Source organism: Lathyrus oleraceus, chromosome 1 (genome assembly GCF_024323335.1).
Source record: "Lathyrus oleraceus cultivar Zhongwan6 chromosome 1, CAAS_Psat_ZW6_1.0, whole genome shotgun sequence".
Classification (NCBI taxonomy): Eukaryota; Viridiplantae; Streptophyta; class Magnoliopsida; order Fabales; family Fabaceae; genus Lathyrus; species Lathyrus oleraceus.
Window position 1 is genome coordinate 278,184,134 of NC_066579.1, and position 72,089 is coordinate 278,256,222.

General features: G+C 34.9%; 1 protein-coding gene across 1 annotated transcript; it reads right to left on the reverse strand.

Moving 5' to 3' along the window:
* Positions 1–33,669: 33,669 nt before the first annotated feature.
* On the reverse strand, positions 33,670–42,082 carry LOC127130463 (truncated transcription factor CAULIFLOWER D). The gene is made up of 8 exons (XM_051059470.1): positions 41,826–42,082; positions 41,483–41,567; positions 41,292–41,353; positions 35,647–35,746; positions 35,469–35,510; positions 35,223–35,264; positions 34,693–34,793; positions 33,670–33,908 (listed from the first exon to the last, which is right to left on the reverse strand). Exons 1-7 carry the CDS (start codon positions 42,005–42,007, stop codon positions 34,710–34,712), a joined length of 597 nt encoding a protein of 198 aa, XP_050915427.1. The 5' UTR covers positions 42,008–42,082; the 3' UTR covers positions 33,670–33,908; positions 34,693–34,709.
* Positions 42,083–72,089: the final 30,007 nt, after the last annotated feature.

A 72,089-nucleotide genomic window follows, 5' to 3' on the forward strand; every position in this document is an offset into this window, starting at 1 on the left:
TGGTACCTGGTACTAGGCCGATATCGATGGCTCCGTACCGTATGTCTGCTGTTGAGTTAACTGAATTGAAGAGTCAGTTGGAAGATCTGTTGGATAAGAAATTTATTCGTCCGAGTGTGTCACCGTGGGGTGCACCAGTGCTATTGGTTAAGAAGAAAGAAGGTACTATGAGGTTGTGTGTGGACTACAGGCAACTGAATAAAGTGACGATCAAGAATCGGTATCCTTTGCCGAGGATTGATGATTTGATGGATCAGTTGGTTGGTGCAAGTGTGTTCAGCAAAATAGATTTGAGATCTGGGTATCATCAAATCCGTGTGAAAACTGAGGATATTCAGAAGACTGCTTTCAGAACAAGGTATGGACATTATGAGTATTCTGTGATGCCTTTTGGTGTGACTAATGCGCCTGGAGTATTTATGGAGTATATGAATAGGATTTTCCATCCGTACCTAGACAAGTTTGTTGTGGTGTTTATTGATGATATTTTGGTGTATTCGAAATCTGAAGAAGAGCATGTCGAACATTTGAGAGTGGTTTTGGAAATTCTACGAGAAAAGAAGTTATTTGCTAAACTATCCAAGTGTGAATTTTGGTTAGAAGAGGTTAGTTTTCTTGGTCATGTGATTTCAAGAGGTGGTGTTGCTGTTGATCCTTCTAAGATAGAAGCGGTGTCTAAGTGGGAAGCTCCGAAGTCTGTTGCTGAGATTCGAAGTTTCCTTGGATTGGCTGGTTATTATAGGAAGTTCATTGAGGGATTTTCGAAGTTGGCGTTACCGTTGACGATGTTGACTAGAAAGGGGCAAGCATTTGTTTGGGACTCAAAATGTGAAGGAGGTTTCCAAGAGTTAAAGAGAAGGTTAACTACTGCTCCTATTCTGATATTACCGAGTTCGTCGGAACCATTTGAAGTTTACTGTGATGCTTCATTGTTGGGTTTGGGATGCGTGTTGATGCAGAATAAGCAGGTTATAGCTTATGCTTCAAGACAGCTGAGGGTTCATGAGAGGAACTACCCGACGCACGATTTAGAGTTGGCGACTGTGGTGTTTGTTCTGAAGTTATGGAGGCATTACTTGTACGGGTCAAGATTTGAGGTTTTCAGTGACCATAAAAGTTTAAAGTATTTGTTTGATCAGAAAGAGTTGAATATGAGACAGAGAAGATGGTTAGAGTTTCTGAAGGATTATGACTTTAGTTTGAATTACCATCCGGGTAAAGCAAACGTAGTGGCTGATGCATTGAGTCGGAAATCATTACATATGTCTATGCTAATGGTTAAGGAATTGGATTTAATTGAGCAGTTTAGAGACTTGAGTTTGGTGTGTGAGAGTACTCACAATAGTGTTAAATTGGGAATGTTGAAGTTAACAAGTGGTATTCTGGATGAGATCAGAGAGGGTCAGAAATCCGATGTGCTTTTGGTTGATAAGTTGACTCTAGTGAATCAAGGTCAAGGTGGCGAATTCAGAGTTGATGAGAATGGTGTTTTGAAATTTGGTAATCGGGTGTGTATTCCGGATGTTGTCGAACTTAAGAAGAGTATTCTTGAAGAAGGACATCGTAGTGGCCTGAGTATTCATCCTGGAGCTACGAAGATGTATCATGATTTGAAAAAGTTATTTTGGTGGCCGGGAATGACGAAAGAAATTGCGAGTTTTGTTTATTCCTGTTTGACTTGTCAGAAGTCAAAGATTGAGCATCAGAAGCCGTCTGGGCTAATGCAACCGTTGGCTATTCAAGAGTGGAAGTGGGATAGTATCAGTATGGATTTTGTTTCTGGTTTACCGAGGACAAGTAAGAATTTTGAAGCTATTTGGGTGATTGTTGACAGGTTGACAAAATCGGCTCATTTTATTCCGATCAGAATGGATTATCCGTTAGAGAGATTAGCCGAGTTGTATATTGAGAAGGTTGTAAGTTTGCATGGTATTCCGTCGAGTATTGTTTCGGACAGAGATCCTAGATTTACATCGAAATTCTGGGAAGGTTTGCAGAAGGCTTTGGGAACTAAACTGAGATTGAGTTCTGCATATCATCCGCAGACTGATGGTCAGACTAAGAGGACGATTCAGTCATTAGAGGATCTTTTGAGAGCTTGCGTTTTGGAAAAGGGAGGTGCTTGGGATTTTTATTTACCTTTGATTGAGTTTACCTACAACAATAGTTTTCATTCTAGTATTGGCATGGCGCCGTTTGAAGCTTTGTATGGTAGGAGATGTCGGACACCTTTATGTTGGTATGAGTCCGGTGAGAGTGCTGTGGTTGGACCGGAAATTGTTCAACAAACTACGGAAAAGATTAAGATGATTCAGGAGAAGATGAGAATTGCTCAGAGTCGTCAGAAGAGTTATCATGACAAGAGGAGGAAATCACTTGAGTTCCGAGAGGGAGATCACGTGTTTCTTCGTGTTACTCCGATAACTGGGGTTGGTCGAGCTTTGAAGTCAAAGAAGTTGACACCTCGATTTATTGGTCCTTATCAGATTTTGGAGAGGATAGGAGAGGTAGCCTATCGTATCGCGTTACCGCCGTCACTTGCGAATTTGCATGAGGTTTTTCATGTGTCTCAGTTGAGGAGGTACATTCATGATCCGTCGCATGTGATCCAAGTAGATGATGTACAGGTGAGAGATAACCTGACTGTTGAAATATCGCCTATGAGGATTGAGGATCGAGAGTTGAAGCAGTTGCGGGGTAAAGAGATTGCCTTAGTGAAAGTAGCTTGGGGAGGACCAGCAGGTGGCAATGTGACTTGGGAACTGGAGAGTCAGATGAAAGAGTCTTATCCAGAGTTATTTGCTTGAGGTATGTTTTCGAGGACGAAAACTCTTTTAGTGGGGGAGAGTTGTAACACCCCGAATAAAATAAGAGAATTATTTAAATTAAGTTAATAATATATTTATTAATTTAATTAAATAAATTGAATTTATTGGATTATTATTATTATTATTATTTGGAATAATAATTATTGGAAAATATATAAGTTGGAATAAGGAAAAAGGGTTTTCAGTATTGGTAAAGAATTTTCACGTGAAACAGAGAAGCGGCTGAAAGGTGAAAGGTGGAGAAAAGGCAAAGAGGAAGAGCTAGAGAGCAAAGGTTGAAGAACGGAAAAGCTCGAAGCTTAGAGATTGCCGGATTATCTCAGGTAAGGGGGGTTTATCGTCGTTTAATGGGTATTATAGATTAACATGTCATGGGTAGTGATAAACGTTGAATTGACCCTAATTGGGATTTGTTGAATGCTGAATAATTGTGTTGATAAGTTGTGTTGAAAACTGAAATTGAGTCCGTAGTCATGTGAGTCGTGTTCCCCCGAACGTATAGCTTTTTACGGAAATTGAATCGGAGGTCCGGAAGTCCTCCAACGGCGGAAAATGCGGAAACTCTGCATTCTGCCTTGTGTTAGCGCAGGAACTGCTGTTTTGCCTGCGTTAACCGGTTAACCCAGGGCGTTAACCGGTTAACACTGTTATATTTTGTGGAAATGTGCTGTTTTGCCTGCGTTAACCGGTTAACCCAGGGCGTTAACCGGTTAACACTGTTGCGTTTTGCCAGAAAGTGTGTTTTGTCCTGCGTTAACCGGTTAACCCAGGGCGTTAACCGGTTAACACTGTTGGAAATTGGAAAAATTGATATTTTAATGTTGTGAACATAATTGGTTATTGGCCTATTATCGTTAATTTTGATGAGTAACCTTGTTGAATTTATGTTATGAAGTGTTGATACAAATATGTTGATAAGTTGTGTTAAAGTTGTTGAAAATACTGAGTTGTAGGCTTGGTGAGCCAAAGTTGATTATAAGTTGATTATAAGTTGATTTTGTTGAAAACATTGTTGTATTGCTATTCTTATTATGTTGTCGGCAGTTTAAGTCGTGTATGCCATGTACATTCATATGCATTAAGTCGGAGCTTTGCTCACACCACGTTGGCCTGGATTGGCAAAATTTTAAGTTGAAAGTTGAAGGCTTATGCCTTGATGCCCACTAAAATGGCAATGATTTTAAGTTGGGAGTTTTACTCCGATTGGTACCACATGCATGACGAGTCGAGTCTCATTTGAGTTGCATTTTATTGTGTTATTGAGCATGATATTGGAGTTGATGTGCCGTTACTGAATGTGTAAAATCTGATTTGGGTGATGAAACGTGTTAAATTACTTAGCATTACATGATGATTTATAATGCTTATAATATCGATTGAAGAACTCACCCTTACAACTATTTTTCAGGTAACGAGCAGTGATTGAGTAGAAGCTAGTGCTTGGAGTCTAGTGTAGTCTCCGTAGTGGGTCGTGCTCTGATAGATGTAACATCGGGACGGGATGTTTTTCATTGTTGAATAATTTTACATGTAATCTGTTATATGTTTTGAATGGTTGATTTGATTTCTATCCGCTGCGAATTATGCAAAAATGTTGTTTTGATTAAATAAAGAGCATGACAGTTATTATGGTGTGAAATGTTGTGTGACACCCTTGATTGCATATTTACTCTGATTGATATGTGTTATTTTTATCTAATATTTGGGGTATTTTAGAAGGGTGTTACAGTGTGTTGATGCAGAATAAGCAGGTTATAGCTTATGCTTCGAGACAACTGAGGGTTCATGAGAGGAACTATCCGACGCACGATTTAGAGTTGGCAGCTGTGGTATTTGTTCTGAAGTTGTGGAGGCATTACTTGTACGGGTCAAGATTTGAGGTTTTCAGCGACCATAAGAGTTTAAAGTATTTGTTTGATCAGAAAGAGCTGAATATGACACAGAGAAGATGGTTAGAGTTTCTGAAGGATTATGACTTTGGTTTGAATTACCATCCGGGTAGAGCAAACGTGGTGGCTGATGCATTGAGTCGGAAATCATTGCATATGTCTATGTTAATGGTTAAGGAATTGGATTTAATTGAGCAGTTTAGAGACTTGAGTTTGGTGTGTGAGAGTACTCACAATAGTGTTAAATTGGGAATGTTGAAGTTAACGAGTGGTATTCTGGATGAGATTAGAGAGGGTCAGAAATCCGATGTGCTTTTGGTTTATAAGTTGACTCTAGTGAATCAAGGTCAAGGTGGTGAATTCAGAGTTGATGAGAATGGTGTTTTGAAATTTGGTAATCGGGTGTGTATTCCGGATGTTACCGAACTTAAGAAGAGTATTCTGGAGGAAGGACATCGTAGTGGCCTGAGTATTCATCCTGGAGCTACGAAGATGTATCATGATTTGAAAAGGTTATTTTGGTGGCCGGGAATGAAAAGAGAAATTGCGAGTTTTGTTTATTCTTGTTTGACTTGTCAGAAGTCAAAGATTGAGCATCAGAAGCCGTCTGGGCTAATGCACATGTTGGCTATTCCAGAGTGGAAGTGGGATAGTATCAGTATGGATTTTGTTTCTGGTTTACCGAGGACAAGTAAGAATTTTGAAGCCATTTGGGTGATTGTTGACAGATTGACGAAATCGGCTCATTTCATTCCGATCAGAATGGATTATCCGTTAGAGAGATTAGCCGAGCTGTATATTGAGAAGATTGTAAGTTTGCATGGTATTCCGTCGAGTATTGTTTCGGACAGAGATCCTAGATTTACATCGAAATTTTGGGAAAGTTTGCAGAAGGCTTTAGGAACTAAACTGAGATTGAGTTCTGCATATCATCCGCAGACTGATGGTCAGACTGAGAGGACGATTCAGTCATTGGAAGATCTTTTGAGGGCTTGTGTTTTGGAAAAAGGAGGTGCTTGGGATTGTTATTTACCTTTGATTGAGTTCACCTACAACAATAGTTTTCATTCGAGCATTGGTATGGCACCGTTTGAAGCTTTGTATGGTAGGAGATGTCGGACGCCTTTATGTTGGTATGAGTCCGGTGAGAGTGCGGTGGTTGGACCGGAGATTGTTCAACAAACTACGGAAAAGATTAAGATGATTCAGGAGAAGATGAGAATTGCTCAGAGTCGTCAGAAGAGTTATCACGACAAGAGGAGGAAGTCACTTGAGTTCCAAGAGGGAGATCATGTGTTTCTTCGAGTTACTCCGATAACTGGGGTTGGTCGAGCTTTGAAGTCGAAGAAGTTGACACCTCGATTTATTGGTCCTTATCAGATTTTGGAAAGGATAGGGGAAGTAGCCTATCGTATCGCTTTACCGCCGTCACTTGCGAATTTGCATAAGGTTTTCCATGTGTCTCAGTTGAGGAGGTACATTCATGATCCGTCGCATGTGGTCCAAGTAGATGATGTCCAGGTGCGAGATAACCTGACTGTTGAAACATCACCTATGAGGATTGAGGATCGAGAGTTGAAGCAGTTGCGGGGTAAAGGGATTGCTTTGGTAAAGGTAGCTTGGGGAGGACCAGCAGGTGGCAATGTGACTTGGGAACAGGAGAGTCAGATGAAGGAGTCTTATCCAGAGTTATTCGCTTGAGGTATGTTTTCGAGGACGAAAACTCTTTTAGTGGGGGAGAGTTGTAACACTCCGATAAAATAAGATAATTATTTAAATTGAGTTAATAACATATTTATTAATTTAATTAAATAATTGGAATTATTATTATTATTGGAATTACTATTATTGGGTTATTATTTTATTGGGATAAAAGTTGGAATTTAGAAAAGGTCCCATTTAGTAAAAAGGTTCATTTTCACGTGAAAAGGGAAAAGAGACAGAAAGTGGAAAAGGGCAAAGAGAGCCAGAGAACAAGGGTTGAAGGGAGGAAGAGCTTGAAGCTTAAAGATTCGCCGGATTAACTCAGGTAAGGGGGGGTTTATCATCGTTTAATGGGTATTATGGGATAATATGTACTGGGTAGTGATAAACCATTGATTTACCTCTGAATTGGATAATTATGATGAAATTGTGAACTCTTTGGATGAACGAAATTGGGTTACAATTGAGAGGAAATTCGTAGGAATTAGATGCAATAGTGTTAGGATTTGTGAGATCGAATAGGTTATAATTCGTGTTAGATGATATGAACGATTATTGTGTAAAATTGGACTGTAGAAGGTTGAATTGGATAGATCTCGTAGCAGAGAAAGCCATAGCAGATATGGAATTCTGGTTTCTGGTCATACGCGTATGGCACTAGGCAATACGCGTATGAGATGGCATGGTACGCGTATGGCACTAGGCAATACGCGTATGGATGAGGAAGATGATGTTTTGAACGTAGATTCGTCTCTGTTGGTACGCGTATGGGGAAGTGGTACGCGTAGCATACGCGTATGAGATGGTGTTACGCGTATGGGATTTGGTCAGGAGATGGGCCATACGCGTATGGGGCTAGGCAATACGCGTATGGACAGGATTGTGATTTTCCAGAGCTGTTGTTGTGCAGTTTTTAACTGTTCAGCTGAGTAACGTAATTCAGATGATGTATGGTATATTAGGGATCATTTCCCGTTGTTTTGAGTAGTATAGGTATTAGTAGAGTGTGCTAATACTTTGGTTGTTATTTGGCATGATATGATATGCTTATGTGATAAAATACTGATGATGTGTGATGGTATGCATGATGCTGTGAATGTATCAGTTATGTGTGCATTTGTGAATAGACTGTTTTATGGCTTAGAGTGTGAGCATATATCTATTCTTGAATTGTTGTTGATGATGTAGCATTGCTAGGTGATTAGCATGCATGTTGTGGCCTTTATGGTGGTAGCTAATTCCCATGGTGAGGAATTAGTGATGAGTTATTGTGGATTGTTGTTGATGTTTGCATGCTAGGTGATTTAGCGTGCATAGCATAGCCCTTGGGGTGGTAGCTAATTCCCATGGTGAGGAATTAGTGATGTGAGTCACTAGGTCTCAGATGAGTGGGACTAGTGAGCTTGGTAGTCGTACCTGGATTTGGTCGGTGAGGTTGAACTATATGTTCACGAGTAGTCGGTACCGCATGCATGGAGTCTCATTGCATAATATATGAATGTATGGCGTATAATATGAATGGATGTATTCCAATATTATACGTGTGTTTTATGGTTGTTTTGAGTTTGAGTATGATGATGGTGATGATTATGAGTTGATATTGCCGTTGCTGAATATGTGTAATCTGATTAGGGTGATGATATGTTTATATTACTTAGCATTACATGATATTTTATAATGCTTATTATATCGATTGAGGAACTCACCCTTACAACTATGTTTTCAGGTAACGAGCAGTGATTGAATAGAAGCTAGTCCTGGGAGTCTAGTGTAGTCCTTAGTGGGTCATGCTCTGGTAGATGTAACATCGGGATGGGATGTTTTACTATGTTTTCTTTTGGTTGTTGAACAACTTTACATGTAATGTAGTACATGATTTGAATGTTGTTATTTTGTATCCGCTGCGATTTATGCAAAAATGTCTTATTTTGATTAAATAAATGAGCATGACAGGATATTTTGATGATTGGTGTGAAATGATTGTGTGACACCCTTCAGGGCATAATTACTCTGATTGATATTTTTATTATTTTAATTAAATATTTGGGGTATTTTAGAAGGGTGTTACAGTTGGAACTTCCAACCGTCTTGCAAACTGGAGCCTAGTCATGAGTTCGAATCCTAGCACCTTTAATTTAATTTTATTTTTATTTATTTATTAAAAGAAATACAAGAACGGTTGTTTAAAGTAACCATTGTGATAGGTTGAGACATACAACAACAATTATTTAAAATAACTATTGTGATAGGTACCGTTTTTATTTTATTTTATTAAAGTAAGCGAGTTTATTGAGTTTCTTCACCATTCTTAAACAAATATTGTCGTCCATTTAGTGAGTATCAACGCTCAAGACACTACCATTAGTGATCCGCGTGAAATCTAAGACTTAGATGAACTTCCAACTTAGACGAACTTCATCTTCTACCTCCAAACATCTTCATCCATTTATGACTCTCTATTTATCCACTAAACCAAACTCGAAAACATCATTTCTTCCATAAACAAATCTCAAAAACATCATGTCTTTCATTAACAAATTTCAGAACTCCATCACCTCTTCGTTACCTTGAATGAGACAAGGAAACATGAATTCAAGTTAGCAATGTTAGTTGTTTTTGTTATTGTTGTTGTTGTTGTAGTTCTTTTTATTTTTTATTTGTTCTTGTTCTTGTTCTTGTTCTGGTTGTTCTTGTTCTTGTTCTAGTTGTTCTTGTTGTTCTTATTATTCTCTTTATTACTCTTGTTTTTCTCGTTGTTGTTCTTATTGTTGTTGTTATTGGTGTTCTTGTTGTTGTTATCATTGTTATCGTTGTTCTTGTTATTATTGTTGTTGTTGTTATTGTTTTTCTTGTTGTTGTTATTTTTATTTTTTTTCTTGTTGTTCTTTTTCTTGTTGTTCTTGCTGTAGTTCTTATGGTTCTTGTTTTTGTTCTTGTTGTTGTTGTTGTTGTTCTACTGTTGCATTTTTATTTTATTTTATTAAAAGACATACAAAAATTGTTGTTTAAAGTAACCATTATGATAGGGTGAGACATACAACAATAGTTGTTTAAATTAACCATTGTGGTAGGTAGCATGCTAATTGACTTATAATCACAATCGCACAGTCATGGTGGAAAGCGTCATACATACAATCACACCTTACCTCACAATGCTGGGTCCAGCGTGGTGGTATCCCTTTTCCAACCGTTGTGATAGGTGTTTTGCATAGTAGTGGCTCCTCCTGAAGCCGGAGCTGCTCATAAATGAGGTCATAATTATTCTTCAATGACTTATTCTCTGGATAAGGTTTGTTTGGTGCCAATCCAAAAAGACTTTCCATTTTACACATCACAACATGTCTTGTGGGGCAACTGTTATACATCGGGAAAAGGCCTAATAAAGAAGGCTCATTTATTATTCAAAATAAAGTCAAATGGTTATCTTATCTAGATGTATATACGTTTCTACACGCATAAGACTCAAGGTACACAGACTTTTCATACTTTACTGTATCCGTTTTTGGAATCATTCATTGATTTACACACTTTAGTGCTAACTTTGTAGGTCCACCCACGTATTCCACCACACCAGAGGCTTGCAACATTGCATCAGGAGTCCATCACCGCAATTCACACATAATCCTGGTTCTGATCTGGAACAACTTTATTTTGTGGTTCTAAAGTAAAAGTTTTATGACAAATATTTTTTACATGTAAAGTAAATGTTTTTTAGAAATGTGAACTACTCCAATTTTATTTTTAAAAATATGATAAGTTTTTTTCACTGTTTACTTTTTTTTTTGTTAAAGATATCAGTTGAGAAGTAAATAATATGATCATGTGTTAGGATTGGCAATCAGAACTTGTCTTGGCTGTAATCTTTGGAAGTAGTAAGTGGTTGCAATTTAGGTTATTCGAAATTCTTTTAAGTTTGAATTATATTTATAAGTAGTGGTTGGTTTTTTAGGAAAAAATATGATTTCTAGGTTGAAACTACAACTCTAGGCAAATGATAATATGTTCAATGGGAACAAGATATGGAAAATATATTTGAGGTAATCAATTGTCTGATGGGAGCAAAGTGAACTATGCTACCTATTTTTTGTTTGGAGAGGTTGAGTACCGATGATTGAGTACGTGATTAATTATAAAAGATTCTTACGAAGAGGTAAATTAGAAATAATTCAATTAGACAAGTATTTCTCACAATTTTTCTAGATGAAAGATAAATGAGGAATTTCTGAAGCCTCGATGAAGGAATATGGCCATAGAAGAGTAGATGTCCAAATTTGAATCTCTATCAAGATATTTCCAATTTTTAGAAGATGGTATTGATAAGGTGACACATTTGGAAACACTGCAGATTAGCTATCACTAAACCTACAATGAAAATATGGGTTTGCAAGTGACAACCTTATTAGATAGAACTCTGAAATCCACCTGAAAGAGAAAAGAAACTCTTGAATTTTATGATGATCAAAGATAACCATGACGGCCACACCTAAAGGTGTTTACATATAGAAAAAGAAACCCTAAGGGGTTTTTAATCCAAAACATAAATAAAATATAAAAAAGAAACCCTAACGGGCTTTTAATAAAAAAAGAAATAAAATAGAAGATTGCAGAAAATATTAAACTGTTGTTTTTGGGCCTGAAACAAATTTTGATGGCTTAAAAAGCCAGCTTACATCAGTCTCCTCCAACTCTAAAGAATTCAACCCCATGTTCTCTTCTTGATAAAGTTCCTCATCTGTTTGATATTCATGAATGTCAGTGACATTGGAAGTATTTGATATATTCATAAAGTTCAAGAGAGCTACCACATAAGCATTATCATTGATCTTTCAGGTCACTTTGAACAAGCTATACTTGCATGCCTGCAACTTGTTGTCATTACCAACTGGAAACCTCTCCATACGCAGAAACACAATCACATTGTCTCCCATATTGGAAGCTTTAACTTGCAGGCACTTATCTCACATAGGAGGAAAATCGTTTGGTAGCTCATATGTGGTCAATTCCCTTACGTCCTCTATAATCACTAACACTTATTCTAGAATTTTTGTTTCCTCCTTTACATCACTCATCATCCCTTTACTCACCACTTGATGTAAAAATTAGGTTTCTTTAACATCCTTATCAAGCTCCTTTTCATTTGTGTCATCATTAAAAAATTAGACTTCTTTCCTCCATAGTTCTTATCAAAGTGCAAAATAGGAGCCATAGAAAATTTATGTGTGCCCCATGTAAACATCGTTGTGTTATCCTATTCTCGATAAGTGATATCATTATAAAACTTCCAAGGTCTACCAAGTAAAATATGACAAACATTTATATCAAGAACATCACAAAGTACCTCTTTTCTATAATGACTTCAGATGGAGATATGAACTTTACATGTTAGTGTTACTCAAATTTTAAATCCCTTACTTACCCAACCGAGGGTGCATGGATTCTCATGGGGTTCTATGGACAAATTCAAATGATCTACCAATTTAAGTGAAACCCAATTCTCCATGTCGCCACTATCCACAATCATATAACACACCTTGTTCTTGATAGAACAATGTGTTTTAAACAAATTCTTGTGCTGCCCTTTATCTTTGGATACTAGTAAAACTCTCTACAACATAAAATTTACCCTCTCATCAAATTCTTCCTCTGCAAACTCAACCCCTGCATATTCCTCATTCTCAAATGCATGTCCCACTATTTCCTCTTCTTCTTCCTTTTCTTCCGCAATAGCAACGAATCTCCTTGTTGGACAAACGTTTGATATGTGACCTCATCCATTACAATGATAACACATGTCTTTAATGGGTTTAGCATATGGGGTGTTCTTCCTCTGGGCTGATGTTTTACTCTGCAGGATCCCGCTAGGGCTGCTAGTCCCATAACTCTCAAGGTTGGAATCCCTGATTGTTGAACTCTTTCCTTGTGGCTTATTGATGCAAAGTTATTCTAGGGAGAATACCTAAAAGGTAGTATTTTTTAGGGGATTTCCCCATCAATTCTGCCTTCAAAGCTAGACTGGATGCCTCAGCCACTGTCCGTACAATCTCCAAACCCATTTTCTCTTGCAAAAATCCCTTTATGCCACTGATGAATCGAGCTACTTTTTGGATCTCTGATTTTCCCAGTTCATTACGCTCAGAAAAATGCATGAACTAAAATATGTATTCTCTTACAATTCTCTTTCTCTGAACACACTAAATATACACCTTATAATGAATTCTCTCATAATCCTCCGGTAAAAACCACTTCAACATCAATTATTTCATTCTTTTCCTATATCTGACTGATCACCACCGTCTTAACCCATCAGACAAGAACAATACTCTTCAGCCTGATCACCACCGTCTTAACTGGATTATTCTCAGGGATGCCCATGACATCGAAAAATCTGTCAATGCCTATCGGTGAATCCAAAATCTCCTTCACTCCTATCATTCCATAGAACAATAGAATATCAACCTTCACTCGATAGTCATGGATATTCTGTTGATTCTCATTATCAACCTTTTCCTCGTAATGTTCTTCTTCTCCATAACTCAAATTTTCAGCAATAGTAGTACGATTGTTTCCACCCCGCAAAACCCTAATTGGTTCCCTTCTAATATCTCTTTGATGGTTCCTGTTGTTATTGGCGTTGTTCACGTGAGTCATTATAGTCACCACCTGCTTAGTAAAAGTAGTTAGGACTGTGGTAAAAGCCATAGTAATACCCTTAAGATCTGCTCTGGTCAATGATTGATCTCCCACGACTAATCAAGCTACAAAAAGAAACAAGAGAAAACCTACTTTGATTCCACTTGACATAGTCAAAAACACTATGAATTAGCAAGTTCTAAACCTCGAATGAAAATACAGATTTCCAAGTGACAACCCTATCAGATAGAACTCTAGAATCCACCAGAAACAGAAAAGAAACTCTTGAATTTTATTATTATCAAATATAACCTTGACGGCCACATACAAAGGTGTTTAAATAAAAGAAAATCCTAATGGGCTTTTAATCCAAAACAGAAACAAGATAGAAAAAGAAATCCTAATAGGCTTTCAATCCAAAAAAATAGAAAATTATGAAAAATTATAAAATGATGTTCTTGCGCCTGAAAAAATAGAAAGTGATTAAAAAGCCTTCCTACATCATAAGGTGTACATGTGTTGTTGTTTTTATGAAGATTTGAAATATGAGACACAAGATACATTGGAGTTGTTGATATTCTTACACTTCCACATATTAGTTGAGAAGTGTATAAAAGTTGAGGATATAACGAACATGAGATTGAATCATGGGGGTAACTTCAATTTAGGCGGGCCTAGTCATCAAGGTAACCATAATAGAATCGTAGAAAATAATTGTTAAAGTTTATAATTACCCTTAGAATAACGGTGGATCCTTTTTTTATAAGAAAAGAATATTATATATTAAGTAGAGTACAAGGGGTACTCTTGCCCACAAACAAAGATCAAGCAAGGTTAAGGTAGTCAAGAGGGGAATGCAACCAATCATACATGATTGTGCAACAATTACCTCTGATACCTAAGCCATTCCAAATCCAAGACAACACTTTAATGTTCATAATAAGATCATCTAAAACACAAAATTCACCATTAAATAAGATGTTATTTCTCATATGCCAAATTGCCCAAATTGTGGTTAACCAACATAAACTCAACTTCTTCTTCTTGACCTTCCACTTAAGTGCTTGTGTGAAAGAATTAAAGTGGTTCATCACATCATACACCCTTAATGTATTCATGCCCAACCAATTGTAAATATCCTCCCAAGCTCTTTGGCTAACCTTACATTTGAAAAAAAGGTGCTCTAAATCTTCCTCGTTTTCAAAACACATAACACATACATTTTCATGTACACTTTGGATAATCCCCTTCTTAGTTAGTTGATCTTTTGTTTGTAATCTATTTAATATCGCCTGTAAGACCCCAATTTTGTCCCTAAGATCCCTCATGGCATCATAACATTGCATTGCATAGCCTCAAGGATCATTGAGCATCTTGGCTCCCTTTCCCTTTGGGTAGGGATCTCTTGTGAGTGGTTTGAGATCACCAAGCAAGCTTGAATTGTATATCATTTCTTTTCTCATTTTTGTTTACTAACCAAAAGCACAAAAATATGTCACTAACATCTTTTGTTTGTAGCTTAAGCAATCACCAAGTCAAGAGCTTCAAGAAGATCCTTTGTGCAAGAGATGAGGTATTTTCTTGGGATGAGGATCACATGATTATTATAAGGAGCTTACATGAGATAGGGTTTCATTTTGAAGCAATTTCACCAAGTGGTAGAGGCTCAAGTTAATCAAGACATTTCAAGGTCATCTGAGGACCAAAAGTCAACTGTGCAGTCAACTGAGGGCTATGAGGTGGGGGAAATGAGTTGAGACACCTCAATCATGTTCAAATGGGGTATATTCATCATTATAAACATTCATCTTGAAGATTCAAAGGTCATGGCAAAAGTTACTAAAAATGGAAAATGACCTATAATTCAAAGTTTCCAAATTTGGCAAGTTTTTGGTCCACTTTCAACTTGACTTTGCAATATCAAAGAAGTTTCAAATGGATGTTTGGTGAACATGACAGTTGTAGATCTTTGTCTCCCCTTTCCAAAAAGTCCTAATTCATGTCCATATGATGAATGGTTGAGGAGTTATGGTCATTTGATCACAAGGTGTGCATGGAAATTCAAAATGGCATAACTTTTGATACAATGCTTCAAATTGGTTCATTCTTTTGGCAAAATGATTCTCATGTTCAAGACATCTCAAAATGAGCTTTGCCATGCATGAGAGAGGCTTGAATGTTCATTATTCCACACATGTGCAAATTGAAGAAAATTTTCACCATTCATTTTTGGCTTAAGATGCAAGCTAACAAATACTCAAAGCATGACCATTGGATGTTCTTAAGTGGATTTAAGCCTTAACATGGAGCTGATCACGTGTATTATGGGCATGTGACCTCATTTTGAATTTTTGCAAATTGCTTCATATCTCACTAATCATGATTAACCAATGGAAAATATGATTAGCATTGTCATTATCATGGAGTATATAAACAGAAACCCTAATCATAACTGAAAAAAACCACCATTTGAGATCAAAATTCAAGAACTCTCTCAAAATTCTCTCTCTTCGAATCTTCATTTTTCTCACACAAACCTCAAAGATCCTTGCATAATCTTGATCCTCATGCTTCACTGAGCAAGATTCATCCATCATTTGGTGCAATTCAGTAAGAATTCGAGCAGTTCAAGAGAAATGTCATGTTGATGGAATTTGGAAATTGAAGTAGATTCAAGAAGATTCAACCGTTCATTTTTGCTTAAAGCTTCATAGGAAGATCATAGTAGAAGATCTGGAGCTGTAGAGCTTGAGAGAACACGACTTCAGAGAGCTGCACTTCAAGGTGACTCAAAATTCGATCTCTCCTTTTGCTGTTTTTTTATCATAGACTTGTAGATCTTATTGAGTAGAGCATGGAGATGTGTTTAGATTTAAAAATGAGTGAGAATTGAGGAAGTTAGGTTGAACGGAAGTTTGGATCTAGAATCTTATTCACTTCGATCTGCAAAACCTAGAGAGAATTAGGAGAAACCAGTAGCATATTTAGAACCTACGATGAAAACTGAATCGAACGGTATGGGCCTTGTGGAATTCAGGAATTTTTTTGGGCGGCACTGCCACGTGAGTCGTCGGAGAAGACGACCGGAGCTGTAGCTCCGGCGTCTGTGTATTGCTAGGGTTTAGATGACGTGTGAGCCATGTATGCCTTGCGTGTGAGAACGATTGGTTGAGATTGCTTTGACTAGGCCACGCGTGTGTTTGAATGTTGATTGTGTATGCTGACTCAATTAATGAAACGCATCGTTTCATATGTTTGAACTTGAGCCGTTGATTTGATGAGCGCGCTAGATCCTGCGGTTGATGTTTTTTCTGATTTGTTTCAAATATATTCATTTCCCTCCATTTCTATTTGATTATTCAATTATTTTGATTGTTTTGTTAAATTCATAAAAAATGCAAAAATGATCCAAATGAGTCCCAATTTTTTTTCATAGATTTGTATTGATGTCTACTTTTTTATGGTGTTGATTTCATGAATTGTTGATGTATGGATTTTTATTTGTAAATTTTTGAATTGATGTTGTGTTAAATTGATCTATTGCATTCAATGCATTGTGAAATCCTCATTTTTGAGCCATTTGATCCAATCTTTTGCATGCTTGACATTCATACATAATATGAATTTTTGGTCACTGGTTTGGATTTTTTCTCACATGTTATCATCATTTTTGACACATAGAGAATAATGTGACAATTTGTGTCACATTTTTGACATTGAATTGGTGCATTTTTGTTCACATAGCATTTGCATCATTCTGCATTTGATTTTTTGCATGTTGATTATTCATGACATGAGGAACTTGTACAAAAAATCTCAAAGTCATTGCATGCATTTCTGATTTGATATGAATTTTCTAAGTTGGAAGCTCATTTTGTGCATATTTTTTAGGCTTTTTGAAGCATTTGAATGATATTTGGAGTATGGTGGATCTTTGGCCATGGTGATTGGTGTTTAGGGGTTCATATGGTTCTGTTTGGGACTTGTGATTTAATTCATCTCATGCCATTGGTTGTTTATGCTTTGTTGTGTTGATTGGATGTACATAAGCTAACTTTGTTGTTTTGTTTCAGGATTGGATACTTAGCATTGGTAATTGGGTTTGTTCTCACTTTGTGAGATGTCAATGCATTGAATACTAACCTTATTTTGTTTTGTAGGTTTTTTATTGATGTGGTGAACTCATGAGCTTGTTTGAGTGCTAGGGCACTAATGCACTGAATTGTGTAACTGTTAGAGGGTTTCACTGCTTGTTTTTTGGTTTTATGACTGAAGTACTGACTGTTTAGTCTTTGTACAGGTACCTTAGTTGCTTGCTTGCTTTAGCTCTTGCTTAAGATTTGGATTGTGGTTGACACACCACTCAGGTAGTTAGCTTCTTACTTCATGTTGTCTGAAGTCCTGTCACCTTTTTGGCAGGCGTTTTGCTGGCAAGTCCTCCTTCAGAGGCTCTGTTTGTGTTTGTTTAAAATTGTGCCCAAAGACCTCCAAGAAGAGACATGTGTTATTTGATAAGACCTCCAAGAGTAGAGGCAATTGACGGATAGAAGGGATTAGTAGTCAATCCCCTGTTATTCAGTGTGTCGTTCTTTATGCTCGCACTACGTGCGGATGCTTCTGAACATGTGCCCCAGATCTTTGTCCAGAGTCTGTCAAGTGGAAAAGGATCCCACTTTCTGGATCCCCACGCTTTCTTTGTCATGAGCTCACCCTGGCCAGGGTTAAGAGCATGAGGTCTCATCCTCATTACCATTTTGATCAGCTTCACCTTAACGTTCAATGTTAGTGGTTAAGAGCTACAGATTACCCTTTACAGTTTGGCTTGTTTGTCGAGGTTGACATGACCCCTCTTGACTAAAGTCCACCCATTGTTTGAGCCTCTTGTATGTATATAGTGTGTGATGTTTGTTTACTTGTGAGTTAAGTTCTTGTTAGAGATCTCAACTTAGGGATGTTGATTGCATGACAACTATTAGGCTCGAGTCTTAATCTCCCTATTAGTTTGTTGTTTCCCTGGTCTCTGGTTAGGAGAGTGTTTTACCCCATGGAACTTTTGATGTGTGTGCTCTTGAACTAGGAGTTTCTATTTGAGTTTAATTGGAGGATCATTACCATGTTCATCCAAGTGGAAGATACAAGATACATTGAGGATCTCTTATGAGACTTGTTTGATGGCTTATACTTTGTGCTTGCTTATTCCAAAGGATGGGAGCTACTTGGATCACCTATATGATCTCAAGAGAGGAACTCCTAGTGTGGTTTCATTTCTTATCCCTCATCTTTTTGTTTTCCTTAGGACTTACCCCTTCTTCTTCATTTCTCCACCCTAACCCAAGCCAAAACCCTTTTTGTGCAAACATTTAACCTTTGTTTTCAACATTAGAAACCTAAGCCTTATGCTTTTGATTTTCAAATTTTATTTTCATAACACTCATTTTGAATTGAATATTTAAGTCAACTTTGACTACTTTTGTATATACTTCTAATTGGTAAATATAACCCATTCAAATTCCCTTTTGTGGTTTCAATGTCCACTTTCTTAATCAAAAATTTTCATAACCTTTAGCTATTAGGTTTGAGTTATCCTTGTGGTAGATGTAATACTCACCTATATCCTTAGTGATGGACAATGAGTCTTCCATGCTTATTATAGGGTTAACCCCTCACTAGCATGTTGAAGTTATCCTCACATGGTGGATTTGTGGTTTGGTTGAGTTTTCTCCCTTCGATAACAAAAGACCTTAAGGCTTTTGGACCAATCAATTCACCAATTTGTTTTGAGATTTTTACCCCGAACTACGAGGTTTTGATCCTAATCTTTTTATAAGATGGTACGTAGGCAATGGGTTTATCCATCCAAACACAAAATGTAAATAACTTGTACATTCTCTTCTCATCTCTTCAATCATGTTTGCACAAATAAATTTTCACAAAACAACAACCTTCACAAGTGTGAAAAGGGCTCCCTAGGAGTACCTAAGATGTTTTGGGTGCCTAACACCTTCCCATTGCATAACCAACCCCCTTACCCAGATCTCTGTTTCTTTTACTAGTTTTTTGTTAAAACTTTTAGGTTTTTGTTCGCTTTCTAACCATTCTTTTGGATAAATAGAAGTGCGGTGGCGACTCGACTTTGTATGATTTACCTTGGATTTAGTCAATATCTCCAATGGTAACGAATATCCCGCTACATCACCCTCCAGCGAAAACCTTCACCTTTAATGGTATGTTTTTCTTCCAAATTATCCTCAAAGCATTTTGAGTATTTTCCCCCCGCATGTCTTCTAGATCCTTATCACGTAAGCACCCATAGCAGCTTTTCACAGTGAAGTTACCATCTTGATTTGGCTACCATTTAACCATTAGTAATTGGGAATGGGTTATCTCCCATGACATACGTGTGTAGTGGAATCTCAATCGCATGTTCGAAAGTTAAAAATATATAAAATATTAAAGGATGAAATTTTAAGGGTGTAGATGCACTCCTCCCGTCAAATTCACACTAGAATTAATCCTTTCCCATTAGTAACTAGTATGGAATAAAGATTAAATGTTTTTGTTGTGGTGAATAACGGAATTATTTTACCAATTATACATATAAATGTAATAAATGTTACAACATCAAGAAAGCGGGTCACATATGAAATGATTGCAAAGCTATAAAGGTTGAGTTAGGCGTGGATACTACGAAGGCCGATTGCTAAATAACAAAAGGAAATGTCTATTGTATGATTGAAAAAGTAGCTACTTAGTCTAACACTTTATTTAGAGGGATTTTCGAATTAAAATTAACGTCTTAATGACGATATTTGATTAAGTTAAAACCCATTATTTCATATCTTTGGATTATTTGATTCGTTCGAATGTGAATATATCATGACTACCATTAGATTAAAATGTTTCTAAACATGTAAAATGTTTCTAAACATGTAAAATGTTTCTAAACATGTAAAATGTTTCATTCTCAAGAAGACACATCTACAAGGTCATGTGTTTATTTAGAATATAAACTTTCTGGTCAATCTCATATCTCTACCTATTGACTCCCTCAAGATCACCCTAGAGTATGTAACTCTTCCATGCCATGAATAATATCGGCACCTTCAACGGGTAATAAGTAAAAGGGTAGGGTGATTGGTTAATTTTGTAGTGTAATTTTAATATAATAATAGATTCAGTGACATTATAAATGAGATATATTACCAACCATTAATAAAAGTTGGAGAATTTGTGAAGTTGTAAGGTCTAGATTTCGTGCAACATGCAGCTGCAATATATTGTGAGTGTGTTTACATAGAAAATTGGTAAATAAGTGCTAGTCTCTGAATTAAAGGTTACTTGCAGGATCTACTAGTGAATCCTAGGACATTGTGCCAAAAAACCTCGCTTTATAGTTTTCTTTTGGTAAACAACCTACTTCTGACTTGGTCGAAATGGTGATTTAAAGAGTGTGAAAGATGCAGACTTCGATAGTATTGAAAATGTAAATAAAGTAACAAGAATTGAAAGTATAAAAGCAATGAAATTGAATGAAACTAAAAAACTGGTAAGACAAAATAAAGTGAATTTTAATGACTTTGCATTGAAGGTAAAATATGGTGTTTCATTGTTCATATATTCTCTCAGCCATGACACTTTTCTCTAGATGTTGGTACTTTCAGTTTTAAGTGAGATTTTTGTAGTAAAATGAACACACCGAATTCTACAAATGAACTCCTATATATACTAGTACGAAAATAACTGCTCCTAACGTTATTATCTTCAGTGTTTGCCACGTAAAGACTTGCATGCAACACGCTTCTTCACCATCTTCATGTGTCCTTCAGAAAAAAACTCACAAGTAGTTATTCATATTTGAACTTAACCTCTGCGTGCCCAAATAACAGCTTCTTCGATGCTTCCAACGTTGTCGAAACTCCACACGGTCGAAATGTTCCTACAATATCTCAAAAATACTAAGTCCCAAATACTTTGGACCCAAGACTCCTCTTAGATACACATCATCAGTGTACTTGTAGCTTTGCCCTTTGTTGAGATTTTTTCCCTTGTCGAAAATCCCAGCTAATAGAGTGATGCATGTGTCCACAAGGAACATCACAAGGAGTTCTCTAATGATTCCCTAGAATTTAAGAGTTTGGAGATAAAATTGACCAGTCAAATATTAAGAAGATAGTTGGAAAAATGTATCACTATGGTCCACCTCAACAACTTCTTCATCGCTAAACTATTCTAATTGTTATCATTTTTGTGTGTCTTCTTAAACCAGGAGTAGGAGAAACCTACTAGAAGCACACTTCTGTCCAACAACGAACTTTTCATCCTAGTTATAGCAAAAACCATGTGCATGTCGTTCTTGTAGATGGATGGTGGGGATATGGGTGAAGGTTTAGGATTTGGAGTATGTTTTGGAAATGACAGGTTTTGTAGTTTTGTAATAGTTGAGCTTTTAAGGGAGGGTATGTGCTATTAAAAGGGCTTAAGAATAGTTTTTTGAGTTTGGTTTCAATGAGTTTTACAAGGCCAATAGTTTCGGAAGTTGACATTGATCTATGAATGTCCATTCCATTTCTAATTTCAGATGTTAAACATGGAATAAAATAATTAGAGTAGCTTCTTAAGGTAATCCTACAACCTAATTTCCTAACTTCTCAAATTTGGCTTGATAATCAATAACATGACCCTCTTATTTCAGCTTAAATAGTCCAAATTGGTGATTAGCATAAGTTGAAGGGACAAATCTTAATTCTAAAGATTTTGTTAAGGAAAATCAATCTAAAAACAAAGGAATATGGGGTTGTTGTACCCCAAAATTTGCCCTCCCTTTTTCATCTTTTCATTCAATCCTTGATTCAGGAATCATATGTATACATTCATGCCTCATTAATATGCATCATTCATCCATTAGTTGATCACTATTGATTCAAATCTCTTGGCTTGCAAAGCTAGGGTTTATGTTTGGATTAGACCTTCAAAGCATGGCTTGGCTATTCCTTAGGGCTTAGGGGATGTAAAACCCTAATTGTCTGATTTTGGTGGTGTGGATTCAGCAAGGTTTCATCAAGGCACTCCTTAGGGTGTTCAAACTCTAATTCTTGATGATATGATGATGGAGTCTTATAGAGTTACTCTGGGCCTTGTCTTGGCTATCAAAACCCTAATTGGGGAGGTTCATTCATTTAAGACTTGCTTGTGAAGCATCATGCTTGATTCGAAGACCATGGTTGAAGGGCATGCTTCATGTAACTGTAATCAAGGAGGATTTGATCCTAAGGCTTGACTTTCATCTAAAAAGCCCCAAACCCTAGTTTCATCCACTTCTTCATCCTTAGTGTGTTTGATGCCCTTGCTTGATCATTGTCCCCCATAACCTCTTGTTCTTAGTTCATTCTTGATGATTACTTGGATGGTTCCATTCATTTAGGATTAAGGCCATTGGTCTTAGCACAAGTCTATGATCCTATAACTTCCATTATTTGCTCCATCCATGGCACTTCATCTGATCACCCTCATTCCTAGTGCCTAGCCCATGGCTTGATCATGCCTTACTTGGGCCCATTTCATCTGATCATCTCAAGTACATGGTTCACTCTTAGTTTGTTTTCATCTATTCATTGGTCATGAATCCACTTCATCCTATTTTTAATGCCTTGGTGTTTTGACCATGGATTGTTGGTGCATTCATGGGATTGTCTATTCAAGTCACTAAAACCCAGTGTGATTCAATTCAAGTGGTGGTCATGTCCTTTGATTCATGATTAGTGCTTCATTCAAGTCATAGTCTTCTTCATCAAGTCATAGCCTTGTTCATCAACCATGTTAATATGACCAATCCAAGGCATGTCTATAGTTCATCTCAATCCATTGTAATTCATTTACAAGTCAACATATTCAATGTTCATGTTAATTCAAACGATAAATTCAAGTCATTAAAGTTCATATAAGATTTCATTTATAAACACCAATTTCTATTCAAATAACCATTTACCATTCATTACAGTGATCATTACATGAAAAATTACAAATTTTTGGCAACTTTGACCAAGTGTTGACTTTGGTCAACAATTGGCTTTTCGGTCAACTTTGACCAAAGTCAACTCATCCCTTTTGACCACCTAAGACCTAATCCCATCCATCTTGCCTTGATTCATCATCCAAAATTCATGTTGGTTTGCTTTTACCATGTTTCTTCATTTACAAGTAACATTGCCCATGTTCAAGGTCATGTCCACCAAACCTACAAAACCAACCAAGTCATAACCATACATTAGCACATTACCAAAAAATTCAAGCAAAAGCAAGTCACATGTTCAAACAAGGTAATTAACAATGGACTTAGAAACCTATTACTGCTCTAGCATAAGTGTTCATCAAACCATTCATCCAAACATGATCTTGTGGCATACCATTTACAAGCAATCATGTTACATGTTATGCAACACATGTAACAAACTCAGTTATAAAAAACAGAGCAAAACCAAGGCATTCTAACCAAGGAAATGAAACAGTTCATGGCAAAGCATTAAGACAAACCAGTCTGCAAACCAAACAAATGCCAACTCGGGCCTGTAGCTTACACAACCTAAACGGGCCAAATGATTAACCTGCAGCAAGACACACTCCAACCTTGCAGGCCATACCATATAAACCAATGCCATCAATCTAACTGGCATTCTTTCATCCAAACACACCAAGCATCAAACCTTGTATCATACCATACAAATACCATGCCCTGACATGCGCCAAATATTCTACAACCCATACAAACCACCAACACTACAACAATTCCAACCTGCAAAACCCTGCAAAGCATAACAAACCATACATCATTCAGTCAACAAAGACAAATCTTAGCTCACCATTATCTATCCACGAGCACACCCTGCAAAACTTGAGCCAACAGCATCCTGCGTCACCAATCCAACATCAATGATCAAGCCAAGCAAGGCAGTCTTGCAGCAAATTCTTCATTGCTTCCAGACATCAAGCTCAGTTAACAGTATTTTTATCACTACATAGAAAACAAGGCATAAGCATCATAGCAGCCATGATATTCATTTCAGCAGGCCATGACAGAAGCTTAAACTGCACCAACAAGAAAATGATTGCATCAATACATTTCAAAAAAGACTACCAATAGGCCACATTTTTCTAAATACTCCAAACTTTCTGCAATTACTGCATCACCACCAAGATTCCAAGGCCTTGAAATAATTTCATTGTGCAATATTCTGCAACAATTCCAAGCCTCCACAAGCTTGTCAAAACCAAGTCAACAATGCATTAAGACATATAGTAAATCAAAAAGATTATGCAGTCAATTTAAGATTTGAAAATGAATCAAGTTCTAATGCAAGAACTGGCTTACCTGCACAACCACAAACCTGCTTTAAACCCAAGTTAGACCTACAGGGTCCTTGCATTTGCCAAAACAAAGCCATGATTCATATGCATGCCACAAACCACTTGTTACAAACCCTGCAAAGGCAGTGGCATATGACCTGAACCAATCTGCAAAAGCAAACAATTCACAATTCATCACAGTGCAGAGATTACGTTCACAATTAAACAGAAATTGATTTAGTTCACAATCACTTAACCTATTGCCATGCTATCTAATTGAAGGTGACCCACTAATCATTGCCACATATTAAAACACTACCTACAACAGGTTCAGCAGGTCACTAACCCAACTCTACTTAATTCTAATTCAAATTTAACTTGCCATAGCCAGTCAGAAATAAGCAATCATTTGACACTCACATCAACTAACCAACTAACTCCCTAACTAAATGAGTTTGGAGTTAACTCAACGAGTCCATTCTAACCAACTCCAAACCTAATCATAATTAACTCCTAAGCTAAACCAATTCCAAACCTAATACATATATAGTTCATTCTCCATCATCATTGTGATCATTTTTGGACCAAATCTGAAATCCCTGCACTCTCTGAATTTTCTCTCTCCCTAAATCTCACTACACGCACTATCCAGAAGCCGTTGAAGCTCATCATTAGAGCTTCAATACAACTTGTGCTAAGCCTCTCCAATCCAATACCAAAGCTCTCTCAGTTCACCATTCTTGGGTTTAGAAGAAGAAGAAGAAGGAGAAAAGTTTGGAAGCTAAAGAGAAATACTTAAGACCATTTACCTGGAAGCTCGTCGCCGACGTCCTCGAATTCGTCTTCTCCAGCAAGATAATTCTGAAACCTTCACGTTGCTTCAATTCTTGGTTACCAGCATGTAGAGAGTGATGAGAGGATTTAAAACCCTCATCCTAGAGGCTTTGAATCGTTGAGGTTGAAATGTAATTTGAAGATTTCACTTTAGGGTTCTTGGAGTGTAGAGCTTCGGTTAGGGGTGTGGCATTCCATTTTTGTGAAATTGATCGAAGTTTCGAGTAGAGTGTGAAAATATGATCATTTTGGTAGCTCTAGTCTGTGTTTTGGTGGCCACCGCCGCCGAAAGTGACTTTCGGCGCGGTGGCCCGTGTTGTGTCCGACGAGCATGGAGGGAAGGGCATATTTGATTGGTTCAAATGTTGTTGACCATGCCTGATGGGCCTAAATTATTGGCCAAGCCCAACAATTTTCTTCATGCGACCCTGCATTTCAACTTTCACCCCCTTCTGTTGGAATTATTTGATGAGGTTTGGGCCAAGGCAAGTGATTTTTATCCGCACCTCCGTTTTTTCCTTTTCATTTTGGACTTCGATAGCAGATGTGGGCCTTGTGAGCGTGGGCCTTCACCATTACTGCTATACACACCATCATGGCCAGTTATTATTAAGTTAATTGATTAATCCATTTAATTAGTTTAATTTGGTCTAGATTTAGGATTAATTCATACTAATCAGCTTGATTATGTTCTTTTTTTCTTTAGGGTTAATTAATATTTTAGGTATTAGCTTAATTTTCCCCATTAGGTTTTAGTTTCTAATTAGAACTTGAATTTAGTTTTAATTGGAAATTAATTAGGTTTGGTTGGAATTACTTGTTTTTAGAATTTAGGTCCATTTGCAACATTAGGTTAATTTGGTTTTAGAGTTTGATTAAATTTTAGACCATAGTTAGACTTTGGATTAAGATTTGATTTGTTTCATGTGAAATGACTTTTTTACCCTTAGGGGTTATTTTGTTGTTTTGGCCATAGAAATACATGTTTCCTTAGATTTTTTTTTGACATAGATTTTTTAAAATCAACCATGACCAATTGCATGTTCCCTTAGGCATAGTCTTTTTTTAATTATAACCATTAGATTAGGATTAACCTAGTTTCCTTAAATTAATTCTAACCCTCTAATTCAGATTAATCAAAAACAATTTTGATCAATTAAATCCTTTGATATTGTATAATCCCACAGTCTAAATTGAGTGACCAAAAGACCCTTGGTCACTTAATAAGACTTTTTTCTGTAAGTTGTGGAGCTCGAGGTCTCAATTCATACTCTCAATCAAGGAATCCTCGGTCATATCAAGCAGTGGATTATACAAGTGCTTCAAAGGTGGAAACTGCAAAAGCTTGTTAAATCAAAGTTGGAATTGTATGGCATGAGCCTTAAGCAATAGAGAAGGAGCGGGACTGGAGAATTCCTACCCCCATTCTGAATATCTTTGGGTATGGGACGAATGACCCAATGCTCATCGTATTCACCTCTATTCATAGACTTTAGCACAATGCTATCACACGATTAACGAGTCTCTCTCCTCACAAAGCAATGCAACAAACAAAGGACTTCATCAACAACTTATCAATCATGAATCAAGTTGTACGACCCGAGCCTTAAGAAATAGAGAAGGAGTGGGACTGGAGAATTCCTACCCCCATTCTTAGTATCTTTGGGTATGGGACGAATGACCCAGTGCTCATTGTATTCACCTCTATTCATAGACTTTAGTGCAATTCGAATAGAATGATTGATAAGGTATTCATCAATACAAGAAACAACAACAAAGATTCTCCTCTCCCCAATTGAAAGTTAGGATGAGAATTGCATTCCATGAGCCTTAAGTAGTAAAGAAGGAATGAGACTGAAGTTTTCCTACACTCATTCTGGATATCTTTGGGTGAAATACATTTGGCTTGTTACTTATCATATCCACCTTTACTCATAGACTTTAGTGTGATTCTTATCAAATAACTATCAAGTATATTCCATCATTTCAATTCAACCTTTCAATCATCTCTTCTTGCCTCTTTAATCACCTTTGCTTTCAGCCCTACTTGGCTAAACTACGAAAGCTCTGATTTCCTTATTGCACTATAAGGATACGTAGGCAGGAGAATCCAAATTCTTCACGAGCTATCTTATTTATCGATCTACCTTATCTATTTCTACCCTATTTATCAATCAATCATTCTCCATTCACTCGATCAATACCATCCTTTTGAGATCGATCATACTTCTCATTGGACTCCTTGTCTATCCTTTTAGGACGTTTCAACGACTGTCCACCTCATCAATCGAGAGTTGTTTAGGGGGTTATGCCTGAACACTTAACTCAGTCTTTCTTTTTGGCTTTATCCTATAGTGGTGGTCTTAGTAGCCCACTTACTGGTAAATGCCTACCTTGCTCTTCGATTCAGAGTTTATCTCTTTCTTGGATCCAAGATATTATTCTTATTTGATCTCGAACTGTTTGTTCCCTATCTAGTGATAGACTATTCCTTGTACTATATAATACTACAATCAACCTCTGAAATTGGGTTTGTCTTGTGAGTCCTCTGTCGCTTAGACAAATACATTTTGATACCATTCTGCTGGTACAAGTTATACTCTTCATCACTGTATGTCTCTGTTTCTATTCACGTGGTCCCGAACTACGATTTCTCTAACTTTCTCATTCTACAATGAGTAGGCACGAGGATGCGAATCCTTGGCGATCATACTTCTAATTATTCCTCCTTCGCCTTAGGGCACCATCCATATCTTTCACAATCCAATATCTACCTTCAATCATATATCGTTCACCCAGTGACATATTATTCCTTTGACATCGAAATACACTTTCTTTGGAATTCCATATACACACTTTTAGGACGCCTAACAAATAGTCCTCATTTCTACCTAGAGTTGTTTGGGCTACACCCTCAAACACTTAATTCCTTCTTTTTTGGCTAAACACCCTATAGTGGCGGTCCTACCAGTCGACGTATCGGTTAAAGTTATTTCCCTCTATGGTACAAATCTCATTTCTCTTATGAATTCCAATACACTTTCACCTTTGGGTTTCAAACAATACTTCTTCAGTCACTCATCACCAAATATTCAATTTTGTGACTTTGGTCACTTCATTCCATTCATTTCCATTCATTTCCATTATGCATTCATAATCTACCTTCATTCACTCCATGTGATATACCAGTTATCTTTGAGCCAAATACACTATACCTTTTTGCTCCATATTGTACCTCCTTGTGAACCAAGAGTTGTTTGGTCCGTATCCCAAACACCTAATTCCTCTCTTTTTCGGTTGTTCCAATACAGTGATACAACGTTGTAGGCCCTCACTTGTTGGTTCATACCTGTTTACTCTTGGGTTCACGTTTTCAGCCTTGTTGGAGTTCAAATCAACACTATCCTTTGGTTCAGACCATACTTTGATCACCATTCTTTTCACCTTCCGCCTCTAGTTCCTTGAACTACGAAGCTCTGAATTTCTCATTGCACTATGAGGATACGTAGGCATGAGGGCCCCAACCCTCACCGAGCACTTTATCTATTTCTCTCATTTCCCATCCTTTTGCGAGTAATCTTTGAATATAACACTTATTCGAGCGAGAACAATCAAAACGGTTCCCATGGGGTACCATGGATGTTTGGGGTGCTAATACATTCCCCTTGCATAACCGACTTCCTTACCCAACATATCTCTTTCCCTCGGGTTTTATCGATGTTTTTCCTTTTCTTTAGGGATAAATAAAGTTTGATGGCGACTCTGTTGTATGTTCGAGCGTGCGATACGTTCGAGTATATTTCCACTAGCTTTAGGTGTATCCATTTAAACTAGCATAAAGTCTCTCTTTCATAAAAAATGTAGTCAATGATATACGACTTTTAGGGGGCAATTGATAGAAATTGAAAAGTTATTCCGCTTGAAACAACCATTCAAAAGGGGTTGTGTAACACCCCTTTTTCTACCCCAAAATACTTAACATATAATCAGAGTAAATAAGCACGCATATAAACAAATGGGCGTCACATCGACGTTTTCAAAAACTAAAAGCTTTCAAAAACCAAACATCATTCATCATCAATATATAATACACCTGGTCATTTAAAATAAAACATTTCACTTATCATGAATATTCAAGCATATGCATTCGCAGCGGAAAATAACGAGTATCCATGCCTTTCATCAAATGATCCATGTCCCATACCATGATCATCTCTCAATAATCTCTTCAATTAAACATGTTCACAATTAATAACATAAAACGTATCCAAATCATATATGAGTTCCATACTACCAATCTACCCAGTGTTACATGACCAGAGCATTGACTCACTACTTAGTCTCTAAACGAAGTACCGCAGCTCTCCAGCTAATCTCGAGTGAGCTATCGTCCACTTACTTCAGCGATACTACTCCTGAGTATCTGCGCGATACCCATGTAAAGGTAACATTCCAACAGAAAGGGTGAGAATTCAAATCATTATGAAGAAGTATTAATCAAGCACAATGATTAAATCGACAATTAAAGGAATTCATCACACTTTATATAACCATGTAAATAATATTAACCAACATTTATTTCACATGTTTCAAGCACACATAAAAACTCAAGAAGTATAATATTCGAATCCAATATTATATTCTCAAATATACACATAACTACAATTATCACATAATCACATATTCAGTCAAGTTATGTATCCAAACATCATCAAATTCAATTACCATATCTCATACACACATCACAATCACATCAATGCAAACATTCAATTATTACATAACTCCAAACATCATCAAATTCAATTATCATATCTCATACACACATCACAATCACATCAATGCAAACATTCAATTATCACATAACTCTAGTGTGACTCAATGCATGACATGTGACTCTATGCATGTGGTACCATAATGTGAACCCAACATTTCACCGCTTGCCGATTCAATATCTAGAATCCAAGCCACCACGTCTATTTCCAATTAAGGATCAACGTCTGCTACGCCTATTTCCAATTAAGGATCAACGTCTTTTTACCACGCCTATTTCCAATTAAGGATCAACGTCTGCTACACCTATTTCCAATTAAGGATCAACGTCTATTTACCACGCCTATTTCCAATTAAGGATCAACGTCTATTTACCACGCCTATTTCCAATTAAGGATCAACGTCTGCTACGCCTATTTCTAATTAAGGATCAACGTCTATTTACCACGCTTATTTCCAATTAAGGATCAACGTCTGCTACGCCTATTTCCAATTAAGGATCAACGTCTATTTACCACGCCTATTTCCAATTAAGGATCAACGTCTGCTACGCCTATTTCCAATTAAGGATCAACGTCTATTTACCACGCTTATTTCCAATTAAGGATCAAAGTCTGCTGCGCCTATTTCCAATTAAGGATCAACGTCTATTTACCACGCCTATTTCCAATTAAGGATCAACGTCTGCTACGCCTATTTCCAATTAAGGATCAACGTCTATTTACCACGCCTATTTCCAATTAAGGATCAACGTCTGATACGCCTATTTCCAATTAAGGATCAACGTCTATTTACCGCGCCTATTTCCAATTAAGGATCAACGTCTGCTACGCCTATTTCTAATTAAGGATCAACGTCTATTTACCACGCCTATTTCCAATTAAGGATCAACGTCTGTTACGCATATTTCCAATTAAGGATCAACGTCTATTTACCACGCCTATTTCCAATTAAGGATCAACGTCTGCTACGCCTATTTCCAATTAAGGATCAACGTCTTCTACGCCTATTTCCAATTAAGGATCAACGTCTAATACCATGTGAACCCACAGTTTCACCGCTTCCACAATGAAGCCGACCATGCCATGAATGAATGTACAAATACCAATACATATGCAATTAAGATCATCTCTACCATCTTAACATTCCACATATCACCATAATTCAACTCTATGAATCATATACCAATGGTACATATACACATTCATAACAATATATCATTCACAATCCACCAATGGTACATATACACATTCATAACAATATATCATTCACAATCCACCAATGATACATAAACACATTCATAATAATATATCATTCACAATCCACCAATGATACATATACACATTCATAACAATATATCATTCACAATCCACCAATGGTACATATAAACATTCATAACAATATATCATTCACAATCCAACAATGGTACATATACACATTCATAACAGTATATCATTCACAAATATAGGCTAATTATCAACTACACACACTTAGATTGCATTTCAAAATAAATACAACATTTAAAATCTCAATTTTTCCCTTTTTAAACAGTGGTAACCGGTTAACGCTCGGTGAGTAACCGGTTACTGTAAAACAGAATTAACAGATTTTTAAGCAAGTAACCGGTTAACGCTCGGTGGGTAACCCGTTACTCAGTTTAACAGAATGCAGATTTTTAAGCAAGTAACCGGTTAACGCTCGGTGGGTAACCCGTTACTCAGTTTAACAGAATGCAGATTTTTAAGCAAGTAACCGGTTAACGCTCGATGAGTAACCGGTTACTGTAAAACAGCATGCAGAACTTTCTGCGTTTTTCATCGTTGGAGGACTTCTGAACCTCCGATTTCGATTCCGTAAAAAGCTACACGTTCAGAAAATTATAACTCATAAAATACCATAATTATATAACGTTAATTTTCAGTTTTAACACAATTAAATCACCACAATCAAGAGTACTCATCAACCTAACAATTTCAAACAACCATACAAAATTAGGGATTTTCACCTAAACATACATCTACCCATTGACCCGATCATACTAATCCATAATAATAAGGATTCCCCCCTTGCCTCTTCAATTTTCTGGAAACCCTAGCTCTTCTCTTTACTTTTCCTCTCCTCTTTCTCTATTGCCTTCAATGATCAAATGAATCCTAATTCTCACTCTCCTCACCTCTTAGTATTTATATTAGTATTCTATTTGGGCTTAAGTCATTATACTTCTAATTTAATTAATAGGCCCAATAAGACCTAATATTTAAATATCTCTATTTAATTCAAATAAATTAAACTAACACCATATATCCATCAAGTTAATTAATTCAATTATTCATGATATCTCCTATCAACTAAATAATTAATTAACACTCCACATAAGTAATAATAGTATAATAAATAAATACTAAAAATTGGGTTCTTACATGTTGAACCATTAAACACACATAGTTTAGATTTTGAAGTTTTAAATGAGAGTTGTTAGGTATGTTAAGGAGATAGTGGTGAGGGGTATTGATGGGAGTGTGAATGTTATAAATTGGTGTGTTTAAAAATGTATTTGAGGGATTGTTGTAGGTGGGTACCATAAAGGTTTGAGGATGGAATGAGAATGGGTAAGTGTGGTTATTTGAGTGTGAGGTTGTATGAGTAAGGATGAGGCTAGCATGAGTAAATATAGGGGTAGTGGGTGAAACAATGGATATATTAACAAGTCCATAACCAGGAAAAATGGAGAGATAAGAGATATACTTGGAGAAGATGTTGTTGTGTGAGTATTGATAAATTGATGCACTAACATTTGAGCCATCAATTTTGTGAGGAGATAATTATTTATGTCTAGAGTCTATAATTTGTTGTTGAATATCTTATGTATATTGCCTAATTGATGTTTCAAATTCTGACTAGCATCTTGGAATCTCATCAAATTGATGACGAATGTGTTTGATGACATTATCAATATGTATATGATCACCCTGGATGACATCATCCAAGTCCTTAGAGGATGGATTGGTAGGTTTGGGAGGCATTGAGTCAAAAATAAAAGCACTAATGTCATATTAATGTTGGAGTTAACATATTAGATCTAAGTTACAAAGGAAGAAAGTTAAAATAACTTCAAAATTTTCATTAAATAACACACTTGAATCTTACAATAAATAGTCAGGATTTAAAACATAAATATGTTATAGGCCTCTTTTGGAAGTAACATAAAATTTCTTAAGTAGAGAAAAATGTTAGGTACATCCTCTTAATAAGAATATAAACCTTTTAATAAAACTGATCTTTTTCTTTTACTAGTGGACTTCCTTTGAATCTTCTTATCACTTATACAAGTTATAGTGAGGTATCAGTGGACTTCCTTTCAATCTTCTTATCACTGATACAAGTTAAAGTGAGGTAGAAATAGTTTTTACAAAAACAAAAGGGGTTTGTAACTTAGCAATGGTTATATAATCATCTACTTTACGCATTTCGTAAATTTATCTAATTTGATATCCATAAAGACGTTGGTATATAGATATAAAAGTTTGAGTATGAGAATGAGTTTTCAAACTATTTCTCTATATTTAAGACGGGTCGGTTTAACCACTAAATTATATATGATTTTTTTTTAATATTTTATTTTTAGTAATATTTTTTGACTCAAAAATATTTATATCCTTATATTAAAGAAGTTCTTTAGTAGAATATAAAAGCTATATAAAAACTAATTGTGAGAAATATTTGAAACACACAAGTGAATGTTCATTGAAACATTCCACTAATAAGTATTTGTGAGAAGTATTTGGAATACATAGGTGAACTTTCATTGAAACAATCCACTAATATTTTGTTGTTGTGATTTTTGATTGCTAGGAGGATAGCCCTTTGTTCTTGTGCACTCTCCTTTGAAGAAGCCGGTTGGTGTAGAAACCAACTGCAACAAAATATTTTTATTAAATGCCACAGTTGTTAAAACTTGTTTTTGGAGGATGCTACATCAACGAAAAATAATGAAGAAGAAGATAATTCTTTGCATGACAATTTTACTTATATTTTATGTAATTTTAGAATTACCATTATATATAAAATGATGAAATATACCGTCAGTAAAATAATTATAGATTGTTAATCAATGAGATATATATTACGCTAATCATACTTTTAATATTTCTGAGATATGTATATTATGTTAATTATATTTTTATTTTTAAAATTTTGATATGACATGATAAATAGAAAAATTTGATTGATTGTATATGTAATATTGTTTTATATAGACGGTTTGTGTATTATGTTCAAACTCATACAAAAAACAAAATTTAATGTATTTGTAATTTTTATTTTTTAGAAATCAACATTGTATACTAAATAAACTCATTTTTATTCCTTGGTTGAACAAAGCTAATCATTTTATAAGCTTGAAATATTTAAGTTAAGTCATCCCTTTTCATTAGCATTTAAATATATTATTAATTGTTTTAAAAATTAAATAATCATTGTTAAAAAAACTTTATATTTTTGAAAAATCACATAGAAATATATTTATAGTAATGATTAAAGGGATATTAGTAATGTCTACTTATTAAAATATCTGGCTAATCTATCGTTTGAACTTATTTATTTTACAAATAAATATTAAGTAGAAGGTGAATAAATATAGTAAACTCTCACTCAGTTAAATGCATAAAAATAAAAGGGCTAAAAGAAAGAGAGCATACATGTGTCTAAAGTTCCCTTATTCAAAATGATTGGCTTGTATTGCATGCAATTGAATACGATTTGTATTCTGCGGAACTAAGTTTGAGAGTTCATCTATTGTCTGCAAAATAAATAAAAAATACACAAGTATGTATAAGTACATGTATTTTCGTTTTAGATAAAAAATACATTGAATTAATTGAGTTAATAAAGGGATATTTTAACCATAAAAGTTTAAAATTTTAGAGTATAATCATCTTAAAATTTAATATTCAAATTTTGTTAAATATTAACAATTCATGTGTTAAAGATTCTTGTGTTAAGAAAGTCTATCAAAAATTGTATTCTAACTTTATTTGAACATTATTAATAAATGCTGAGATTACTCTAATCGGACATATATTCGGATACCAAGTTTTTTTTAAAGGTGATATTTTAGATCTTAGAAAGAGCAAAATCTAAATGAGTGAAAAGCTTTGTGATGATGTAAAGTAGTATTCTAACAGTTTTAATTTATTCATTAACTAGACATGAAGTTTTAAGTAAAAACCTTAGGCTCCAATGCTTTGTTAAGCTCCTCCAAGTTATGCACCTGTCAAATGAAGTTATATTGTCATCGTAAGTAATCAATTCAATCAGAAGCATATTTTTTGTGTTGAAATTTGAAATCAATAAAAATTAAGTGAACCAATTTAAATTGATAATAAAGTTAATAAACTAAACTTTTGTTGAGATAATTTATTTTAGATAAAAATTTACATAAACAATTAATCTAGTAATTTAAATAATTGCATACCTTTTCACGTAATTCCTCAGCTCGTGCCAAGAGCTTTTTCATCTGCAATAAAATCATGTTATTAGCAATCACATGAAATGGACTATTTTCCTTTTCTTCTCCACTATTGTTATGAAAATTTTTTAGTAATCTAAAGAAAAAATAATTTAATAAATTCCATTGATAATGGTGTTTATACTTGTTGTTGTCTAGCTTGTGTGAGAGTTAAGTCTAGTCGTTCCTCGAGGCTCTGCAATTCTCTCAAGTTTAGTTCCTCAAGTTCTTCACCACTAAAATGCCTTCAAATAACAAAAAGAAACAATTTCAACTTGTTCCTTTTAACATAGGATAAGTAAACCAATAATTTTTCCATTATATTTATGTAAATGTAACTTGCGAGCATAATTACAAACTATCAGTTTAGCATATTCTAAAATATTGGGAAAATATCTTACTAATCTTGTTAATAATAATTTTCAATTGAGGAGAAATTCCGATTTCTTTATAATTTTAAGGTGAATTTAATTTAACTTTAAGATTGTCTCCGTTAATAAAAACACATTCACATTTAATACTATTGACTTGGTATAGGAATATAATAAGTGGGTTATTCGATTTAAGAAATTCAATAGATTATGTAATATATTTTGAACAATAGGTTAATATTATCTTAAAATTATGGTTCATTTGTACCAGGTGCCAGCTAATCCAGATGCTCTTATCAGAGACGCGAGAGTTTAGCTCGAAGGAGTTTGAATATGGTCGGTCATTTTTTATGTGATTAATATCAATGTAGTGGTAATTAAGCAGAGATTAGAGCAGTGAGAATTTGGATCGAACTCTAATCTCGACAATGATACTTTTATATTTCGACAGGAGTTGTGCATGTTGTAGTCGAAATTGATTCAAACATGTTGTTGCAATATGTTAGCTTCTTGCTTAAGTTAACTAGATTGTTGAGAGATGTTAATTGTTATTATTCATTTATAATCTTTGAACTCTTATTGTGTAAGTGAATAGTAAAACAATTTTCACCAATTTTGATTTTCATCTTCTTCCCTCTTCTCTCTCTTTTGTAAAACCTATCAGGGTTTCTTGTGTTTGTTCAAGAAACTCAATCTTTATCTTGTATTTTTGTTTGTTCTAGACGACATCAATTCACAATAAACTGGTGGGTGAGTGTGGAAGAGAAGATACTTTCAACAAAGTATGAGATTGAGAAATTCATCGGTGTGAATGATTTTGGTTTGTGGCGCTTGAAGATGCAAGTCATTCTTTTTCAACAGGGTTTGTTAGAAGCGTTGAAAGGAGCATACAAGATGGATGTTGCCCTATCGGAGATGAAGACGGCCACGATGGTCGAAAAAGCCCACAACACCATTGTATTGAGCCTTAATGATAAGGTTCTCCGACAAGTTTCAAAGGACAAAACTACAGCTGGTGTGTGGACGAAACTTGAAGGTTTGTACATGATGAAATTGTTGGTTAGCCGTCTCTAGCTGAAGCAAGCTTTGTATTCATTCAAGATGAGTGAAGACAAAGCTTTAGCTGAGCAGCTAGATATGTTCAACAAGTTTATTTTTTATCTTGAAAATATCGAGGTCAAGATTGATGATGAAGATCAATTGTTGTTGTTGTTGTTGTGTTCTTTACCTAAGCCTTATGCTCATTTCAAAGAAACTCTCTTGTATGGAAGAGATTCATTGACCTTTGAAGATATTCAATATGCCTTGTAATCTAAGGACTTGAACGAACGAAAGGAGCAAAAGCCTTCGACAGTTGCTGAAGGTTTCTCCATTAAGGGTAATTCTTGAAGAAAGATGGTAGGTTTGAGAAGAAGAAGAGTAAAGTTCTACATAATTATTATGGTGAGAATGCTCCTGTTATTATGTGTTATCATTGTAAGAAGGATGGTCATACACGAAAAGTATGCCATGGTCCACTGAATAATCATGGTGGAAAGGATAATGGCAATGCATCCATTGTGCAAGATGGTTATGAAACATCTGATGTCCTGGTGGTTTCAAGCAACGACTCTAGCAAGGAGTGCATTATGGATTCAGGTTGTACTTGGCATATGAATCCAAATAAGGACATGTTTGAGGAATTATGTGATCAAGATGGTGGATCAGTGTTGGTGAAAAACAAAGAAGCGTGCAAAATTACAGGTATTGGTTATGTGAGATTCAAGCTCCATGACAAGTCATTAAGACTATTGACTGAGGCTAGGTATGTATATGATATTAAGAGGAATTTATTTCTCTTGGATAATTCGACAAGAAAGGATATGTGTTCAAAAGAGAGAAAAATATCCCAAGGGTAATGAAGGGGTCGAAGGAAGTCTTGAGAGGTGTGAAAAAATAAGGCTGGTATACCCTTGAAGCTGAGATTGTAAGTGGTTCAGCAGATGTGGCATCCACAAAACCTGTGTCGAAGACCGAACTATGGCACAAGAGACTTGGTCATGTCAATGAAAGAGGCCTGATCGAAATGTCGAAACAAAATCTGATGTATGGTGACAAGGTCGAAAAACTTGAGTTTTGTGATCTTTGTGTATTTGGTAAATCCTATAGAATGAAGTTTAACAAAGGTAAACAAAGAACACATGGATCCCTTGATTACATTCAAGCTGATATTTAGGGGTCTGCAAGGAATCCTTCACACTCAGATGCAAAGTATCCCATAGTTAATGATTATTCCAAAAAGTTATGGATATTCATTCAGAAAGTTAAGGATGGTACTTTTGAAAATTTCAAGAGTTGGAAGACCCTGGTCGAAAACCAAATTGACATGAAAGTCAAGAGGTTAAGGACCGACAATGGTCTTGAATTTTGCAACTAGGCTTTTGACAACTGTTGTGATGTGTCGGGTATTGTAAAACACATAACTACTGCATGGACTCCTTAACAAAATGGTTTGAATGAAAGATGTAATGAAGCCATTTTAGAAAGAGTGAGGTGCATGTTAGTTAGTGTGGGATTGAAGAAGGTGTTTTGGGTTGAGGCAGTCATGATCAAGCTTACTTGATAAATAAGTGTCCCTCTACAACGTTGGGGATGAAAACACCTGAAGAAGTATGGTTGAGACACCCACCTAATCTCGATAGACTTAGAGTATTTTGGTGCTTAGCCTATGCTCACATTAGTCAAGACAAGGTCGGACCTAGAGCTCTGAAATGTATGTTCCTTAGATACAGAAAAGGGAAAGGAAGCTTATGTGTGCAAGCTGAATAAGTCATTATATGGCCTGAAAGAATCTCCTCGACGATGGAATAGGATATTCAATAAGTTCATGGCACACATAGCTTTCAGTAGAAGTCATTTCGACCATTGTGTTTACTTCAGATTTTGACTTGGAAATTTACTTGTTATTTTCTTGATTTATGTGGATGACATCCTCATAGAAAGCAACAGTGTTGAAGATGTTACGAAGGTGAAAGTCGAACTCAGTAAGGAGTTTGACATGAAGGATATGGGAGCTGCCTCCAGGATTCTTGGGAATGCATCTGGAGAGATAGAAACCAGTCGATATTATGCTTATCTTAAGAGACATACATGAAGAAGATTCTCGACAATTTTGGTATGTTGTATTCGAAGCATATTGTAACACCGACTAATCCTCAATTTAAGCTGATTTTAGCTCAAAGTCCCAGTACTGAAGTCGAAAGAGCCTATATGAACAACATTCCATATACTAGTATAATAGGTTCTTTGATGTATGATATGGTCTCTACGAGGCCAAACATAGCGTACGGAGTGAGCCTTGTAAGCAGGTATATGGCAAATCCCGGAAAGAAACACTAGCAAGCATTAAATTGGATTTTAAGGTACATAAATGGGTCTCTGAACAAAGTACTTAGTTAAGGTAGAGCCTTTAGTGATGATAGCAAAGTCGAAATCGAAGGATTTGTCGACTCTGATTATGAAGGATGTATGGATTTCAGAAAATCTATTTTTGGATATGTGTTCACTATGTTTGGCACAACAATCAATTGGAAAGAGACACTTCAGAAGGTTGTTGTCTTATCAACCACTGAAGCAGAGTATATTTTCCTCACTGAAGTTGTGAAAGAAGTATTGTGGCTTTAAGGTTTTGCTAAGAAGCTGAAACTCCAAAGTTAAGTTATCACTATTAAATGTGATAGTAAAAGTGAAATACATCTGTCAAAAAATTCAGCATATTATGAGCAAACCAATCACATCGATGTGAGGTTTCATTTCATCAGAGAGATATTCGATTGTGGAGAAGTTCAAGTGTTGAAGGTTTCAACTAAAGACAATGTTGTTTATATGATCACCCAGACATTTTCAAGTTGCAAATTTTTCCACTGTATGCAGTTAATAAAGTTGCATGAAAAAATCTAGTTTGCTCCCTTGATGTTTGTAGAGTTTGTTCCAAGGTGGAGATTTGTGAGAATTTGGATCGAACTCTAATCTCGACAGGAATTGTGCATACTGTAGTCGAAGTCTATTCAAACATGTTGTCGAAATATGTTAGTTTGTATCTTAGGTTAGCTTAGTAGTCTATAAATAGACTAGTTTTCTCAAGTTATTGAGAGAGGTTAATTGTTGATATTCACTTATAATCTTTGAGCCCTTATTAAATAAATGAATAGTAAAATAATTTTAACCAATTCTGTTTTTTTTTCTTCTTCAATCTTCTCTCTCTTTTGTAAAACCTAATAGATTTTCTTGTGTTTGTCCAAGAAACTCAATCTTTATTTCGTATTTTAGTTTGTTATTGACGATATCAATTCACAACAATAATTAACGGAAATTTGATAGGAGTTTCTTTAAAGATTGATGTAGTAGACGAGTTTCACTGGAGTCCAAGTTCAGATAGCATTTTTCCGTGAAATGTTGTTCTCTTGTTTAAGTGTGGTTGAAGATGAAGATATGTGGGATGAGGAAACTATAAAAGCAGTGAGGCGGATTTGGAAAACTAAGAGATCAGCATTTAAGGAGAGGGATGTTGCATAATTCTCACGGCAAGATGTGTGCATGATGCTTTGAAGAAGAAGAAACCTTAGCTCATCTTTTCTTCAAGTGTAGCGTTGGATTGAAGGTGTGGGAGAAGGTCTTCTTTTGGATGGATATGGAAGTGGTGAAGAATGAGGATTGTAGATTCAACTTCCAAAACTTCTTTTTAGTATTGCAAAGGAAAGTTAGGAAATTTAAAATAGGTGTGATTTGGATGGCTACAGTATAGTGCTTGTGGCTGATGAGAAATAACATCATGTTCAACAACTTTATTAGTTCAGTAGATGATATTGTGTCGAATATCAAACTTAGTTCAATAATCGGTGTAAAAAATTCTGTGATTTCATAAACTTGTAATGTTTTTTTATCTTTGGACAAAAATATCCCATATATTCTATTAATTAATTTTGCTTATAGATTTTTTTTCAATTATATATTTTTTTTTAGATGTGAGACTTTTAGCCACCATATTTTCTAATTATATATATATATATATATATAATATATATTATATAATATATATATATATATATATAATATATATTATATATATATATATATTATATATTATTATATATATAATATATATTATATATATATATATATATATAATAATATATATATATATATATATATATATATATATATATATATGATATACAAATGAAATATAAATGTATCTTTTCTATATTGTAAAATAAAATTTACTCCACAATAACTTTGAGCTTTCTATATATATTTTTTATAAGCCTTCCTATATTTTGTTAAAATGGATAGAAAATAGGGTGTAATTAGTTTTCCTAATTATTAACATCATTTTATTTCCAAGCTAACTATAAAGTAAACATTTGAATTAGGTACCTACCTTTGTTTTCTGTCGAGAGATTCATATTTTGTCTTTAATTTCAAATAATCCTGGTACATGTTCTGCAAGCCACAATAAATTAATTAAAATAATTATAATAGTTTTACGCATTGCATTTAGAAAACTTTAAAAAAAAAATTACATTTTTTATATATAGTTTTATATTTAAATGATATAAAGGTAAATAAAACCTGAGATTCATTTTGGCCAAACGAATTTCCAGCTTGTGACTTGTTGTAACGACATTGACGATACCTTTCAATGATTTTGTTCACACTGATCACATTTTAAAAATTAAAAACATTACAATTTTTAAAAATTAATAATAATTTCAACCAGATCCACCAAAAAATAAACTCTAAAATAGCATATAAATATCCATAAATTAATCTCCGTTGTTATTCTCTGATGCAGATTGAATTAATTTGCACTAGAAAACAACAGCAGTGATACAAGTTCTTTAATTTCGGAGGAGAAGAAAGACGAACAAAATAGTAAATTAAAAAAGCAAAATTGAAAGAGGGAAAGAAATACTCAGTGCTACTGTATTGGAAAAGCTTGCCACGACTTGAAAAGATGATAAGTGCAACTTCAGCATCACATAGCACACAAAGTTCAAAAGCTTTCTTCAATAATCCACTTCTTCTCTTTGAGAATGTTACTTGCCTGTTGATCTTATTCTCTATTCTCTCCAATACTACTCTCCCTCTTCCCATTTTTCTAATTTCTCTCTCTCTCTCTCCCTCTTTCTATGTTTTTACTATAATGATTTCTCTTCACTCATTATATATATATATATATATATATATATATATATATATATATATATATATATATATATATATATATATATATATATATATATATATATATATATATATATATATACTTCTTCACCAATAAAATACAAATAACAATAACTCATTTTTTTCTCTAAAATTACATATAAATGAAAATTGTTTATAAGATCTAATTCAACCGACAATTCTGATATTGTTATAGTGAATAAACTCACTTTTAAAAAAAAAATATATTCGCTTTAATTTTTCGAAACAATAAAGTTGTATGTGGAGATAATCTTAGTCTATAATATCTCTGATATTTAATAATAATATTTTATATTAATCTTCATTCAAAATCAAAGTAATTATTTTATATTATTAAATCTTAATTTATTAGTCATTGAAGATAATAAGGAAAATATTGACTTTTTTTATATTGGATTTACCTAGATTAAATGTGATAATTATACTTTTTTTTAAATAAAAATTTGTTGATATATAAATATAACAAATTTCTTAAATTAATATATAAATGAATAAATAGACTATCATGATTAAATAATAAACCAATCCCTTACAATCATTTGCATTTAAAAATTTTATTTTTATTTTTTTAACAATTATTCTCTTCATTCCTTATTATAAACAAATTTTAATTTTTTTAAATTATTAAATAATTGATGTATCTAATTTATATATAGTTTAAATATATTATTTCTTCAATAAATTTAAAAATTAAAATTTACGTTTAGAAGAGAATGGAAGGAATACTTTTTATTAAATTTGAAATCTATGCAACTTTTTTCACCGTGAAATACATTTTTAAAAGGCAGAGTCTATATAAGTTTTATTAAATAAAAGAATAAAGGTTAGAGAAAACATTAAAACAAAAATATTTAGAAAGAAAAATATGTGTGATGCTTCTCTTTGGAGGAATCACTCAACTAGGGATAATGTAGATATAGTTATTCAACTCAATCCATAAAAAGAGAAAGTTAAGATTCTATTTGAAACTGACACCTACTGCCATTTGCCTCATTATATACGACCAAAAGAATTCATTGCAAAGTAGAGGTTTCCCTAATTTGCAAACTACTGTGAGTAGCATTACTTATTAAAAACATTTTTTTAAGGCTAAAATTGTATTAACATGATACAAATTCGCTTATTAAACAAATGACAAAAATGAGTAGGATATAAACCATGTTTCGATTGGATTATTTTCTAACAATGTTATGTAATCATGTTCTTGACTTGATTTAGAGACCACTAGTCTAGATTAGAGTGGTTAAGGGATGGTAACCGCAATATTAAGTTTTTTATGCCATTATAAAGTTCAGGAAAAGAAGGAGGTTTATTGGCTCCTATTCAAACGCGCGGAAGGGGGTGTGGTTGAAGGGGTTAAGGCACTGAAGGAGGGTATTTGGAGACATTTCAATATGGATTTTTTTGAACCTGATTCAAACAAACCTACTTTGGAAGATGTTTCTCTTAAGGTTCTTTCGTTAGAACAAAGCAGAATGTTGGAGTCTCCTTTCTCTGATCTCGAAATTAAGGTGGCAGTTTGGGATTGTGAGGTTTCAAAAAGTCTGGGGTTGGATGGTTACAACTTCTATTTCATTAGAAAGTGTTGGTACTTTATAAAAGCGAACATCATCAACTTTGTTAAGGATTTCCATGGTCACCCAAAGCTCAACAAAGTTGTAACATCCTCTTTTCTCACTTTAATCCTGAAGAATTCGAACCCTCAAGGCCTCTCAGAGTTAGACCTATTTATCTTGTAGGATGTTTGCAGAAGATCTAATCTAAAATTTTAGCTGCTAGAATCAAAAGGGTGTTAGGAAATCTCATCTCTCTGTGTCAGACGACATTTGTCCTCGGCAGATATATGTTAGATGGTGTCCTTACCGCTAACGAGATCTTGGATCTAGTGGCAAGATCCAAGAAGAGTTGTATGCTTTTCAAAATCGACTTTGAGAAAGCATATGATAGAATAAGTTGGAATTTTTTGAGATTTATCATGAAAAAGATGGGGTTTGGTGTTCGTTGGATGCAATGGATGGAAACTTGTGTGTTTTCTATCTTCTTGTCTATTCTAGTTAACGGTAGTCTCACTGCATATTTCGCGGTTGAGAGAGGCTTAAGGTAAGGGGATCATCTTTCCCCTTATTTTTTTGTTCTAGTTACTAAAGGCCTTGTTGGTTAAATTAGAAAGGTTGTCTCTATTGGTGAATTTTCTAGTTTTTCAAGTTTCGAAGCAGAATTCGATTAAGGTATTGCAACTCACAGACGACTCACTCCTTTTATTTGAAGGTGGCTGAAAGAACATTTGGAGTATAACTAAGACGATTTGAATTGGTTTCCGGGCTTGGGATCAATTTTCACAAGAGTAAAATTCACGGTCTGAACTTAAATCAACACTTTATTTTGGCATCAACAAATTTCCCAGCATGTAAAATCGAAGGGAGAAGCTTTAACTTCTTAGGTATCCTTATCGGTTCTAATCCTGGAAAAAATGGTATCTGGAACCTTTTGGTGGAAACGATTAAGGGGAGATTATCGAATTGGAAAAGCAACATCCTTCGCCAAGTGAAGCTAGCGGAAATATACCCGAACGTATCACAGGCTAAAACATACAATAGAGTCTCCATCAAACTTTATTTATTCCCTAAGGAAAGGGAAAACATCAATAAAACCTGGGGAAAGAGATAACTGGGTAAGGAAGTTAATTATGCAAAGGGAAGGTATCAGCACCCCTAACATCCGTTGTACTCAACGGTAACCATTTTGACTGTTCTTGCTCGAATGGGTGTAATATTTAAAGATTGCTGGATAAGGAAATAGATAGAGTGCTCGGTGAGGATTGATCCCCTCATGCCTACGTATCTTTATAGTGCAATAAGGAATTCAGAGCTCAGTAATTCATATAACTAGTGGTGGGAGGTGAAAAGAATTGTGATTAAGTATGGTCTGAACCAAAGGATTATATGGTTTAAACTCCAACAAGGGATGAAAACTGAACCCAAGAGTAAAACTGGTATAGAATAAGACGTGGAGGGACAAAGGCATACCCACTGTATTGTCATACCGAAAAGAATCAAATAGGTGTTTAGCATCAAGTCAAACATCTCTTGGTTCACAAGCTAACATTGGATGCAACTCAAAGAGATAGTATATTTGGCTCAAAGGTAGATTATATCACATGAAGTGAATGAAGGTAGAATATGAATGCATCGTAGGGATGGATTAAATGATGCCCTAAGGAAGAAGAGGGAATATTAGGATTATGATCGCCAAGGATTCGCATCCTCGTGCCTACGTATTCTCACTATGCAATGAGAAAGTCAGAGCATTCTTAGTTCGTGGAACCACAAAAAAAAAAAAAGATAAGAAAGTGTTTGCCTACGCAACTAGGACTAAAAAGACAAACAACTCTAAGGGTATGATTGCAATGATGAATAGTATAACATGTACCAACAAAATGGTAATATACGTTTGAGCCATAAAGGAAAACTGACTTTGAACCCAAGAGAAAAGAGGTACATACTAAGACGTGGAGGGACATAGGCATACCCCTGTATTGTCTTACCAAAAAGAATTAATTAGGTGTTTGGCATCAAGGCCAACATAAATTGGTTCACAAGATGGAAAAATGTCCTAAAAGGATGGGTATGAAACCCACAAGAATGTGTTGTTTAGATACAAGGAACAATATATCACTTGCTAGGGAGCAAACAATTTGAAACCAAATAAAAATGGTATGTTGGATCCATGAAGGAATAAAACACTGAACCAAAGAGTAAAAGAGGTACAAACTAAGATGTGGAGGAAACTAGGCATACCCACTATTGTCGTAACCAGAAACAAGGAGAATTAAGTGTTTGGCATCAAGGCAAACATCTCTTAGTTCAAAGGAAGGCATTGATTATGGAATCCAAGGAAAAATGCATTTGATCTTAAAAAGATAGTTCTGATTGATGAGGAAGAAGTGATGGATTATTAAATAGGGTAGCTCGCGGAGAATTTGAATCCTCGTACCTACGTATCTTACCGTGCAATGAGATAGTCAGAGCTTTCATAGTTCAGCCCACTAAGGCTGAAACAAAGGAAGATAGATAGATTCCCAGGGTACAGAACCATTTGAGGCAGAAAAAGGAGTGCCAATGCTCATAACCTACTATGCAAGGAATCACTACCAGAGTTTATAACTTCTAATGGCAAGGAACTGAACTGCCAAGATCTATAACCCAAAAGGCAAAGAGAACAAGGATACCAGAATCCATAACTCTCAAGGAAAAGGAAAGCACTACCAAGGTCCATAACCTAATAGTCAAGGGGATATACAAGAGTCCATAACTCTACAAGGATACTCAAAGGGGTTGCCAAAGTTAACTAAGTGCCAAAGTCTATAACTCCATAGGCACCGAAAGAGTTTGCCAAGGTCCATTACCTTATAGGGCAAAGAAAATTTGTCAAGGCCTATTACCTTATAGACAAGAAATATTGAATTGCCTACGTCCATAACCCATGTTATTTTTTATTTTGAGAAGACTTGACAATTATTTGATTGAATTGTGCTAAAGTCTATGAATAAGGACGAATGCTTTGAATTGCTAAGGCATATGTCTTGTACGCAAAGTCACTCTAGACAAGGGTAGGACAAACTCCATCTAATCATTCCTCATTACTTAAGGCTTATGGCTTACACTTTAAATCACACTTTCCAAGAATTGATACCTTTGTTGTGCTTAAGAAATAGTCCACTTTATTTGTTATGGTTGATTGATGTTGACATTGAATTCTTGATCTTGCATTTGAACCATGAGGTCTTGAGCTCCTGAGATTCATCATATCCAATATATCTTAAGTAGAAAGGACTTTCCATATCAATTGATCAAGGGTCTTTTGATCACTAGAATAGGTTGGGGGATTACAACATAATACAAAGGATTTTGTTGACCAAAGCGATCTTTGGTCAACACCAATCAGTGGGATTGAAAATACTAGTTGAACTATGTACAGTAATAAATCTATTGAATTAACCAACTGAATAAAATCATACAATTCTAATTAAGGCCCTAAACTAAGGAAACATGTAATTTACTGGTCATATTGAATATTTTGTTCAGGCAAACAAGCAAGCAATTCAAGAAATAGCCGAATTACAAGTTGTGAGTTAAAGGATGAAAGCACGACTTTAATCTTGATCTCGAATTAACTTTCCAATTACGCTCTAAAACTTCTAATAATTAAAACTAAATTAGAAATTAAGTTAATTATTTTCTTAATCCTAAAAAGAATTATTATTTCTTAAACTATTCTAATAACCAATCAAATCATTAAATAACTAATGTACTAAAAAGAAACTTAGTAAAAAAATGAGATGTTATAGTGCTAACAAGAATGTTAGTTAAAAAGTAGATATTACTATATTAGTAAAAAAACGTAAAGCTGCAACATGCATTAGGCCTACTCTTGGCATTTATGAGACAACAAGGATGATTTTTGATGATGTTCAAGAAAGAATTGGCAAAGATCACGTTGCATTTCTCACAACTTGACAACATATACATTTAAAATCATACTATAAATTTAAATAAATACACTATTAATTAAACTAACTCTACCTTCAAAGGAACTTAAGTATGGTGTAATATAGTATAGTAAACTTGATACAGTAGGAACTTCATATAAAATTCTTAACACTAACCCCTCTACTGAGATACAAGACTCAGTAAATGAGTAGAGATATCGTGAAGCACATCAAAATAATAACTGTAACATAGAATTTAACTATATCCCAATAGATAATCTATGTGGTCACCACTTGGCACATTCAAATGGTCGGAAATCATAGACGAGTCTTATTTAATGATGTGCCAAAGTTACCATTAAAATATAATTTACTGGAAGGGTAATAAGATGATGTTCACTAATCTGCATTGCACATGTCAATAAGAAATAAATATATCACAAGTAGATTATATCACATGAAGTGAATGAAGGTAGAATATGAATGCATCGTGGGGATGAATGAAATGATTCCCTAAGGGAGAAGAGGGAACAATTAGGATTATGTTGCCAAAAGATTCGTGTCCTCGTGCCAACGTATTCTCATTATGCAATAAGAAAGTCAGAGCATTCGTAGTTTATGGAACCACGAAAACAAAGGAAAGATAAGGAAGTGTTTGCCTACGCAACTAGGACTAACAAGATAAACAACTTCAAGGGTATGATTGCAGTAATGAATAGTATAACATGTACCAACAAAATGGTAACCCATAAAGGCAAATTGGATTTGAACCCAAGAGTAAGGAGGTACATACTAAGATGTGGAGGGACATAGGCATACCCACTATATTCTATTACCAAAAAGAATGAATTAAGTGTTTTGTATCAAGGAAAACATCTCTTGATTCACAAGATGGACAAATGTACTAATATGATGGGTATGGGACCCACAAGAAGGTATTGTTTGGATACAAGGAACAATATATCACTTATTGGGGAACAAACAATTTAAAACCAAAGAAAAATGGCACATTGGATCCCTAAAGGAATAAAACTATGAACCGAAGAGTAAAAGAGATACAGACTAAGATGTGGAGGAAACTAGGCATACCCACTCTTGTCGTAACCAGAAAGGAAGATAATTAATTGTTTCACATCAAGGCAAACATCTCTTAGTTCAAAGGAGGTCATTGATTATGGAATCCAAGGAAAAATGTATTTGATACCAAAAAGATGGTATTTATTGATGAGGAAGAAATTATGGATTAATAAATAGGGTAGTTCGCGGAGAATTTAAATCCTCGTGCCTACGTATTCTCACCGTGCAATGAGAAAGTCAGAGCTTTCGTAGTTCAGTCCACTAAGGATGAAACAAAGGGAGATATATGGATTTCCAGGGTACATAACCCTTCGAGGGGGAAAAACGAGGGTCAAGGTTCACAACCTAATACGAAAGGAATCACTACCAGAGTTTATAACTTCTAATGGCAAGGAACTGAAATACTAAGGTATATAACCTCAAAAGGTAAAGAGAACAAGGATGCCAAAATCCATAACTCTCAAGGAAAAGGAAAGCACTGCCAAGGTCTATAACCTAATAGTCAAGGGGATTTACAGGAGTCCATCATTCTACAAGGCTACTCAAAGGGATTGTCAAGGTCAACCAAGTGCCAAAGTCTATAACTCCAGAGGCACAGAAAGAGTTTGCCAAGGTCTATCACCTTATAGGGCAAAGAACAACTGCCAAGGTCTATTACCTTATAGGCAAAAAAGATTGAATTTCCTACGTCCATAACCCATGTTGTTTGTTGTGTTGAGAAGACTTGACAATTATTTGATTCAAACTGTGCTAAAGCATATGAATAAGGACGGATGCTTTAAATTGTTAAGGCATATGTCTCGTACGCAAAGTCACTCTAGACAAGGATAGGAGAAACTCCATATCATCATTCCTCATTACTTAAGGCTTATGTATTACACTTTAAATCACACTTCCCAAGAGTTGATACCTTTGTTATGTTTGAGAAAAAGTCCACTTTATTGGCTATGGTTGATTGATGTTGACTTTGAAGTCTTGATCTTGCATTTGAACCTTGAGGTCTTGAGCTCTTGAGATTCAGCACATCCAATATAGCTTGAGCACAATGGACTTTCCATATCAAGTGATCAAGGGTCTTTTGATCACTAGAACAGGCTAGGGGATTACAACATAATACAAAGGATTTTGTTGACCAAAACGACCTTTGGTCAACACCAATCAGTGAGATTGAAAATATTAGTTGAACTATGTACAATAATAAACCTATTGAATTAATTACCTAAATAAAACCAGACAATTCTAATTAAGGCCCTAAACTAAGGGAACGTGTAATATACTGGTCATATTGAATATTTTGTTCAGGCCAACAAGCAAGCAATTCAAGAAATAACCGAACTTACAAGTTGTGAGTTAAAGAATGAAAGCAAGACTACAATCTTAATCTTGAATTAACTTTCCAATTATGCTCTAAAATTTATAATAATTAAACTAAATTAGAAATTAAGTGAATTATTTTCTTAATCCAAAAAAGAATTATTATTTTTTAAACTATTCTAATAACCAATCAAATCATTAAATAACTAATGTACTAAAAAGAAAATTAGTAAAAAAATGAGATATTATAGTGCAAACAAGAATGTTAGTTAAAAAGTAGATATTAATATATTAGTAAAAAAACGTAAAGCCCTAACATGCATTAGGCCTACTCTTGGCATTTATGAGACAACAAGGATGATTTTTGTATGATGTTCAAGGAAGAATTGGCAAAGATCACGTGCATTTCTCACAACTCTACAACAACTACATTTAAAATCATACTATAAATTTTAATAAATATACTATTAATTAAACTAACTCTACCCTCAAAGAAACTTAAGTATGGTGTAATGTAGTATAGTAAACTTGATACAGTAGGAACTTCATGTAAAATTATTAACACTAACCCCTTTATTGAGATACAAGACTCATTAAATGAGTAGAGAAATCGTGAAGAATGGTAATAGAATGGTAACACAAACGACTTCAAGGGTATGATTGCAGTGATGAATAATATAACATGTACTAATAGAATGGTAACCCATAAAGGAAAATTGGCTTTAACCCAAGAGTAAAGACGTACATACTAAGATGTGGAGGGACATGGGCATACCCACTATATTGTATTACCAAAAAGAATGAATTAGGTGTTTTGTATCAAGGAAACCATCTTTTGATTCACAAGATGGACAAATGTACTAAAAGGATGGGTATGGGACCCACAAGAAGGTGTTGTTTGGATACAAGGAACAATATATCACTTGCTGGGGAACAAACAATTTGAAACCAAAGAAAAATGTTACGTTGGATCCTTGAAGGAATTAAACTCTGAACCGAAGAGTAAAAGAATGTGGAGGAAACTAGGCATACCCACTCTTGTCATAACCAAAAAGAAAGATAATTAATTTTTTCACATCAAGGCAAACATCTCTTAGTTTAAAGGAGGTCATTGATTATGGAATCCAAGGAAAAATGTATTTGATATCAAAAAGATGGTATTTATTGATGCGGAAGAATCTGAATCTTCGTGCCTACGTATTCTCACCGTGTAATGATAAAGTAAGAGCTTTCGTAGTTCAATCCACTAAGGATAAAACAAAGGAAGATATGTGTATTTCCAAGGTACATAACCCTTCGAGGTAGAAAAACGAGGGCCAAGGTTCACAACCTACTAGGCAAGGAATCACTACCAGAGTTTATAACTTCTAATGGCAAGGAACTGAACTACTGAGGTCTATAATCCTAAAGGGAAAGAGAACAAGGATGCCAGAGTCCATAATTCTCAAGGAAAGGGAAAGCAGTTCCAATATCCATAACCTAATAGGAAAGGGGATTTACAAGAGTTCATAACTCTACAAGCCTACTCAAAGGGATTGTTAAGGTCTATAACTAAGTTCCAAAGTCTATAACGTCATAGGCTAAAAAAGAGATTGCCAAGGTCCATTACCTTATAGGGAAAAGAAAGATTTCCAAGGTCTATTACCTTATAGGTAAGAAAAAGGAATACCAATTTCTATCACCTCATTGTGCAAAGAAAGAGGAATACCAAGGTCCATAACCCTACAAGGAAAAAGGAATACCAAGGTCTATCACCTCATTATGCAAAGAAATATTTCCAAGGTCTATTACCTTATAGGAAGGAAATAGTTGAAGGAAAGAGGGTGTACACCCACAAGGTGCTTCAAGCATCAGTGCTTCATTATTGAAGTGTTGAATGATTGATGCTTTCTTGAAAAAGACTTGTCAATTACATGATTTAAATTGCACTAAAGTTTATGAACAAGGACAAATGCTTTGAATAGTTAAGGACTACGCCCTGTACGGAAAGTCACTCTAGACAAGGGTAGAAGAAACTCCGTCTCACCATTCATCATTATTTAAAGCTCATAGCGTGTAACCCTTATCATGATTGACAAGTGTTGTTAGCCGATTCTGATTATTGATCTTGATGATACCATGTTGTTTGTTGTGTTGAGAAGACTTGACAATTATTTGATTTGAATTATGCTAAAGTCTATGAATAAGGACGAATGCTTTGAATAGCTAGGGCCTACGGACCATACGCAAAGTCACCCTAAACAAGGGTAGGAGAAACTCTGTCTCATCATTCCTCATTACTTAAGGCTTATGGTTTACAATTCGAATCAAACTTGCCAAGAGTTAATATCTTTGTGGTGCTTCAAAAATAGTCCACTTTATTTGCTATGCTTGATTGATGTTGACATTGAAGTCTTGATCTTACATTTGAACTATGAGGTCTTGAGCTCCTGAGATATAGCACATCCAATACAGCATGAGAACAATGGAATTGTCATATCAAGTGATCAAGGGTTTTTTGATCACTTGGATAGACTTGGGGATTACAACACAATACAAAGGATTGGGTTGACCAAAGTGATCTTTGGTCAACACTAATCAGTGGGATTGAAAATATTAGTTGAACTATGTAAAATAATATACCTATTGGATTAATCAATTAAATGAAATCATACAATTCTAATTAAGGCCCTAAACTAAGGGAACATGTAATTTACTGGTCATATTGAATATATTATTCAAGCAAACAAGTAAACGATTCAAGAAATAACCAAACTTACAAGTTATGAGTTAAAGGTTGAAATCAAGACTACAATCTTAACCTTGAATTAACTTTCCAATTATGCTCTAAAACTTATAATAAAACTAAATTAGAAATTAAGTGTATTATTTTCTTAATCCTAAAAAGAATTGTTATTTCTTAAACTCTTCTAATAACAATCCAATCACTAGATAACAATGTACTAGAAAGAAAATTAGTAAAAAAATGAGAAACTCATGTGCTATAAAGAATATTAGTTAAAAAGTAGATATTAATATATTAGCAAAAACAAAACGTGAAGCTATAATGTGCATTATGCCTACTCTTGGCATTTGAGACACAACAAGGATGATTTTTGATGATGTTTAAGGAAGAATTTGCAAAGAGTACGTTGCATTTCTCACAACTTAATAGCGACTACATTTACAATCATACTATGAATTTTAATAAACACACTAATAATGAAACTAACTCTACCTTCAAAGCAACTTAAGTATGGTGTAATGTAGTATAGTAAACTTGATACAGTAGTAACTTCATATAAAATTCTTAAGACTAACCCCTCTATTGAGATACAAGACTCATTAAATGAGTAGAGAAATCGTCAAGCACATCAAAATACTAACTGTAACATAGAAGTTAATCATATCCCAATAGATAATCTACATGGTCACCACTTGGCACATTCAAATGGTAGGAATTCATAGACGAGTCTTATCTAATGATGTGCCAAAGTTACCACTAAAAGATAATTTACAGTAAGGGTAATCAGATGAGGCCACTAATCTGACACATCAACAAGGAATAAACATATTTTTGCTCGGTTCCATTCCGGTTCTAAATTCTAGGTTACGTTCTTGCACTTTTTACGGTTTTGACATAATTACAGTTTGTGTTGTAGTTTGATTATAACTCATTTTTGGTACACGTTGTGACTTAAATAACGATTAGAGCAAGCATACAACACTAAAAAAATATAAGTGGATGAAGATTATTGATAAAAATCTGAGAAAAAACGAGGAATTCGCTATTGCATGCAAGGTGTTCGAAAAAACTTTCAAACAAGTTTCTTTTCTTTTTGGCTTCAAATAATTGATTATCCTAATAAATTATTTCAAAACAATAGCTCAAATTATTTCCTAATAAATTATTTCAAAACAATAACTTTCAAACAAGTTTCTTTTCTTTTTGGCTTCAAGAGTGTCGAAGAGATGAAGGATTACTGACGGAGCGGAGGTTTGCTCTGGTAAGTGTTGAAAATCAAAATGTCGAAGAGAAACTCTGAATACTTCAAGAATAAGCTCCTTTAATTCAATTAACTTTCAAGCTTGATGATTATTTTTGATGATAAACTAATGTAGAAGATAAATCTTGAATGTAGAATATTGATGAATAGGCTTGAAATTATGAACTTTATTATGCTAGAATCTTGATGAAATTTAGATGATGATTGTTGATAATAATGTATGAATTTTGTGTTGGTGTAAGCCCTATAGGCCAATACTTTTGGTACTTGTATCAAATTATTTATTAATAATAAAAGGTTTTTTCTTTATTATGTTTGTTTAATAAAGTCCCTAGAATAGCTAGTCTGTTTAATGTATCAAGTGTGACTTAATCATGAGATCCCATTAAACATAAGGACATTATTCTTAAAGTATCCGTAGTCGAGCTTTGTTGTGAAGTGGGATAACATTAAATCATTAAGACTATTATGTATATAGACTGATGATCACGTCTCATGGATCATGGATAAGGAGTTATCAAGTCTTAAACATAAGTATGAATATTGAGAGTAATATTTATACTGGATTGACCCTCTATGAGAATACTATATAGAATGTTATGCTAAGTGTCATAAGTTATTCTCATGGTGATAATGGTGTATACCACCATTTGACCTGAAACCACTATGTACCCTAGATGTAAAGTCAAGTGCCTTATTGCTGATCAAACATTGTCCGTAACTGGATGACCATAAAGACTGTTGATGGGTACTCCACGAAGCATGCTGAGGCACATGAGTGACCTAGATGGAATTTTCCCATCCTGCGTAACAGGATAAATGTCTACGGGCCCAATATTGAACTAGACAAGGATGACACGGTCTATGTCTTGTGTTCAATATAGACATAAGGGCAAAAGGATAATTATACACATAAGTATTATCACAAAAGAATTTGTCAGATCACATGACATTTTGGAGTCATAGGTAGCAGTGATGTGTTGCTAGATACCACTCACTGTTTATTATGTTAAATACGTGATTTAATATAATTGCTAATGTCGCGAAAACCTACAGGGTCACACATAAAAGGATGGATTGATGAGAGATAGAATAACTAAGGAACACCATAAGGTACGGTGCACTTAAGTGAATTGTAGAACATCGTAAGGTACGATGTACTTAAGTAGAATATGAAATATGGTAAGGTACCGCACGCTTAAGTGATTTTGACATATCATAAGATATGGGCCATATACACTTAAGTGGGCTTTTTAGCTTGCAGCCCACATAAATGGTTTTATAAATAGAACCCTTGTGCAGAAGCATTTGTGCAGTTGCAATTTCATTTCTCTTTCTCTTTCTCTCTCTCTCTCTCTCTCTCTTTCTCTCTCTCTCTCTCTCTCTCTCTCTCTCTCTCTCTCTCTCTCTCTCTTTCTCTCTCTCTCACTCACTCACTAAAAGCCTTCATTCGTAGCATATAGCACTGATATCGAAGGAATTCGTTTGTGTGGACTAAGTAGAGGCGTTGTCACCATTCAACGTTCATGATCGCTCCGTAGATCTCCATCAAAGGTTTCAATCGCCACAAGAGATAAAGATTTTATCACTGATCATGACCATTCGTAAGGATCCCTAAAGGAGATTTTTTTTAAATTCCACTGTGTTTTGGATCGCTCTTCTCCTTCATTTTGGAGAGAGAGAATTTGAGAAAAATAGTGGGGAAAATATATGGTTTAATTAGTTATGTTAGTTAGCCCCCCAAAATGTGAAAAATAACATGTTTATATAGACTTGGTAGGTGAATAATCACCCTTTAATTGTGATTCAAGTAATGAGTTTATCAATGGTTAGAAATTAATTTAATCCTAAGTTGAGGATCACCAATTTCACCCATAAGATTCATAGTTAAGAGTGGCTAGGATTGAAGGAAAAAAATGGAAGTTAAGATTTGTGTTTGTTTGGAAGTTTTGTGTTAGTTTGAAAGTTATGGTAGTTAAGGGTTAATTGGGTAATTGAATCATTGTTATGAATGAAGTAGTTAAAGACCATTGATGTTGGACTTTAGAAAAAGTACCAAGTTAGGATGTAAGGCAAATAGTCACTAGTAATTAACTTGAATTTTAATGCCTTTGCCTTGATTTTTCTGCCACTTTTAGCTTGAATTTTGAGTGGCTTAGCCCATGACTTTTAGTACTTTTGAGAAGTGATATTTTCCAATAAATGAATGAAATCTTCCTTTTATTCCAACTTTTCCCTTTTCTTTGAATTCAAGCAATCTTCCGAATTGAGTAAAAATCATTTTAATCCCCCAGCTAACCATGAATCTCAAATAAAGAGATGATCCACACCACAAGTAATACGAGAAATAAACCCGAATAATCACCAAAGAATATCCACCTCGAAAATCTACTTAAATTGGTTAAATGTATTATCATCAAACCTTTGGCATAGATTTGTTTCCAAATGCCAATGTCGATGAATGCATGATCAAATAGAAATAAAGTATGCAAATGAACAAAACCATAAGCTAGGAAAATTGAAAAAAAAAAGCAGGGCAAATTTAGGTATACGACAACTACCCCTATTTAATCATCTTGGACCTGAATGCACGAATTGCGACAACTTCTCGAGAATTCAAGGTAGAAGAGGATTAAATACAATAATATCCAAAAAAAAATCTGTTGATAATAGATGTCATGTAACGAGAGTGTATTGGGGATATGGACTGGAAGAAAAATGTTTTTTTGGTAGCTTTATCTCCTGGGGATTAACTGAATTATCTTGTTGAGGAAATAGATCAGTTGAAAAGGGAAACATGATATGTATGGCATATGTGACGTATGACTTATTATACATATATATACTTTTAGCATAGTATTCCATCTTGATGGATATGTCACGCGATTTTAGAAATGCAATGCTAATGCAATGAGGATTATTATATGTATGATTCAAATAAGGCTAATTTTGTGATTTTCCAACCAAAGATTCGGCCTTGGGCGGGCCAATAAAATTTGGACTTTGGAAGTGCCAAGAAAAATTGGACTTTGCTTTTTGCTTGCAAGGCTTCAGCTATGTTATATGAATCATATGCATGAGTGAAGCAACGCGATTAATGCATGATAATGATTTATGTACTAGTTACGCCATATTCTCATATAGAGGGAGGTAAGAATTTTAGGCAAGGATAAAGTCATCCAGACGTGATCCTCCGACACCTACTTCAAGCTGAGCAGTTATTGTCACACCTCTGGATTATGTCTGAAATCATGGAAGGAGCTTGTACCTGGTAGGGAAAAAGATGGTTTAATTAGTTATGTTAGTTAACCCCCCAAAATGTGAAAAATAACATTTTTATATAGACTTGGTAGGTGAATGATCACCCTTTAATTGTGATTCAAGTAATGAGTTTATCAATGGTTAGAAATTAATTTAATCCTAAGTTGCAGATCACCAATTTCAACCATAGGATTAATAGTTAAAAGTGGCTAGGACTGAAGGAAAAAAAGGGAAGTTGAGATTTGTGTTTGTTTAGAAGTTTTGTGTTAGTTTGAAAGTTATGGTAGTTAAAGGTTAATTGGGTAATTGAATGATTGTAATGAATGAGGTAGTTAAAGATTATTGGTATTGGAGTTTAGCAAAAATACCAAGTTAGGATGTAAGGCAAAGTGTCACTAGTAATTAACTTGAATTTTAATTCCTTTGCCTTGATTTTTCTACCACTTTTGGCTTGAATTTTGAGTGGGTTAACCCAAGACTTTTAGTACTTTTTGAGAAGTGATATTTTCTAATAAATAAATGAAATCTTTCTTTTATTTCAACTTTGTCAATTTCTTTGAATTCAAGCAATCTTCCGAATTGATTAAAAAACATTCTAACCCCCAGCTAACCATGAATCTCAAATAAAGAGATGGTATGCACCACAAGTAATACAGGAAATAAACCAGAATAATCACCAAATATTACCCACCTCGAAAAACCACTTAAATCGATTAAATCTATTATCATCGAACCTTTGGCATAAATTTGTTACCAAATGCAAATATCGATGAACGCATGATCAAATAGAAACAAAGTATGCAAATGAACAAAACCATAAGCTAGGCGAATTGAATAAAAAAAAGTAGGGCGAATTTTGGGGCATGACACCAAGGAGGGAGACCCACCTTGATAAACTCAGTTATGAATTCTTTACCTATTTTTTAACTTTCTTTCTTCAAGGTCCTAGTGAGTATTTGTAAGTAAATTGAGAGGATTCAAAGGAATTACTTTTGGGGTGGTTCGAAAGATGCGAGAAAAATTTCTTGGGTGAGTTGGAATTTTATTTGTAAGGACAAGAGCGTAGGAGGCCTCGGTGTTAGAAGTATCGAAGATTTCAACTTGGTACTTCTGAACAAATGAATATGGAGATTGTTGCATGAGAGAAAGGTTATTTGGTACGATATTTTGAGGGAACGTTTTGGGAATTAGAACATTCTATTCTGACAGGAAAGTTGATTGGTACGAGAGGTCCAATTTCAACCTGGTGGAGAGACCTAATTTCTTTTAGAAGAAGTGATGGTAAAGCTTCTTTCAAGTTGGAAATCACACCAAGTTCTTGGTAGGTGATGGTAAATCAACCCCTTTTTGGAGTGATGATTGGTGTCGAATTCCTTTCTTTTTGAAGTTCCATTCTCTTTATAATGTTAGTAGAATAAAAATAGAAATGTTGTGTAATATGGGGTCGTGGAACAACGGTTCGTGGGTTTGGGGAGATTTGAGTATTTCAATAGTGAATAAGAAAAGTTTAGTAGAAAGTTTCAGCATCATACAAACGTTGTTGTTTTCGCATGTGTTGACATTGGATACAACTAATGTTGTTAAGTGGTGTTTTGATAATTCAAAGGAGTTTTCGACCGGGATGTGTTACTCCACCTTAGGAGACAATATCTATATCTCTCATTCTATTTTTTCTGTTGCTGAGTCTAGTGCGTTCAGTCTATTGTGGGAAACAACTATTCTAATGAAGAGAAAGGTTTTTGGATGGAGAGCTTTGTTGGATAGGTTGGATAATAAAGATCATCTTAATAGAAGAGGTATTCTAAGCTCTTCTCATGATCTTCCATGTGCTTTATGTTTATGTGAAGATGAAAACTTGCAACATTTATTTTTAAAATGTGGAGTGGCAAAGCAAGTATGAGTTGTTGTTCCCAAGTGGGTTGGAATAGATGTAGTTTATGAGGAAGGGATTTTAGATTGCTTCATGGGACCGTGTTCCATCTTGGTTAGGAAAGTGAGGAACAATAAAGCTGGTATGTTTTGGTGGGATGTCCTTTGGGTGAAATTCTAGTATCAGATATAAGATGTCGAAGGTAATGTCACGACACTAATATCTGTTAACACATAATGGATAAAGATACAGAATGGTAAAGCAAATAACACAAGCAATTGTTAACCCAGTTCGGTGCAACTCACCTACGTCTGGGGGCTACCAAGCCAGGAAGGAAATTCACTAAAATAGAATTAGTTCAAAGACTCTCCGTACACTTCAACAAGTTACAGTCTTTCTCACCTAATCTCTACCCGTGCAATTTCTACCTAAGCACTCTTAGATATGAGAACACACTCACTTCCCTACAATCACACACCAGTGATTTTAAACAACAATCCCTTGAGAAAAGAAAATACTTTTCAATTACACACTCTTGATTTTACTTCACAGTTTCAATCAAGAAGACACACTCTTGATCTTGCTTCACAACTTTGATCAAGAAGACACACACTCTTGCTTAACAGCTTTAGAGTGACAAATTACAACCACAAATCAGTCCAATTCAATCATCAATGGATGACTTGAATGACCTACAAGTCTCACGACTAAACAGACACAAACGCTAGCTCTCTCTCTATATTTCGCTCAGTATTGGTTGTGTGTTCAAACAGGTTTTCTAAGTCCCTTTTTATAGAAGCATCCAGCTGGGCTTGGACATCTTGAAAACCCTAAATCTATTTTCCAATCAAATCTTTTTATAACAACTGGTTAGATCTCCTTGGAAAATAAGTAAATCTGGTTGTAATCCATGATTGAATGCGCTAGCTAATCATATCTTCAATCATACAAAGATTGCCATTAATTCTACAATCACAAAACACCAGACATTCATACTGAATGTTCTGTGTACAGGATGTGATGACATCAGGTCTGATATCTTGGAAAAATCCTGCATAATCCAATAATTCCTTTTATAACTTCCAGCAGGTACAACCATATCAGATGCCATGACCCTGTGTATGTCATCTGAAACAATCCTGCATGAACATGTCTTTCATTTAAGCTTCAGCAGGTACATCCAATATCAGAAGCCATGGCATTGTATGTGGCATTCTGAAACAATCCTGCATGAACATGTTCTTGAACTCCAGCAGGTACATAGGATATCTCATGTTAAGACATCACACATAACATCTTGTGAACACTCTTTGTTTTACCAAAATTGCTGCCAACACTTAGAATCAACATTTTTGTTGCTGAGTCTAGTGCGTTCAGTCTATTGTGGGAAACAACTATTCCAATGAAGAGAAAGGTTTTTGGATGGAGAGCTTTGTTGGACAGGTTGGATAATAAAGATCATCTTAATAGAAGATGTATTTTAATCTTTTCTCATGATCTTCCTTGTGCTTTATGTTTATGTGAAGATGAAAACTTGCAACATTTATTTTTAAAATGTGGAGTGGCAAAGCAAGTATGAGTTGTTGTTCCAAAGTGGGTTGGAATAGATGTAGTTTATGAGGAAGGGATTTTAGATTGCTTCATGGGACCGTGTTCCATCTTGGTTAGGAAAGTGAGGAAGAATAAAGCTGGTATGTTTTGGTGGGATGACCTTTGGGGGATATGGACTCATAGAAATGCTATTCTTTTTTATGACCATATTTGTAATGTGAACAATTTAGTCTGGTCAATTATGTACTTAAGCTGGAAGTGTTTTATGATTGGAGACATTCCTAACTCAAACATTAATTTTTATGACTTTTGTGTAGCTCCTCTGTATTGTTTGTCATATTTTTTAGTTGGTTTGGCATATATGCTGTTGTAATTCGGGTTTGAGTACTCCTTGTACTATTTTATTGAAATGTCTTGTTTACCGGAAAAAAACTTATAAAATAATTTTATGACATATATATGTAGTTGGATCTAATAATAAATTTTAACTATCTTAAAATCTCTTTTTACACCAGTGATAATATAAATCATATTTTTTGTTGATGCAAATAATACGGTTGGGAGAGGATAATCCACTAAAGAAAGATACATATTTCTCTTAACATCTATTAGTTGGTCAGATTTGAAACTTTCTAGAAAGAGGGGATGGTGAATGCAGAGAATTGATTAAAGGATCACCTATTTTGAGTGGTAAGTGATTGAAAAAATACATATTTTTGGTATGACCCTTGGTTGGAAGGGAGAGTGTCGTGTGAGAGATATAATAGAATTTTTGGACTAGTTCTAGATAAAAATGTATTAGTAGTTGAGAAGTACAACCTATAATGGGTGGTTATTGGACGAAGGTGGAGATCGAGTCTAATTCTTTTGCGTGGTAAAAGGAGTTAGTAAAAGAATGTTGTGTGTTACTGGTTAGCTTTATTTTGCAGTTGAACGTTCAGAACAAATGCTTATAGAGACTTAAAGGTAATGGGGAATACTCTAATAAAAAAGTGGCTCCCCTAAGGTAATGTTTGAATTGATGAAATGTAATAAAATGAAATAAAATGGTATATAATCAATTCTATTATTTGGATTTGCAAATAATGGATAGAGTGGAATAAAGCATGATGGAATCCATTTCATACTATTCTATTTAGTTCTACAATTTTCTTTCCCCATAATTTGGGGTGTATGCAATAGAATGAATTAACTTGTTTTGTTCCATTCTGTCAAATTCTAAAAAATACTCAAACAATGGAATCCCTTTTCCATTCCCCGCCGTTTCACTTTGTTCTACCAAGTTCCATTCTGCTTCGTTCCATTCTAGTCCATCAATTCAAACATAATCTTAAGGCATCTTTATTTTTCGGACGGTTGATGAAAAATAGACTTTCACTAAAGTAAATACCACTCATGAAAATATTCTTAATATAGATTCTTTGTTGTGTTGTGGTGGGTACGAAAAGGAGAACTTCCATAATTTTTCCCATGGATTCAATGTTTTCTGAAAATGCATATGATGATATTTTACAAATGGTTAGAAATATCTTGTGTCTTACCTAATAACATAAAACTTCATACTTGTTAATTTAGTGATACTTTAGAAGAGAATGAAGAGGAGAGATGATATGCATGTTTTTTAGTTATGCTTGTAGTTGTCGTGTTTAATGATACATATCTAGGAACATCAATTTTAAGAATTAATTCAATTGTTTCCCACATGACAAACTACTTTAGATTAAAAATAAATAAATTCAAACCTTATAAATTCTCATATCATTCCATTCTTTCTAACTCTAGTGGTAAGAGTTTCTATTTTTGAAACTTCTATTTGACTCTAATATAGAGCCAACAAAATTTTCCCACTAAGAACTAGTATTAAGGAAGACAAATGAAAATGCCTCTATCATAGCTTTTATAAGAAAAGGCCACAAAGTGTAACTGAATTTTCTCATCCCATCATGATGCTATCTTGTCAATTGAGCCACTTTCTCAGGCATTAACATGGTTGTTTGTGAATCCATGTCAACTTGTCAAGTATTTATACCTATGGAGATAACTAAAGAAAGTGACAAAAGTGATACGTGTCGATCACCTCATATAACTTTTAACATATACTTAATTTTTCAGTCCTAATAGCCATTCAAATGTTGAGCATTTGTTTTCCATTAAGTTAACACAATAGTGTTCCTTTTTGACATATGATTCCAAAGTCACTGTGTGTCACTTCAATCTCATCTATAACCTATCTTGTACTTTTTTGTTTTATCATCTTGGAAACCTTACCCTATATGTCGTTGAACCATGTATAAAAGTGATTATTATATGACATAAGGTTCACTTCCATTGAGATTGGCCACGTTTCATAATCCTAGTAGCTCTTTTTACATGTTACAAAGCTGCATTTTACTTCACATACATTAGAATTGGAAGAATAAATATTCGTCCAATTTGAACTCGACACATTTTGAGGATCACAAGATTTAGCTCAACATTGGAGCTTAGTGTTTTACCCCTCCATTGTTCTTTTGTCACGAGTTGTGATCATATATGCATATTAAAGGTGGATACATGAACCCTACATTTCTTTTTAAATGCTTTATTCTTCACTAGAAGTTCATGATTATTGTCTATAAAGCAACATTATATACAAACAAAACAAGTAATAAAATTTACAATAATATTCTTAAATTGGAGAATAAATAAATATTTAAATAGTATGACGATGGGATTTTGAACGAGTTAATGAGTAATCTAACAACATTATGCGCGTAGGGTTAGTGTTATCGATTATGTTTATTGTTAAAGTGAAATCCAATCAACAAATAAGATGTTTTAGTGAAATTTTTGAAAAGGTTAAGAAGTAAGTTTCAATAGATTTAATATATATTCAAGTTCATTCAAGGTTAAAACATGAATTTACATATTTTTGTTGAAGTTGTATAGAAATATTTCTTAAAATTTGAAGTGATAAAGAAAAGAAAAATATATTTTAAGACAGTCAAAAATCAGAACACAGAAAATCAATAGAGAAGTTGACGGCAACCGAATTTGGTCAAAAAGTCAATAAGTAGTTAGTAGTTGAATAGTGAACATGTTGACTTAGTCAATGGGTTGACTAGTCAACGGTGTAGTTGGCCTATGGGTTACTTGAATTTGTGCCCCACAGTAAACACCACTTGTTATAAAATTGAGAGGTTCAACCGCACCTAAAGCTTGTTGTTGTGAACTATAACAATATATCAACCACACCAAGAATAATACCGTGTGAGACAAAGAACAATTACAATCAAAATAAATGACCTCAAACAAAAATTAATTTGTCAAGCAATTTTTCTATACACATTTCTATTTGCTCCACTAGTATTTTATTTTATACCTTTCTTTTTTTATATAGATACAAATTTTATTCTTATTTTTTTAGAGGTTTATAATTCTAAATTAAATCTTTAAGTATTTAAAAACGCTGATAAAGTAGAACAAATCGATGAATTTTTGTCAATCTTAGTTCATGAGTTGAATTGTGACAATTAGTACTCTAAACCCAAATATAATTAAATGTTTGTTCTTTTTATCAAAATTGGATGAAAAATTATCAATTAGATGTATGTCCCTTTGAGTCTCGAGCATTTGGACACATGTCGTATATCTTGCTCGTTAGAGTGTTGTCATCTCTTCAAGAAATTCCAATTAACGTATTGCTTTGAGTTCATCGTTAAGTGTTAGTTGTTGAATATCAGATCATCCTTACTGGTTTAGATTTCGATCCACATGTAGTTCCCTCATGTTGCTTTTCGCTTACTCGCAACCTTTAAGAAACTTTAGTTTTAGACGCTTTAGCAATTTCAAACTCGAATAAATCATCATTATTTTGTTTTTCCAATCAAAATTGGATGAAAAAGGATCAATTGGAAGTATGTCCTTTTGAGCCCCAAACATTTGGATACAAGTCATATGGTTTGCTTGTTCGAGTGTTTGTTTTCCCTCCAAGCAATTCTAATTAATATCGTTTTGAGTCTGTTACCTTAAACTGACTAAAAAGTATTAATTGGATGTATATCATTTTGATCTCGGCTGTTCGGACACAAGCCGTATAACTTGCTAGTTTGAATGTTTGTCTTCTTTTAAGGAATCGTGACTTGATTTCTCTCAAATGCTTTTAAACAAAAATGGATTAAAAAATATCATTTGTATGTATATCCCTCTTATCCCAAGCATTGGAACACAAGTCATATAGCTTTCTAGTTCAAATATTTGCCTTTCTCCTTAAGACAATCATAACCAATGAAGTAACTTTATTTCTGCCATAACGCAGACAAATATTTTCACATTCAATCAACGAACAATGTTTTATCAGCTCTAACGCAATATAGAAACAACATTTCATTCCGCTCTAACATGATCAACAAATAATGTTTTTCCACTCGAACGCGGTCAAAAAATTTTCTTTATAATCAACAAACACACAAGATTTTTCTATCCACGAACTACGTAACTTTGAATTCTCCATCACACCTGGAGATACGTAGGAGAAAGATTCAACATCTTGTCAAGCACCCTAGTAAAAAAACCTTATTTTTTCCTTTTCTTTCTTTTTATACATATATCACAATAATTATGCGAAATCGAACACCTTCGGCTAACACCGCGTATATTTACAAAACTAATTAAAGGTAATCATTGTTTTCAACAGATGTTGCGGTGTTCTAATATCTTTTCCCCGCATAATCGACTTCTGGACTTGAATTTGGTTGCGACGATCATATTTTTGTTCTTTTAGGGTTTATCAATGGTTTCCCTTTAAAAAAAAACTTTGGTGGTGACTTCATTGTCATTCGAGCGTTTTTGCACCCGGGGTATTTTTCACACCGCAACAACAATAATAAACCATCGTATAAGTGTATTTTAGGAGTCTTGTCATTATGAATTCAATCCCTTCATACCCCACCTTAAAGTTCAACCTTCACCTCTTAACACCAATAATTGCTCAAGTTTCATGTTCATTTACCTTTCTCTTTTTAGAGAGGATTTCTTTTAGGAACTTAACATATGTGGGAATTTGGGAGAGAACTTCAGCGAAATGTGCATTAACATAGAGTTTTTTAAGCATCTCTATGAATTTCTTAAATTGAGTCCTACCCTAACCTTCACAAATATTTGAGGAAATGGAATTGGTGGCTTATAAGGAGGAGGAGCAACATAAGGTGCTTCCTTCTTTACCTCTTTGACTATCTCTTTTTCAGGTGGTGTTAGTGGATTTTCCTCAATCTCTAAAATTTTCTTTCCATAACTCTCATCAACCTCTTTATCCTTCTCCTCAGAACTCTTAACCTGTTTATCACTTTTGGTTATCACAACATTCATATGTCCCTCAGGAAAGGATCCTAGAGTGATAGAAGATAAAGCTTGTTGCTATTCAAATTAAGAGATTTGAGTCTCCAATGTTTTGTTGTGAGTTGAGAGGAACTCAACCAAAGTGGTTAGCTGCCTAAGGACTTCACTAGTATGAGGATTTTGATCTCTAAGATCTTCATTTTGATGAGTTTGCGTCGCCACAAAACTCTTCATCATAGTTTCAAAGTTAGACTTCCTTGGATTTTGGGTCGCAAAAAATTTCTCCAATAACTTTTCATGGTTGGATTGTTGGGAACATTTTGGTATAATGAAATGTTAAGGGTAGTTATTGTATGGAATATTTTGGCGATAAATCCACCTTGGAGTATGGGTTTCAACAGCTATAATTATCATAATTGACCTTCTGGAGAAAATCATTTTGAAAGGGGTAAGGCTCTTTGCATAAAAAAAATAGAAAAATAAAAGTTGCTCTAGTCTATATGGTGTTAGAATAAAACTTCAATATAAAAAATTATCTCCCCGGCAACATCGACAAAAACTTGATGCAAGCCACAAACGCACGAAAATGTAAAGTAGAATATAGATATCCAACCATATAGGGATATGTTTGATTACCAATTTTTACTCTAGTAGTGTGTAGCTAAGGCGATTGAAATATTGGTGATTTAGTGCAAATGAATTAAAAGTAACATAATACAAAGCAGGACATGGGGCACGTGATCATCTATTTCGACATACCCAATTGATTTTCCAAATTGAATACGAGAAAAACATATCAAGTTATTTAAAATAGAAAAAAAATGTACAACACCTACTTTCATAGCATGTGAACTCTCTTAGATGAATAATTTGTTTGCTTTCACTAGCCCGAATCATTCCTCTGAGAACTCGTATTTTAGCACGACTATACTGCTTTTTCAACCAAGAGTGATACACCTTGTTAGAGGCACCACAACTTGGTTGTTTAGTAATCTTCTTTCGGATATTAAATCATTACCTTTTAGTACATGATCGATATCTGAGTTTCCTTTTCTTTCACAGCTGACACAAATATGTTTAAGCATTTGGATTCTAAAATAACAAATATTCTTTATTTTTCTTATTATTCAGATAAGGATAAATTAATCGGCGTTAGTCATGAGATAGGTCTCACGACCCTTATCCCTAATTGACTACTCACTCATAGTGAGATTGACCGTAATTAAATAAAGTAGAGACATAACAAGCATATAAAATCAAAGCAATAGAAATGGAGAAAGTAAACCTGAATGAAGATGATGCCTTGAATCATAAGGAAAAAGCTCTAATGATCCTTGAGTAATCTTACAAGGAAATAGAAATTGTAACTAAATAACACACAAAAACTTTGAATAAAAGGTTTAATGCTGGAAAATAAACTGAGAGAATGCAAGAGTAAAACATGTTGCCTATGACCAATGATCCTAGACTTATTTATAGTCAATGATTACATTATAGGCCTTAAATTCGTGCAAATGGCACTTAAGGTCACTAAGTATTCAAATTGGAACAGTTTGGAGGAACCAATAGTCACAAAATGTCGAAAACATCAAGAGTCCATAACCCTCGTTGGGTTGAACACGTGTGTCGCATTACGCGAAAAATCGGCGGGAAACGAAACAACAGAGCCGCCACCGTGCGTTATTTATCCCAGAAGAGGGAAAGGAAACGCTCGAAGTAAACTTGGAAAAAGCATGGTCTCACGACCAAAGAGAATGGGATCGAGAGTCAGTTATGCGAAGGGAAGGTATTAGCAGCCCTATGCATCCGTCGTACTCGACGGGATCCACGCACAATAGGAAGGAAAATGGTTGCTAAACACTGCTCAAAATAAACAAACATTGGCTGAAAGAGACACAAGAAAACAAACAAGACTGACTCGGCAGGATATCGCATCCTGGGCCTACTTAGTCTATCAAGCATAGACATCAGAGTCGAAGTAGTTCGGACTGGGGGGAAAACACATGCTCGCTAGGATGTCGCATCCTATGCATACGTATCTTCTTGGACTAAGAAGAATCAGAGCATCCGTAGCTCGGCTAACGCACACCAAACACAACAGACACAGGCAAACGTGGAATCCGAATGCCAATCGCTGGACTTATATCAGATTCCGAACCAAAACACACCCACACTGGAAACCAGATGCCACTTGATGGACTTATACCGGACTCCAAGCACACAAACAAAACACAGGAAACCGACTGCCAATCGCTGGACTTACGTCAGACTCCGCACCAACACAGGAAGAAGAAGGGTCTCGATTGCAACTAGGGCAAGAGAAAGGGAAGGTCTCGATCGCAACGAGGGCGAGAGAAAAGAATTAGTGTTAGTTGTTAGTCAAACTCGACAAGACATCGCATCTCGTGCCTACGTATCTCATCTGGACATGAGAATCAAAGTTGCCGTAGTTCCCCTACGCAGGGACACATGACTAGCTTAACCAGATAACAGAGGGAGACACAACTAGGGAGACTACGACTCGAGCCTAGATGTTATCATGCAAAATCATCCCTAAGTCAAGGTTGTTATCTAACTTGCACAGGGAGCAAGCTAAACCTAAGCACAAGCAATAGCAAAGCAAACAATCACAAATAGCACACACTATATACACACCAAGTGGGGCTCAAACAAAGGTTAGGCTACAAGAGCAAGCCAACTGTATCAGGTGATGTTAGCTCTTAACCCTAACATTGAGAGTTAGGGTGAAGCAGATGAAAGGTGAGTGAAGATGAGACTTCACAGCTCTTATCCCTGGCCTGGGAGAGCTTCAGACAATGAAGTGTGGGTCCAGAAAGTGGGAACCCTTCTACACTTATGACACTGACTCAACCGTACAACTGTACAAGGATCTTGGGTTACTATCCACAATGCATCAACACAGTGGTGTGAGCAGAGGGATGACTCAACTGACTAGCAGGAGATGGATTGCACATCTCTTGTGTCTGCCAATTGCCTTATCAAAGGTCTTTTCCTGCTTGGGGACAAAAATAAACAATCACAAGCATTGCCTCTTAAGGAGGACTTCAGACAGGTGCCTGGCCAAGTAACAGGCCAGGTCTTCCAGACTACATTGAGAAAAGATCATTATACCTCAATGCTCAAGCTAGCAAGCAAAGCAAACACAAGTTCACAAGGGAACTATAGCAACTAAGGTACCTGAAATCAATCCAACATAATCAGTATACCAGACAAACACAAGTCAAACAGACAATTACAAGTCCACAGCACAAACAGATAACAAATATCAATGCACAAAGGTGCAAGCCACAAGGAATAAGCACAAGTCTCAATGCCTACAAAACAAACTCAAGGTTAGTCATAAACAAGCAATAAACCAATCCCAATTGAGTGCACATCATCAAGTATAAGCAATTGTGCTCTTTGACCTGAAACAAAGCTCAAATGTGAGAACACAAACCACTAGTACAAGACTAGGGTCAAAATGGGAGCAATAAACCAAAACAGAACATGAAACTTATCAAAAATCAAGATCAATCAAATCCAAGTGGCCTCACATTCATATCATCAACCAATATCATTTCATACATCAATCATGGTCAAACATGCAAGTTAGAACCCCATAGAACCAAACAGAATGATTCAACTCAATTCAACTCACAAACATTTCAATAAATCCCCAAAAAAATTCATGGTCAAACAGCATTCATAACATGACCTACACACCAAATTTCAAGTCATTTGGACCAAGGGAAGCAAGTCAATTAAATTCTAAAAGTCAAAGCATGTTCAAACAAGCTCATACAAGGCACCAAATCATGCATCAACTTCAAGCAAGCATAAAACAAAATTGGCATAAGATAAATGAATGAAACCAAAGCCATGGCTAACTTTAAGATGTCAATAATACACATGCCAAATTTCAAGTCCATCCAATAAACCACCAGAATTTCACAAATCAAATAAAATCATGTCTCACAAGAAGTCAACAATTGGTCAAACAGGGAAGAAAATCTCAATCAAATAGGAAATGCATTCAAAAATTCCAGGAAAATTCACAAGCATTCTCAACATTCATAAGTATCCTCATGCAAAACTCTAGCTCAAATCAAGTTCAATAAGCATGGCAAATAAAATCAAGAAGTTGGACATGAAATGGTGTGACACCAATTGTCACACCTCCAAAGATCATAGCATATCTCACAATCCAGAAACTCAAAAATCACAAACCACATATCAAAATGCTCCTCAAGGTGTCTAGAATATGCATACAAAATTTCAGCTCCATCCAATTAAGCATCATTATTTCATGAGCAAAATAACAAGCAAGGTACATAAAATGACATGTATGAGCAAACCCTAGCCAAAACAGAAATCCACACGTGCATAATTTTCATAAAAATCATCAAAAAACTAGACATGGCAAGGATTATCATGGAAAAAATCTCATATTAATTGGACAAATATTGAATGAGATATGAATTTATTAAGGAAAAGAAAAAATAAAAAAAACATGTGAACAAGTGATATGAACATAGAAGCATGTGGAATAAAAGAACTAAAGCCAAAATTGAAAACTGCTGGAGCCTGGATTCGAGCTGTGTTTACATTCAAAACTGGCGCGCCATACAGTGAAACGTCGCGTTTCACTAATACATGTGGCGCAGCGTGATTGGCTTCATGGCTCAAAAACATCAAAAACATGCAAAAGCACGGGCAAATGGATCTAGCACGACTGGAGAACGAAAATGTTAGGGTTCCTCATGTTCTTCATCATGTTCATCACTCAAAAACAAAACTCCACAGAAATCAACAAACGATATACCATTCGATTCGTCTCATCATGCACATTAACAATCCAAACATGATTCATCCTAATTCATACTAACAAATCCAGATCGAGCAAGGAAAGTTTTGCATATCAAAATTGAAATCCACATATCTTTCTTAATACTCAATGAAAATAAAAAACATAAGGTTCAGCATGCTCCACAATAGAAGATCTACATAAGCCATAGCATAATTTCAACAATTAGAGAATTCGAATTCCAACCTGGATTGAACTGCAGAATTAGAAATGTGTTTTTCTGGCTTTGGAAAGGCAAAACAGATGATCAATGATGCTTAGGTTGATGAATGGAATGAGGATCGTGGCTCAATTGTTCTTGAAGCAGCTCCAATCAACACTTGCCATAGAAGAAGCTTAATGTAACAGTTCAGGAATATGCTCGACAGTGGTGAATTCCTGCTTGCAAAAGCTTCAACAATGCTTGGAGATGATGGATCCTTGAAGATCAATTCAAGATCTATGAAGAAATCTAAAAAAAAATCAAGAAGAAAAGTTGAAAGAATTTGCTATTTTTGGATCTAGATCTCTGTGAATGAAGTGCTAATGATGAATTCAGTTAGGATTAGCTATTTATATGTGCTGTTAATCATTTGTGTTAACCCAGTTTAGCTGAAATGGAAGTGATTAGTGAAAATGCAAGTTTATGCTAAATTGGCCAAAATAACCTCATGTATGCAATGCCTTGCTACAGTGCACGAAACCCTGTCCAAACACACTCCAAATGTGATTTAAAACCAATTGCCAAGCTTCGAATGCATGGAAAATGCTTAGTTTTGAAAGTCACTTTTTTCCCTCCCTTTTTAAATTCAAGTCACTTGAAAAATGCCATTTTGATGAAACATTCAATTTGGCCAAATGGTGTGCAAGTTATCCCTTGTTGAAGTTCAAAAATTCTTGACAATGATTTGATCATAACTTGCCAACCACAAATGAGAAATGGATGTTCTTGGACTTTTTGGAAAGGTGAGAGCAAGATCTTCAACTTTAATGTTGGACAAAATTCCATTTGAAGCTTTTATGATGATGTAAATTTGAGGAGAAGACCTTTCCATTTTTGGCAGTTTGAAATTACAGGTCACTTACTATTTTTGGAAACTTTTCTTCTGACCTCAAATTCTTCAATCTTGATCTTTGAAATGTCAAATGAGACTTGTATGGACATGAATGAAGCCCTTCAAACCATCTCCCACCTTCAAATCCATGAATTCAGGCACGGTTGACCACAGTTGACTTTCTAGGGTTTCAGATGAAATTCAACT

What these genes read in the sequence shown, in the direction of transcription:
- LOC127130463 (XM_051059470.1), bottom strand. Translation starts at nt 42,007, where the DNA reads ATGGGAAGAGGGAGAGTAGTATTGGAGAGAATAGAGAATAAGATCAAC. An exon ending in TTCCAATACAGTAGCACTGA is followed by an intron (nt 41,568 to 41,825) that starts GTATTTCTTTCC and finishes AAATGTGATCAG; the next exon opens with TGTGAACAAAATCATTGAAA. An exon ending in TTGGCCAAAATGAATCTCAG is followed by an intron (nt 41,354 to 41,482) that starts GTTTTATTTACC and finishes TGTGGCTTGCAG; the next exon opens with AACATGTACCAGGATTATTT.